General features: G+C 31.5%; 6 protein-coding genes, 1 long non-coding RNA gene and 2 pseudogenes across 8 annotated transcripts; 5 read left to right on the top strand and 4 right to left on the bottom strand.

The window, feature by feature from the left end:
- Nucleotides 1–3,980: 3,980 nt before the first annotated feature.
- LOC129892060 (uncharacterized) lies at nt 3,981–5,015 on the bottom strand. The gene has a single exon (XM_055967595.1). It carries the CDS (start codon nt 4,777–4,779, stop codon nt 4,186–4,188), a length of 594 nt encoding a protein of 197 aa, XP_055823570.1. The 5' UTR covers nt 4,780–5,015; the 3' UTR covers nt 3,981–4,185.
- A 9,345-nt stretch (nt 5,016–14,360) lies between these two features.
- Nucleotides 14,361–15,019, top strand: LOC129892704 (uncharacterized mitochondrial protein AtMg00810-like). Its single transcript, XM_055968281.1, has 2 exons — nt 14,361–14,649; nt 14,709–15,019. Exons 1-2 carry the CDS (start codon nt 14,361–14,363, stop codon nt 15,017–15,019), a joined length of 600 nt encoding a protein of 199 aa, XP_055824256.1.
- Nucleotides 15,020–20,823: 5,804 nt separating this feature from the next.
- On the top strand, nt 20,824–21,479 carry LOC129892190 (18.2 kDa class I heat shock protein-like; annotated as a pseudogene).
- A 14,443-nt stretch (nt 21,480–35,922) lies between these two features.
- LOC129891989 (glucose-6-phosphate 1-dehydrogenase, chloroplastic) lies at nt 35,923–41,683 on the top strand. The gene is made up of 10 exons (XM_055967503.1): nt 35,923–36,321; nt 36,963–37,099; nt 37,246–37,340; nt 37,432–37,546; nt 39,062–39,267; nt 39,359–39,508; nt 39,591–39,711; nt 39,807–40,036; nt 40,132–40,332; nt 41,162–41,683. Exons 1-10 carry the CDS (start codon nt 36,093–36,095, stop codon nt 41,409–41,411), a joined length of 1,734 nt encoding a protein of 577 aa, XP_055823478.1. The 5' UTR covers nt 35,923–36,092; the 3' UTR covers nt 41,412–41,683.
- Nucleotides 41,684–42,586: 903 nt separating this feature from the next.
- LOC129892534 (transcriptional regulator STERILE APETALA-like) lies at nt 42,587–50,266 on the bottom strand. The gene is made up of 3 exons (XM_055968121.1): nt 50,069–50,266; nt 43,828–44,380; nt 42,587–43,251 (listed from the first exon to the last, which is right to left on the bottom strand). The coding sequence occupies exons 1-3, from the start codon at nt 50,264–50,266 to the stop codon at nt 42,665–42,667; spliced, it is 1,338 nt and encodes a 445-aa protein (XP_055824096.1). The 3' UTR covers nt 42,587–42,664.
- A 5,432-nt stretch (nt 50,267–55,698) lies between these two features.
- Nucleotides 55,699–56,385, bottom strand: LOC129893411 (uncharacterized). The gene is made up of 2 exons (XR_008767434.1): nt 56,097–56,385; nt 55,699–55,999 (listed from the first exon to the last, which is right to left on the bottom strand). It is a non-coding gene; the product is annotated as an uncharacterized LOC129893411 (long non-coding RNA).
- Nucleotides 56,386–57,793: 1,408 nt separating this feature from the next.
- Nucleotides 57,794–59,366, bottom strand: LOC129892606 (bax inhibitor 1-like). 2 transcript variants are annotated; one of them, XM_055968190.1, is made up of 5 exons: nt 59,149–59,366; nt 58,878–59,021; nt 58,697–58,788; nt 58,197–58,368; nt 57,794–58,079 (listed from the first exon to the last, which is right to left on the bottom strand). In XM_055968190.1, the coding sequence occupies exons 1-5, from the start codon at nt 59,263–59,265 to the stop codon at nt 57,885–57,887; spliced, it is 720 nt and encodes a 239-aa protein (XP_055824165.1). In that variant the 5' UTR covers nt 59,266–59,366; the 3' UTR covers nt 57,794–57,884. The 2 variants fall into 2 exon arrangements, with proteins under 2 accessions (XP_055824165.1, XP_055824164.1); XM_055968189.1 differs by having other exon boundaries at nt 58,197–58,380; nt 59,149–59,364.
- A 2,261-nt stretch (nt 59,367–61,627) lies between these two features.
- LOC129892540 (bax inhibitor 1-like) lies at nt 61,628–63,809 on the top strand. The gene is made up of 5 exons (XM_055968123.1): nt 61,628–61,885; nt 62,443–62,586; nt 62,677–62,768; nt 63,168–63,348; nt 63,446–63,809. Exons 1-5 carry the CDS (start codon nt 61,757–61,759, stop codon nt 63,638–63,640), a joined length of 741 nt encoding a protein of 246 aa, XP_055824098.1. The 5' UTR covers nt 61,628–61,756; the 3' UTR covers nt 63,641–63,809.
- Nucleotides 63,810–69,143: 5,334 nt separating this feature from the next.
- Nucleotides 69,144–70,231, top strand: LOC129892703 (mitogen-activated protein kinase kinase kinase 20-like; annotated as a pseudogene).
- Nucleotides 70,232–72,089: the final 1,858 nt, after the last annotated feature.

Here is a 72,089-nt window from a genome sequence, read left to right as displayed (position 1 = left end):
TATTATTCGCAACAAAATTATCCCTTTATTATCATTAATCACACAACCTGAAATTAATATGTGTAATAGTATAAGAGTGTTTAATATAATTAACTCTTAACTAATATATGTAGTACAAAGTACAAACGACAATATCACATCACGGAGGGTGTTAGATAACACAAATAATAGACATATAATAGTTAGGATAAAGTATTTTATTTGATTGTACATTGTCATTATGCTGTATATTTGTTTGTTGTATATAGTATAGGTGTCAAATACCCACTCCAACAAAATTATTCTTATAAAAAATAAAGTACTTGACAAAAAATTAAAAATAAAAATAGGACAGCCAATTCTACAGAGATGAAGATCTATGTGGGTATTAATTAGTTGGCATTGGAGTTTGCTTTTTTCCATACAAATACAATCACATATTTAGCTTTGGGTCCAATTTAAGGGAGACATGGCTTGTCATTTTGTCTCTCACTACATCTACATGGATGTGGATCCTCCCACTTTATTTTTTTTTAATTATATATGCTAACAATACCGATATAAAAAAGTTTAAAATATTTATACTTATTAAGTTACCTTCTTTTTTTTCAATTTCTATTTGGTATTCGATATTCACATTGCACCTGATTATTTTGAGTTAGTGCCAGTAAAAATTATTCGAAAATAATATTTTCTATCAAGAATTTTTTCATAACACTTATCAAGTTACCTAATAAAAGGTAACTACAAATATATGCCTCTAATAATTGAGATTTGTTAAAAGACTACGCGAGAAAAGCTTAGAGGAAGGGCAAATGAGTCATTTTGTTTTTTTTAATTCTAGAATTAATAATTCTAGAATTGTTATCATATAGAGTGTGGTATAAAAGTAATATTATAATTGTGATATAAATAATCTTGGAATTAAAGTAACATTAAACATGTAAATAGAGTTATTAGCGATCATTTTAGCAAAAAAAAATTAAAAAAATAACGAGATTTTGTTATATTTCATAATATAATGTAGCAGAATACATGCATTTGCGCAAAGAAGTGGAGCGAGAATTTTTAGTTTATGAGTTTTTTATCATAATTTCTTTTGTTTATTGGGTCATGAATAAATTATTTATACCTATTAAACATACTTTTAACACATATATAGCGTTTGAGTTAATGCTGCTGAATTTTTCGAGTCAGTATTGTGCCTCCGCCACTGTCTGCACGCATACAATATCCTATTCTAATTGAAAATCACACAAATATCGTATTTGATTGTAACTATATATATAATATATATATATATATATATATATATATATATATATATATATATATATATATATATATGCTATACGATTACATAAACTCACTGTATTATATAATTTTTCCAAAATACCACTATATAAGATAATATATGAACCAACATCACTACTTCAAATAAGTTTTTCTAAAATAATTTCATAATTTATTACCGACTAAAATCTCTTATCCCCCAAGTCAAATGACATTTTTGCCGCGTTGAAATTTTGACTAGGTAGATGATAAATCTCTCTTTATTAGTTAGATATTTAATATAATAGTAGAAAGACTTACCTATTAATTTCTCAAACATAAATAAACTTAAATAGAGACAAATATATGGTGACCATGTCAACCATAGAAAAGTCTATTGGAAAAAATTGTGGTGTGTGTTGTGAGCGTGTTAGTAGAGGCAAATTACTGTACTACTCAATTGTCATATAGCTCAAGACCCAAACGCCACAGTCAACTTGTCAATTGCATTGTAATTTCCTTTTTAGGGACTTGTAAAAAAAAAATGGATCTTTATGCCAATACGTTTGTTAGCTATTTTTAATTTAACTAGTTGAATGAATAACTATTTATATTAATCCTCTTAAAAAATAAGTAAAGGAACAAAAAATATCACATCACTTGCATTACACAACTAAAAAGGCTAGGTATCGTCAAGATTATTTTATGTTAGTTAAGAAAGAGATTTGTGATAATCTCAAGATCCTCAACTTGGGATAATTTTTTTTTTTTAATAATATGAATGTTAGAATAATCCAAAATTTTCTGATTAGTAGTAATAAGGTTAAACATCAAAAAGATCCCAAATCTTTCTTTAACAAACTTTATGATTAATACTAATAACTTAAGGGATATGGAAGATTGTTTAGGACTAAAATGTAAGGTTCAAGACTGTCCAAGCAAACTAATTTTGCTGATGCACATTAAAAATGACAAATGTGGAATATGCTCATGTATTTTATGGAAATACTGATTAGTGGTTCATTTAATTATTTGTACTTTGTCCACAGCAACAACTACAAATAACTATACTAATTAATTTATTAGGAGAGTGAGGTTGAGATGAAATGTGTGCTTATTTATCTATGCTACAATTTAGTGATACAGTTAAACCTCTATGTAATAATAATATCATTGGTTTAAAAAAAAATGTTATAGTGACGGAATATTATACGTCTATAATAATATTTACTCCCTCCGTTCAACTTTACTTGTCTACTGTACTATTTTGGAATATCTAATAATACTTGTTCAGTTTATAAAATTAATGAATATTTTACTATGATGTGCCTATTTTACCTTTGCTATTAAAGGGATATTAAATACTATTCATTTTTCAAAGTTTAGATGACTTGTATTTAATAAAGATACTTTGATAAAAAATTTATCCTTATCATTTATTTATTGCTTCTTAATTCTTGTATCAAGTCAATAATGGACAATTATTATTGAATAGAGGAAGTAACATTTTATATTTGATTGTTATAAGCAAAAAAATGTCAAATCCTAAGCTTAATCACACTTGATATAAAAGAAGAAAAATCTTTGTGATAAAAATTTATATTCATATAGTATTCTTTGTAATAAATAGTATATTAAAGTATCAAAATATTTGGTAATCTCTAGACCTATTATTGGTAATGGTAGAGATTCTATTTCTATAAAAATGGTTAATTATTATATTACCAATCAAAAAAATAGTTGTTATAGATGAGTAATTTTACAAAGAGCGTTATGTTATAGAAGATAGTTATTGTTGTTATAGGTAAAAATTGTTATAAGAGGTAAAATATAAAAGAAATTGGTTGATTGTAATGTAACATCGAATGTGAGTAAGTTTTTTCCTTTTTTTTAACCACCATTTTACATATATATATATATATATATATATATATATATATATATATATATATATATAAATATTCCCACCCTACCCCCTGCCCTTGGAGATTAATAGTGTTCTCATTTACTCTCCAACATGACTCTAACTCTAAACCTAACAGTTGATGATGAAAGTATTTAACCGGTTAAACTAGTCTCACTTGTCAATTACTTTCCTTTTCAAGTCATCTAATACTCACGTTTATTAGAAACTAATGAATTGTGTAGCAATTGAGAAATATATATTTTCTTATAAATATAAAAATTCTAAATTTAATGGGGGGAAAATACTAATAATTGTTTTAGATAAGTAAAATAAAGGTACTTGCGTCAACCTCTTCTTAGATCACAATTACTATTATAATATAGATTGAAGTTATGTATTAATAAGTTAAGTTGAATTTTAAATTGCATGATACTTTCTTTTCTTTTTTTAAAAAAAAGAAGATTTAATTTACATATATATGCAAATATTTTTCTTTTCTTACTACCTGAATTTTAATCAGAAATATTTAGTTAGTTACTCTATTTTTATTAAATTATCAATTAATGCATACCAAAAGATTTATATGTGATTACCTACAAATAACTTGGTTATGTAGATTACTATTTTTTTGGGTTTCTGAATGCTAATAGCACTGTTTTGTGTCAAAAATGTTCTTTTTGTCTTTTGCTTCAATATAGCCTCATAAAAAATTACATCACAAAAGCTTGAATGAAAATAGCTAGAAAAAAGGTCTTTTATTTACTTTTTATGGGAAATTCTCTAGTACAAAAATACCATACAAGAGAAAAACAAAAAACAAAAATGACACAGATCAAGTCAACTTGATATTGAGCTTAATTAAAAATCTCGAATTCAAATTGCGAGAATAAAAGAAATAATTGGAAGTAAGTAATACTTCCTCTCTAATGGAACATAGAGAACACAAATTTGAATCTCGAGATTCCAATACTGAACATCAAGATGTTTGAAAAAAAATACATGGTCAAATTATATGTCATAGCAAGATGCTAACCCCTTATGATCTCTTTCTTAATCCTTTTTATAAAATCATCACACTTCTTGTGCAACTCTTCTAATGTTTCTTCTTCTTCTTCTTCCAATGTTTCTTCTTCTTCTTCTTCTTCTTCCAATTCTTCAATAATTTGAACATAACTTTCTTGATCTTCCTTCACATCAATTGTTCCAACACTAACCAAATCACTTTGACTCAAAATTTCAGTTTCTTCTTCTACCTTTTCTTGGTTTTCAATTTCAACAACTTTTTCAAGAAACTCTGTTTTAGTTTCTTGATTTTTAGATTCTGTTGAGTTGAACTCCTTGTGGCTTTCTTGATCAGAAATGTTAGTAGTACTAATTAGACCTGAATTCTTAATAATGAAAACAAGAATTCCATTGCAAAGAAGGAAAATACAGTTTCTTTCTGAGCTATAGGTGAAAACTTGAATGGAAAAATAGGAAAATAATTCATGAAATGAGTGGAGAAGAGAAGGACATAATGAATAAGATTGAGAAAATACCAATGAAAATACTGAAACTGGGAGAAGAATTTTCATTGCATTTTTCAGAAAATAGAATTGGTTATTCAAGCTTACCTTTTCCATTTTCTTGAAATTGAAAAACTTTTTTTTTATTTTATAAAAAGCAGTGTTTTCTTGAAAAAGTGTTTGGGGGTTTATTTTGCACTTTGCAATGTGTGTGTGTATATGTGTAAGAAGGTGTGGTGAAATACTCTAAGATTATATACTAGTTTCATGTTTGAAGTCAAGAAGGGGTTGAAAGTTGATTTTCCAAATATACCCTTGTTGTTTATTAATGTTAGTGGGAGTTTTGGTGTTTAGAGGTTGTTAGGGTAGAGGGGTAGTTTGAGGTAAATAGATAGTCAAGTACGGTCCAACTAATGTTTTTAAGAATATTAATTTGAAAGACCAGTGTGGACTTTTGGAAGTTTCACTTTCTTAGCTGTCATCAGCACTCTTTATTTAAGATCTTTTAAGAATTTGTTTATCAAATTTTATCTTGTTGTAGATAGTAACATTTTCATCCTCTTGTGATGCTTCATCCTTAATTCATACGAATCTTTAAGTCTTAGGAAATTCGCTTTTTATAAATAGCAACAAGTGAATTTGAATTAATCTGACTCACATCAAGTAAAAATAAATATTTTCATATTTAAACACTCATTTTATTAATATAAAAATTTTAAGTTAGAACTATTAAATGTCATGATGTGATGAACTGAATTCATTCATCTTTAATTATAAATCTCAAATTTGAATCATAATCCTAATAAAGAGTTGCTTTTTCTTTAATGAAATCTTATACAAGAATTTGAATATCGAAAAACCGTGTGAAAAATAAAAAGATCTAGATGTCGGCCAGGGTAATGCTTTCAACCATTTGTATTAAGGGGATGGTGAATCTCTGTATAGTCCATAGATATTATTATTATTATTGTTGTCATTTTTCTATCTAATTTTTTCCTTCCAATTTGATGTGACATGATGATTATTAAATGTTGAATGACAATTAGACGTAGAATTGCAAAATTTAACTCTTATAACTCGAAAGATTTAAAAGAGTAGAAGGATCAATTTGAATAAAAATAAAGGACTTTAAATTTCAAATGAAAATAATTTAAATTTCACCCAACTAAAGCACAACCCTTTTCCCCCCTTCAATTAAATAACATTAATTTTGTCATCAAGACCTATTTAGCAGCACGCTGAAATTCCATTAAATGTTTTCGTTCTTTTCATCCATTTATTTTCTTCTATATATTCTTCTGTTTCATTTTACCCCCTCTTCATTCTTGAACCTCGTTTCTTAATATTGTTACTTTTTCATGCTGTATCTCAGAAACTTTTTCAATAAGGTCCGGATTGCTAGTTTCCGTTCATAGTTTTGACGTCTATATCAAAAATAAATATTTTATTTTATTAGTCATTTCAAAAAAGTTAAAACAATTTTATAATTTTTTTTAAAAAAAATTCTTAAAAAGTATGTTAAGATAATTAATTTGAAACGGGGAGAGTACTTAAATCTATAGACTTTGTTTTTTTCCGTAAGTCTATAGACTTTGTTTTCTCCTACATATATGCTTTGACCATTTCTAATATTTACTGAATCTTTTCTGATAGAAACTTCCTTCAATTTATCTAGGATATTTTCACTTACCTCATTTGAAAAAAAGAATGAGGAGTATAATATAATTTTAAAAAATTAGGTTAAATCATTTCTTGATATAATTAAACTTTGGCTCACTTTGCTATAAAAATTATCTTTTATAACAACACTTTATTATACTGATCAAGTTATCTTTGGAACCGATTCATACTATGTTATATTACATGTTCTTTATAATAATAATTAAAAAAAATCAGACAAACAATATCGTTATAAAAGATTTTGACTATATATAAAACTATCATTAAAAATTGGTCGAACACATAGATAGGCCCTTGAACTTGGTTGGCTTTTTCTTTCAGGAACCTCAACTATGCTGACTTCTTATTGAACCCCTGAATCATACATAATTTGTACATTTTAAACATTCATTGCTGACATTACATAAAATATTTTATCACGTTTAAAGAGCACGTGAAAAGTATTTAAAAGGGCTGATGTGAAATCCATTAAATGTGTTATCACGTTTGAAGAGCACATGAAAAGGAAGACCGTTACATCCCAAAATGAATTCCACTTCAGCCCCTTTAAATCTTTTTCATGCGCTCGTCAAACGTGATAAAACATTTTATGCAATGTCAACAATAAATGTTTAAAAAATACAAATTATGTACGATTCGAGGGTTCAATAGGAGCATGATTGAAGTGTCTTAGAAAAAAAACCAACCAAATTCAAGGACTTATTTATGTGTTCAGCCTTAAAAATTATATCACATAAATAAATAAAAATTAAGAAAATAAAAAATATGAAATAGAAGAAAAAAAAACACAAAGTTGTACTAGTATCTTCAAACAATTAATTGGTTGGGATTTGGGCGTAGGGAAGGGGGCATCAATCAATGTTATCGACCAAATAGGGCTGACCATATTTTCGAATTGATTTTTGAGTGTACATTACTATTTATTAATCATAATAACCCCACATTTAAAAGCACCTCCTTTTTACCACGTTTGTTTTTAAAGCTCACCGCCTAATCACTAGCAATTTCATCCCTTCATATTTACTTGATCTTAATATGAATTTTTATTGATCTGATATACTATTTAACTTTTTTATTAAAGATATATTTTATTAAATTAATCTTATTAATAATATTATAAAATTTATTATTTTATGTAGTTACTTAATTGTAGGGTATTATGGAAAAAGGTAATAAAACTCTCACTATGAGAAAACATGAATTAACATTGAAATTTGTCTGCAAATCTCTAGATAATATGTCTCTAAAATGCTTCTGGCTAACTAACTTCTCTTATAATTTATTACTAATTCGTAGATAAATAAGATTAGCATAAAAATTTTATTGTTTAGCTATCTAATTTTGTCCGTCACTAATTTTTCTTTGTCTAGTAGTCTACTGATTTGCTAAAATGAATAAATATAACAAAACATCTATTTTTGTTATATGGGCCAAATATAAAATGAAACATAGGGAGTACTGACTATCCGCATTTATATTGGAGCAGTATTTATTTATTTGTATTAAAACCATCCACATTTTAAATAGTAACCGAATTGTTTTTTTTAAAACAAAAGTTATATTCCAATCGTTTAATTTTGGAATAGGCAATCATAAATTCATAATTTGTTGCAGTTTTTCTGTTAAACATATAAAACCCTAAAAAAATGTTCTGTAATGAACATCGTCACATTTTAGATTTTTGTATAAAAGAAGCACAAAATTTCTCTCCTATACTTCTTTCTATACAATTTTCTTTCGATCAAAGCCATAGATTTTTTTTTCTTTCTAAAAAATATATAGAGTGTGCAAAAATCCAGACCATGTGTAATACTCCTTTTCAAATGTAGTCTTCTCAATATCTTAATTTTAACTGGAAATATGAAAGAAATTAAAATATCAAAATTTCAATAAATCGAGTAGTCTAGAGCACTGTTCGAATATGCAATGTAGTTAGTTAGTTTGTTACTGTAGTTAATTGGCACGATTACTGTTACATTTGAGTTAGTTAGTTTGTTAATGTATGAGCTGGCAATGAGCTGTTAAAGGTAGTTAATTAGTTAGAATATTTTGTGCACACTTTGCACTTCATTCTAGCTATATAATTAAGCTCACATTGTATACATTTTTCAGAATGGTGAGATAATAAAACTTCTCTCTTCCTCTCTACTTTTTCTCTACATTTTTTCTCTGTATTTTCAAATCTTCAATAGATTAGTGAGCTTTGTTTACTCACAATTTCACATGGTATCAGAGCAATTTGATGTTGGCTGCTTAGAGGAAGAATTGCAGATCTTTCAGATCCTAGTTAGGATCAGATTCTAGTTAGATTCGTTTTCTCTTCAAAAAAAATTTCAAATCATAAAAATGGCAACTGTGAAGATTGATCAATATGATCCTTTATACGTCGGGCCATCAGATGCCTCAGGAGCTGTATTGATTCCCATAAAGTTGACTGGATCTGAGGATTATGGGATTTGGAGTAGGTCGATGAGGATTACACTATTAGAAAAATAAAAATATGGCTTTGTTACAGGAGCCTATACTAAGAAGTTGTACGATGATGAGCTCCATGAGCAGTGGGAAACATGTGATGCAATTGTGCTTTCATGGTTGATGAACACTGTGAGTGAGGAATTACTTGGTGGAATCGTATATGCAACAAGTGCATTTTCAATTTGGGCAGATTTGAAGGAGAGGTTTGATAAAGTGAATCGTATGAGAATCTATCAGCTGCACAGAGAAATCACTACTCTTGCACAACGTACAAATTCTATATCACATTATTTTACAAAATTGAAAGTATTGTGGATGAATTTGATGTTGTAGTCCCAAATCCTTGTTGTAATTGCTCTCAATCAAAGGTATATAGTGATCACCTTCAATAGTTAAGACTAATTTAGTTTTTGATTGATTTGAATGAGTCCTATGATTCAGCGCATAGACAGATCTTACTGAAAAGAGTTACACCTTCTATAAACCAAGCTTATGTCATGATTATAGAAGATAAAATTCAATACTCATCATACATGGCCAAAATAGTTGAGAAATCAAATCAAGTTGTGATGCATGTCAATAAGAATCAGAGAAGAGACTACAAAGGAAAGAAATGCGAGTTTTGTCACCTAACTGGACACTCCAAGGACAACTGTTATAAATTAATTGGCTATCTAGATGATTGGAAGTAGAGGAAGAAAACAAGTTTGGGTAATGGCAATAGGAGACAATATCCAGCAAACAAAAATTCAACAAGAGGATCCTCCCATCCTAGTGGCTATAGAGGACAACACTCAGCAGCAAACAATGTTTCAGGAGGTCATTTTGATCACTCTCAAGCTACAACCAGTCAGGAGAAGGACAAAGATTACTTAGGAAAAATGACATGCATTCATAGAACAAGAATACAAGCAGATAATAACAATGCTGAACAAAGATATGCAGGATTGTAAGTAAGTTAGATGGCAGGTATTGCTACTTGTTTAATGTCAAATGTTGTTCCTGTTCATGTCACAGCAAACAAAAACTCACTGCACAGGAGTTATGATGTAACTAAGTCATAAAGAAACCGAGTCCATCTATCCACTGGAGATAGGGTGAATATTAGTCATGTTGGTGAAGCATATGTATTTGATAATAATACTATGAAGAATGTCCTATATGTGCCAGACTTCAAGTTCAATCTATTATCAGTCTCCAAAATTACAAGTGAATTGTCTTGCTTTGTGTCTTTTTATCTTGATTTTTGTGTATTTCAGGACCTCTTCAGTGGCAGGGTAAGGGATTAGTAAACAAGATGGAGGACTTAACATTTTTATGAGTAACATTTCAACAAAGCAAATGCAAAAATAAATATGCAAAGTAAATACAGAAGCAGTAGTACATGATGCAAGTTTGTGGCATAGAAGACTTGGACTTCCATTTTCTCAGGTATTGTAACACTTAAAACTAGTTCATAGTAAGAAAGATAATGAAGTATTGAATAAATGTTCAATATGTCCATTAGCTAAACAAGCTAGACTTGCTTTCCCTAACAACACTTCTAGAGCATGTATGCCTTTTGATGTAATTCACATGGATCTTGGGGACCTTATAAGATTCCTACTATAGACAAGAAACATTATTTCTTAACAATTGTAGATGAATACAATAAATTTGTATGGGTTTATTTGCTGTAGCTGAAGTCTGAAACCATTGTTGCTATCAAGATTTTTTTACTAATGATCAGGACTCAATTTGGTACTTGTGTGAAAATTGTGAGATCTGTCAATGGCACTGAGTTCTTTAATTCTCAATGCACAAGTTTATTTCATGATTTAGGAATCATACATCAGAGTAGTTGTTCTCACATACCACATCAAAATGATGTGATTGAGAAAAAACATAAACACATCATCAATGTTGCCAGGGCTATCAGATTTCAGTCACATATGCCTATTAGATATTGGGGTTACTGTATCAAAACTGTAGTGTATTTAATGAATAGACTTCCTTCATTAGTTACTGATAATAAAAATCCTTATGAGTTGCTTTATTCTAAACAACCAAGTTTAGCTCATTTAAGAGTCATAGGTTGTTTATGTTATACCTTAGTATTACCTAAGGGGGATAAATTTGCAAAAAAGATTGTTCCTACTGTCCTTATGGGTCATTTAGAATTGCAGAAAGGCTACATATTGTTACACATTCAATCCAACAAAATATATGTGTGTAGGAATGTGGTTTTTCAGAAGAGACTTTTCTATTTGCTCAAGTTTTACCATAAATAGGTTCTTTCAACTGTAGTTGGTTCCTCTTTAGAGGGTTGTTTTAAGAAGTTGTTGACACAGATTGTACTGAAAGAGAGTTTGATAACACTCAGACTGCCACTGAAGTGGTAGATACCCTTCTTTTAGTTATTGAAACCACTGGGGATAGTGCAACCCAGAAAGATGTTATTGGTGAACAAACAACTCAGGAAGATGCTATTTTTGAACAAACTCCAACACTGGCAGCACATCCTCCTAAAGATATGATTCCACTTGTTAGAAGGACTTCAAGGAGAACTAAGGCACCTACTTGGATGAAAGACTATGCCTTTCCTAGTACCAAACACAGTAGCACTAAACATCCTCTAGCCAACTCTCTTTGTTATGAAAACTTGACTCCTTGTTACCAAAGCCATTTGAGTAAGTTCTGTGACTATGTGGAACCTAAAATTTTCAAACAGACAGCCAAAGATGACAAATGGATATAGGCCATAAAATAAGAGATTCAAACCCTTGAAGATAATCATACTTAGGAAGTAGTTAACTTACCTAAATGGATGAATACAGTTGATTCTAAATGGGTTTATAAGGTGAAATACAAGGCCAATGGTGAAGTAGAAAGATTCAAGGGCAGATTGGTAGCCAAGGAATATAGTCAGCAAGAAGGTTTGGATTATTATGATACCTTCTCACCTGTTGCTAAGATGATAACAGTAAGATGTGTGATTATTTTAGCCGTGTCCAAAGGTTGGAACTTATATCAAATGGATATATATAATACATTTCTACAAGGGTATTTAGATGAGAAAGTATATATGAAAATGCTTGATGGTTTTAAGAAATCAGTTGAGACCAAAGTATGAAAGTTATTTAAGTCTTTATATTGTCTTAAACAGGCCTCCAGACAATGGAATTTAAAGTTAATTATGCCTTACTGACTATTGGTTTTACCTAGAGTGCACATGACAATTCTTTGTTCACATTAAAAAAAGGAGGATATAGTGATTATATTTGTAATGACCTTGAGGGTGATTTTCGTAAATTTGTACAAAACACCCGTGAACAGTAACACGCGTGAACAGTAACACGCATGAATAGTAACTTTTTGGGCAGAAAATGTCCCTTTCTTCCCATTTCAATATTTTTTAACATTTGTTTGAGTTCTTGAACTCCTTGAGGTGATTTGAGAAGAGATTTTCGAGGCAAAGTGTTGGGTAAGTGATTTTTGACCTAAAACCTTCCTTTTTCATTAAGTTTTTGACGATTTTAACTCTTAAATTTTAGTTTCAAACCCCAAAAATCCTTGTTTCTTCCCTAATCCGAATTTAAGGAAAATTGTGATTTCCAACTCGTTTTGAGCTCTATTTTTATGGTTTTTTCAACCATGAGTTCCTTATTACCAATAGAATGGGATTGTTCAATAAATTTACAGATTTGACCCTTTTCGAAAATAGTTAATTTGTGGACCATTTTACCCCCGGTTCTGGAACTTATCAATATGGGTGTCATTGGACTCCTTGTGATGTGTATGTTTCATTGTTGATAGTGGGTTGTCATTCCGAGTGCTGAATTCGAGAGTTGCTTATCCGGTGGAGGTATTCGGGTGCGGTTTCGACAATTGAGGTAGGTTTGGCTATCTTTCTTTGAGATTGAGATGGGGTAATTAGTCATTCATATGTTATAGACTTTAGGATGGGTTGTAGTATGAGTTGAGAATGTTATATATATTGTGATGCCCGTGTGGGGGCTCATTTATTAATGTGTTGCCGTATGGGGGTTTATTCGTATTACATAGCCCGTGTGGGGGCCTTATTTGTTATCTTATTTGCTTTGAGAGCATGTGAATTGTGATTTGCCTAAGAGAGGCTTGAGTATATTATTTGACTTGTGATTTGCCTAAGAGAGGCTTGAGTATATTATTTGACTTGTGATTTGCCTAAGAGAGGCTTGAGTATATTATTTGACTTGCGATGCCGCTTGAGAGATTGAGTTGGGGGTTTTGAGCATACTTGAGTATTGAAATATTGTTGAGAAAGGGGTGAATATTTAAATGAAAGTGTGTTCTTCCTGTTACTATTTATTGAATGTGAATATCATGTGTAGGTTAAGTTTTGAGAACTTTGAACCTTATACCACATGTGAGTTGATTATTACTTCCATGCATATGTGTTTTGATGCATTCATCCTCATTCATCATATCATGAAACATGGGAAGTTGAGAAATATGGAAATTCTTTTTGAGAAAGAAAATGAAACACCTTTAAACCTTTGTATCTTGAGTCCCTGACCGAGGCAGTTTTCCGGCAGGGTAGTGGATGCATTGTGATCCCAACCTTTGTATCTTGAGTCCCTGACCGAGGCAGTTTTCCGACAGGGTAGTGGATGCATTGTGATCCTAACCTTTGTATCTTGAGTCCCTGACCGAGGCAGTTTTCCGGCAGGGTAGTGGATGCATTGTGATCCCTTGATCACGAGGAGGTGGCAAGGATAATGAGATATTGTGATTAAGGTATATGGTCTGCGAGACCCCCATGGGTCCTGCTTGGTAGCACAGCTCGGTAGGTGTATACGACAGGCTGTGCGATAGTCTTGATTCCACCGTACTACCACATCATTGCATCATCATATTGCATTGCATTGCATTGATATCTGTGCTGCTTGAATTATCTGATTAATTGTGATTATGAGCTGTTATTATGAGTTTACTTTACTCGCGCCAATATACATATAAACTGACGGCACCAATGCCGAAGTGGGACTTTTCTGTATGCAGGTGGAAGCGTTCCTTAGTTTATTTCATAGGTTTGATTAATTTCTTATACTCAGTCAGCTAAAACCTACTGAGTACATATAAATTGTACTCACCCCTACTTCTGTGTCCCTTTTTGATGCAGATACTAGTCGGGGTACCCCACGTGGCAGTTAATATTCTAGCGGATTGTGTATTCTCAGATTAGTGGTGAGGTCCTAGAATTCGGATCGTCACTAGTCTATCTTTATTTTTCAGTCTTTTGTATCGTTCAGAGACTTATGTTGTATCTTCAGATTCGAACCTTGTATTAGATGCTCTTTATACTTATGACACCAGGTTTTGGGATAATTTCTTCATTATTTTTTTTTCTTTTTATTTAAATCGTGGCATCACTTTCCCCTTTGGGAGTCTTGTATGAGTTTTATTTTTAGGGTTACACATCAGATTGAGTTTTGGGATGTGTGCCATCATGACCTCAGTTTTTGGGTCGTGGCAATATTAATATATGTAGATGATTTGCTTATCACTGTAATAATGCTATAATGATCAGTGAAGCTAAGGATAGTCTGCACCAACTGTTCAAACTTAAAGATCTAGGTGAACTCAAGTATTTCTTGGGTATTGAAGTTCTGAAATCTTCTAAGAGAGTTATTCTAAACCAAAGGAAGTACATTTTAAAGCTTATTGCAGCTACAGGTCTTACAGGTGCCAAACCTGCATCTACTCCTCTTGAATCCAACTTAAGAATTACTTCTGTGGAACATGATTTAGTGACTGGCAACACTAAGGATGTCGTTCTTCATGACATTACTTCTTATCAGAGATTTGTTGGTAAACTTCTTTATGCAACTATCATAAGACTATCACAAGACCATGCATTAATTATGCAGTACAAAATCTAAGTCAGTTTATGCAATCACCAAAGAAATCTAATTGGGAAGCAGATACCAGGGTGGTCGGGTATCTCAATGGCACAGTGGGACAATGTGTTTGGTTGAAAACTCAGCCTACCACTATGATTACTTGCTGGTGTGATTCTGATTCGACTGCATGTTCTAATACAAAAAGGTTCATTACTAGTTATGAGTCAAGTTTGGGAAATCTTTGGTATCTTGGAAATCTAAGAAACAACACTGTTTCAAGGAGCTCAGCAGAAGCTGAGTATAGAAGTATGGCTTCAGTTGTCTCTAAGGTTACTTAGTTGATTGGTTTGTTTACTGAGCTAGGTGTGCCTCTTCAACTACTTGTTACCATTCTAAGTGGTAGCAAGTCTGCTATTCAGTTGGCTGCAAATTCAGTCTTTCACAAAAGAACTAAGCATATTAAAATCGACAGCCATTTCATCAGAGATAAGATCAAAGTTGGTATGATTAAAATTGCCTATGTCCACACTCAACAACAGGTTACAGACCTATTGACTAAAGGGTTGAGTCAAGTTCAACATTCACATTTTTTGAGAAAGCTTGGTGTGCTCAATATTTTGCACCCTTCAGCTTGAGGGGGGGTGTTCAAATATGCAATGCAGTTAGTTAGTTTGTTACTGTAGTTAATTGACATGATTATTGTTACATTGTGTTAGTTAGTTTGTTAGTGTATGAGATGGCAATGAGTTGTTAAAGGTAGTTAATTAGTTAGGATATTTTGTGCATACTTTGCACTTCATTCTAGCTATATAACTAAGCTCACATTGTATACATTTTCCAGAATGCTCAGATAATAAAACTTCTCTCTTCCTCTCTACTTCTTTTCTGTATTTTCAGATCTTCAATGGATTAATGAGTTTGTTTACTCACAATTTAACACGCACCAAAATAAATTAACGAGTCAATAAAATGATTATATTTTAAAGGAAAAAGGCTTAAATATGCCATCGAACCTTGAAAAAAGGCTCATCTATGCCATCTATTAAAAGTTTACTCATTTATGCTATTTTTATTTGAGAAAAGTCTCATCCATGCCATTATTTGTAAACTAAAAATATTTTTTCATTTTGCAAAACTATTTTGTACACGTGGTCAATTATGACTCGACCACATCATTAACTAAATTATTATTTAAAATGAAAAATGTTTAAATATGCCATCGAACTTTGAGAAAAGGCTCATCTATGTCATCCGTTAAAAGTTTGACTCATTTATGTCATCTCAGTTAACAAATAATGGCATGGATGAGCCTTTTCTCAAACGAAAAATGATATAAATGAACCAAGCTTTTAACGGATGACATAAATGAGTCTTTTTTCAAAGTTCGATGGCATATTTGGGCCCTTTCCCTGTTTTAAATTATGAAGCTGCTTATACTCCTATAGTCCTATTTTTACGATTAGAAAATTATTTCATGGGTAGATAATAAAAGAGAAACTATCTTATTAGACATATATATATATATATTAATTATACATATGCTTCAAATAATTACATATTTTATTACTAATTAAGAGTTTTCTTTCATATATTGAGGAGAATACACATACATACATGTATGTTTGCTCCCAATACAAGATATACTAAATAAAGGGAGTAAGGTGAGCGAGATAGAGAGGGAGGCTAGCGATATAGTTATGCATTTCAAATACATGTGAATCACACTAGATACACACTACATGTAGTATTTGTATGTATCTGGTGTGATTCTTATGTATATGGGATGCTACATACACAAGAGAGTGACGAGCGGGATGGAGGGAAGCGATGGAGATTTGTCTATATATCCCAGATACATGTGAATCCACTTGGATACAGTGTACCTAGAATAAATTACACCTGATTTTGATTTTATGTATCACGAAATACATGTATCTAGACCTATCAAAATCTAATACGAATCGTAATATTATAAACTAGAAATTGTCTAAATAATTAACTCCTAAACTGATGAAATTTTGATAAGTTTCTCAATTTTTTTCATGTACATATATAAATCGACACTGATTGAAAGTAACATAAAGTAAACATTAATTCAATAACTAGTGCGGAGACTAAAGTCTTCAAGGGCAATAAAGTCCACATCCAAACTAGTTTGCATCCAAACATTATGATGCAATGCAAGCTAATAAGTTTGGTAGGAAAGGTGACGTAGAGTTGAAAATCTATTCTAAATTTCCAATTGTACAAATATCTGATTTTGAAGTCGTTATTTAACTAATGTTTATTGTATAATTTTTTTTAAATAAGTTTTCTTCTTTAGGGAATAATTCAGGCATAACACTGAGTTAAAAAATCGTGTTTGTTGTGCATGAGAAAATTATCTTAAATTTCAAGAGGGTGAATTTGTATTTGTTTTGTCGGAATTTTTATTTTTTGTTCCTAAATTTCAACAATTCAAATTTTAAAACCTAATTTAACTTCAAATAAGCTCAACATTGAATTATAAGTTTCATATATTATAAAAAAATGGTCAGGCCCTTCCCCGAACCCCGCACATAGCGGGAGCTTTAGTGCACCGGACTGTCTTTTTTTTTTTATATATTATAAAAAAAACAAATTTCAATCATCAATTTGTCAAAATACTAATAAATTTAACAAACTCATATATGATAACACTCAGACATGCATGACTGAAACAAATACTAAATGAAAATTTCAAGCGCATGCCTCTAGACGCATAAGCAAAAAGAGAAGAAGCAAAAAACAAATATGTACTTTTACATGAAAAGTGAAGAACTTTTAAAAGTAGCAAAAGATTTAAAATATAATTAGATTTCTTGGTTACAGTTTGGCTAATTACGTTTCATAGCTATAGTTTCAGTTGTTATGTCAATTTTTGTTTGTATATCTCGTTGCATTATACAAATTGAGCTTTCCCGTTTGTATATCTCGTAGCATTATACAAATTGGGTTTTCAAAGAGTTTATATATACAAATACAAACTTGTTTTAGAGATTTGTATGTGAACCCCTAAATTAGCTTTGTATACAAATATAAATCTTTAGAAATTTGTATATGAACCCCACAGATTTGTATATGAGCTCCGAAATATATAAATACAAAAGAAAATATAAATGTGCTTTAGACATTTGTATATGAGCCCTAAATTTGCTTTCATGTTTGTATATGAGCCCCAGATTTATATAATAGCAAATTTCATTAAACTATAGCTGTGATTCATAATTATGTGAAACTATAACTATATTAAATAATACATTAATAATGTTTGTCAATTCGCATAATTTTTTCAATACTGAGTATTCGTGCCAAAACAAAAAAAAATACAACAAGTATTAATTAAATAAAACGACTAAAATGGGATACCTCATGAATTTTTTTACCAATTGTAACAGTATCGGTTTGAGGATTTTACACAAATGTACCGCTCCAACATAACATTTTTTATTTTTTCAGTACGAAATTGATCAAAAAGCTAAAGGAACACATCATTAACCTCCAACAATGCATTGCCATGAAAATTTGTTATGTAAATGTCAACACCTTTATACTGTGTATAATCAGTGTATTAAAATTATATAACAATGTATAATAATGTATAAAGAAATATATATATATTTATCTATATGTATTAAAATTGTATATATATATATAAATATAATTACGTATAATAGTATATATACAACTATTATACACATATACATTATAAGAATATCGTCCAACAACCAATCACCTCCATTTTAATATCATAATCACCACACACAAAAAGAATAGGAAGAAGATCATCTATCCAATCTCTTTATATTCAAATCAAAAAGAGGAACAAAGATACACACACACACACAGATATATATATATATATATATATATATATATATATATATATATATATGGAGGGAATTTAGTACCATGGTATTTATCTATATAAAGGATTAAAAAAGTGAATTGACAATTGGAGGGAATTTAGTACTAGTTATTATCAGTTTCAAAATTTTTATCTGCAAAATAACATTATCAAAAATAAAAATGAGATAAAATACATATAGAATATCTATGCACTTATAACCTGCCCAATCATAAATAGAGAAATGTCTTTAAAAATAGGTTCGAATTTCATCATCTTGTGCGTGAATATTTTTTTCGTATTTTAGTACGGAATAATTTTAGGTACCATGGTATTAAAATGGATTTATAATGATGGTTCAATGATGATTGATTGGGGATAGACACAAGTGTGTATGTACAATCTATAGTAGGTTGTTATACAAACGTCATACATTATATAGCAGTTCAAATTTTATTTTTTTAAAGGGGAAAACTACATAATCAAGCAATCATAATTACTATATATACAAAATTGTAGTTTTAAAATATTATATCAAATATAACTATAATTAGGGTTTTATAACAAATCTCTCATCCATCTTCTTCTCTCGCTCACCTCTCCCATCCCTTTACCCTCTCTCCCTCTTTATAGTTCACCTCTCGTCCCTCTTTCTCCCTCTTCTTAGGTTGTATTATGTAATGGTTCACTCTATTTTTTATCCTTCAAGATTGTGTCCAACAGCGAAACTCCATAGCAGAGACATATAATTCATTCAACTGTATTCTGTCAATTATAGAGAATAAATACATTAAAAAAAAGATACTTGTATCAACTTATCAATTGTGTATCTAAGTCAAATCAAAATTAGGTGAGCTAAATCTAAACAAGATACATGTATCTAAATTAAGTTGTTGTGTATCAGATAAAATGTGTGGTACTTAATTTCTCTTTGTATCAAGCTATTCGTTTTGAAACATAAACACATACACACAAGTACACAATTATATTATATCATTAGAGTATCAACACATAGATACACATATGTATCCAAATACATATACTCAACCTCCAAATTTTTCATAAGAAAATCTTCAACAAGTATTTTCAAACTGATTTAAATAAGAAGTAATAAATACAAACGATACAAAAACGAATGAATACAAATGATACAATCTGTATATATCACCATGTATATATCAAATACAACATGTATCAGCTTGAATGTATCATCTAGTATCTAGCATCTCTTCTCTCTCCAAAATCTCGTTCTCTTCTCTCTCTCTCTCAATCTCACTCGTCTCTCTTCTTTCAAACTCTTGTTATGAACCGTAATTAGATAAATTATAGCTACTAATATTAATTATAGTTCAAACGATAACTATTTATTAAAATTTCTCTTTTTTCAATGGTGTCAGAGAAAAAAAATCCAATGTATAACTGTTGTGTATACACTGTTCAACAGTATGTTATAACATGTACAACTTACTATACACTGATGTAGAGTGTATACTGTATGTATCACATTATAAAATGGTACTGCAGAGATTTAATGTTGTTGGGTGGGATATACACAAGAATAGACACATTTTCTCTATTCTTTTCGTCAGTTTTTGGAACAATTTTACAATTTCAGCTTCAAGCTTAAGTTTGTTACCTTGACATTAAATCACCAAATTTCTGATGTTTTTGATAGCCAACTAATAGTAATGATAGGTTACCGCACAACTATTTATGAAAAATCTTCTAATTTATCCTTTTAATGCAATTAATAACTGTGTGTAATGGAATTAGCATCAAGGTGTTGTCAAACTTCCTCTTTTTTTTTTTAAATGCAACGTCGACGTTACAATATTTGTCATAAACTCTGTCCTTCGGATGAGCATTTTTAATATGCTTGGTAAATCCTCACTGCCATTACAATCTCTGTCTTTCGGATGAGCACTTTCTATGTATTGGACAAATCGCCTCACTAGACAAGCTTTATGTGACATGCTCGACTCAAAGACATTGAGGAAGGATTGATCTCCAATTATCCGTGTGACTAGCCACCCTCCAAATCAATTGAGCTTATCCCAAAAAACATATAGTGAAACTTCAATTTGCTGAGGTTTATTTCTAATTTATTTATTTAAGACATCAAAAAAGTGCAGTTACCCTTTCTCAAAAAAAAAAAACTCTGGAATATTATAGAAGCCTCTAACTGTTCCTATCAAAAATTAACGGAAAGAACATTCTAGATAAGCCTCGAATTTGATAAGTTTGTCGGTTCATCGCCTATAAATACCACGATACTTTATCTAACTTATCATCAGCAAAGTCATCAACTCTGTTTCTCTTCAAACAAAAGCAAACTTCTAAATTGCGCAAAAAATGTCACTGATTCCAAGCTTCTTCGGTGGTCGCAGAAGCAACATCTTCGACCCATTTTCCCTCGACGTATGGGATCCATTCGAGGGCTTCCCAATTTCAACCACAATCTTCAACGCCCCATCATCTGCTTTTGCAAATGCGAGAATCGATTGGAAAGAGACTCCAGAAGCTCACGTCTTCAAAGTGGACGTTCCGGGGATAAAGAAAGAGGAAGTGAAAGTTGAAGTTGAAGAAGGAAGGGTTTTACAGATTAGCGGCGAGAGGAGCAGAGAGCAAGAAGAGAAGAACGATCAGTGGCACCGTACGGAGAGGAGTAGCGGCAAGTTTTTACGGAGATTCATGCTGCCGTAGAATGCGAAGACGGGAGAAATTAAGGCAGCGATGGAGAATGGGGTGCTTACTGTGACTGTTCCGAAAGAAGAGGAGAAGAAACAGGTGGTGAAGGCCATTGACATCTCTGGTTAAACAAGTGCACACCAAGTGTTTGTTGATAGTTCCTTGTCAATATTGTTTTTACGGAGATTAAGCTTTTAATGTTAATTATAAGCTGAGTTTAATTAATAAATAGCTTCATTTTAGTAGTTGTTTGTTTCTCTTCTTGAATTGTTTGTAAGAAATGAAATGATGATCCTGAAGAACATTTGCAAATTGTTATGCGAATGAGGAAACAAACAGAGGGAACAAGGCGAGACAAGAGTGAACAGTAGATGCTAATCGAGACACTTCACCGAGGGTGTTGTCAAATCTTTACGTTAAGGTAGATAACAAATATCATATCGAAATCACTTCATTCTCGTATTTGATATTTTATATGGAATATTATCATTTGGTTTTTTTATAAAAAAAAATTAAAATACTAAAATATATATTATTATTATTTATCTTAGAAATTTTAAGATTAAATTATTTTTAATTATAATAAGGTGATATTTTTTTAGAACTGATAAAAGGGAAGAAAGTGCCACATCAAATGAGATGGAAGGAATATCATATTAATTCATTAGAACACAATATTTTAAACTTCTTTGACTATTAATATTGAACTGATCTTCTAACAAACATCTTCTTCAACCGCCCCACTCCCACTCCCAAGCCCAACTTTCTTCTTCTTTAATTCAACCTTCTCCGCGCCCAATTCCCAAAATTCTTCTCCTCCAGCCTTTTTCTTCTTCAAATTCATCCATCACATCTATTCTTCTCCTCATTTTCTTCTTCTTCCTAAACTCTTTTGCTGCAAATCAACATTCCATCCCATAGCCCCTTTGTTGGCCATTTTCTTACCTCTCTAATTTTTAGTTTCTAGATTTTAAAAATATTGGTACTATTGTTTGTGTGTTAGTTTCAAAGAAGAGGTGTGTATGGATTAACATGAAGGGTGATGATGGGTATTGAAAAATTCTAAACTCCATGGATGAATTTGAAAAAGCGGTCTTGTAAACTTGTAAAATTAATTTAAAAATGTGATTGATACTCATTGAATTTGTGTTGGCAAACTTGTAGTTGAATTTTCAAGTCAAATGGGAAGAATTTCACCTGTTTGTTATGAATTTGTGTTTAATTTGTGAGTAATATGAAGAAGATGACTATTTAAATTTTTTCAGAAATTGCAAACGTGGCCTATTTGATTTTTTATTTATTTTTAAATATAATTTCTTATGTGTCATTAACAAATGATGTGGAATGCCACGTGGAGTCGAGTGTATTACACGAACAATGATCAAATGAGAAAATGGTTTGAAATGTTGTGTTCTAATAGGTTTATGGGTTCAGCTGGCAAATTGCTAAGTTGGAGGGTTTAACTGACAAATAGAGTCAAGTATAGGGGTCTCTCAAGTCATTCCGCTTATTACAAATATATAAAATTGTATTAGAACAAAACTGATTATTTGAATGCTGGAGGGTGTGGAGGACCCACATTAGGATAGAAGGCTAGTACATAGTCTCGTTTTTCTTCCCTATTAGTAGGCACATTAGCACACTATAATTTCTTGTGCTCTGATTTCTGTTATTATCTATTACTTTATGTACTTTGATTACTCTATTTTATCCCTGTCGTTCTCGTTATTTGTTTTCTCATATATGCTGTATCTAACCTCTTTTATGCTTTTATGCTTTTATTGAGCCGAGGATCTTTCGAAAACAACCGTCCTACCTTGGTAGGAGTCAGATTTACGTACATTTTACCCTCCCTAGACCCCACGTTGTGGGATTTCACTGTGTTGTTGTTGTTGTTGTTGTTGTTGTTGTTGTTGTTGTTGTTGTTGTGTAAGATATTACTATGATATATTGAAATGTTTCTTATTAAAGTCGTAATAATCTATTATATGAGTATATGTAAGTCGAAGTCGAATAAACTGCGTTGTCGATTACCATACAAAAAAATATAAAATTAATTTGATATAATAAAAAATATAATATTTTTAAAAATTCCAAACTAAAATTACTAAATAGAAATTTTCAGTACTATATCATATCATATCATATCATGCCCACCTTTAATTTTAAGAGATAGAGTGACACTCTCCATATCGGACTTGGTTATACGTACACACGATCACTATTGTTGAACTTTTCATAATAAATAATGTCAGATAAAAATTAGTTTTAAAAAGGCAAATTATATGACTAAGCTAATATTTAAGGATTAATTGTGACATATAACTACAATTAAAAATAATTACAAATATATAAGCATTTATATAAATATTAAGTTTTTAGTTATACAAATTAAATAGTTTTTTAGTTATACATCTAAATATTTTAGGTTGTTTGTGAATTTTAATGTCATTAGCATGTCTTATTTGTATATATGCTATATCAATTACGTTTTTACATCTCCAAGTAGTTGTATATGGGATTTTTATTTTTTGTATGTATATCATACATTCTGTATAACAAATATATAGAAAATATTACTGTTAGTATATATACAAATCAAACATTTGTATAAGTATATATTTAATTATTATACGTTGTCCACATATAACTTTTTTTTACTAATTTTGTATATTATTCATTTGTATATATATCAAACAAATATAATTTTATTAAATTTCTAATATGTTGGCATGTTTAATCAGACTTGGCATACTTAATTTAGATAATTGGCTGTTTGAATTTGATCTCCATATTTTGATTCTGTTCACACTTTTTTTATATTTTGATTCTGTTCATACTTTTTCTATATTTTGATATTGCCTAAATATCTAGTTTTTTTTTTTTTAAAAGTACATTTCGAAGTTAATCGAGCCTAAGTTATCTATTGTTGTTTATTTTTATCTTAAAACCATACTATTGCATTTGACAGCTTGTTCTACTTTGTGTCTTGGCAAAGATTGCTTCATGACTGTTTTTTTTTTTTTTTTTGAATCATTATTTGTCGTTCTCTAGTTATAAGCCTTCTGTTTTAGGTGTTATTTGCTCTTTCAGTGTTATATGTACAATATATTCAATTTATGTTAATGTTTATTGATTATTAGGTAGTCCAATTCATGATAAAAGAAGGTCCTAAGGAGGCACCCCATATGCAATGTTATACAAATATTGATATAATGAAAAATCTGACCAAATATTTGTTAGAAGATCAGTTCAATATTAACCCCGCTGCTTTCTTCCGAATCAAATGCATCAAGTGGTTCAATTAATTCTTCAATATTCAGATGCCTTGTGTCAATCTTTTCAAATCCTGCTACACAAATAGCCCCAAAGTTTTCCACCAGCACCTGACTTGAGCTTTCATAAATTTTATTGTTTCCAATCGATTTATTATAAACACTAATACATATGGGATACTTGTTAAAATCGTTTACAGATTTCTTGAGTATCAGATACACTCTAAACTCACATGTCATTGTGTATCATTGGTTTTTTTTGTTTTCTTCAATCTTGTATTCCATTGTAATTACCTTGGCATCCAAATCAACACCAACTTGATTTCCAATTAGAATATACAATTCTTCATATGATGCGTGCTCCTCAAACACAACTCCCTCCATATTGTAATCCACATAACAATTTTCATCATTCCACTTTTCTAAATGCATTACCATAATTGCTATCGCAGATATCGTTGTTTTAATTAAAAACGAAAAATAAATTAATAGTATGAATTATTGACAAACATATTCAATCATAAAACGTATACAGACGAATAATATAGAAAAGTTGAGAATAATGTATATATACATATGTATCGAGCAAATATACAATTTTATTCTTCTACTGAATTTTATTCTATCGTGAAACGTATACAGACGAATAAAATAAAAAAGTTGAGGATAATCATTTGTATAATTACTTATTTGTACATAATGCTAATCAAGATTGTTATTCTATATATACAGTTGTTACTTATATTGTATAGACAACTCTTTATATAAACAATTAAATATAGAAATTAAAGTGAAGAAAAAATACTCAGTTACGCTACATGACGGTTATTTGTTTATACAGTTATTCTCAATATAATTATACAAAATATAATCCAACATATTGAATCGTAAAATGTCAAAAATAAATTAATTTTTTTTTTTGGTTTTTCACCCGGAGCCTGTGGAACTCCGATTAAATCCGGATATAGCTCACTGCAGAGCCCATTTGGGGTAGCGTTTCCAACAGAATTTTTTTCATTCCCAAGGCTCGAACCCGAGACCTCTGATTAAGGGTGAAGCAGTCTCGCCACTGCACCACAACTCATGTTAGTAAATTAATTTAAATATATACAAACATTACGTACAATTAAAATATATAAATATAATAATATACAAATGCTACTTATACATGTATAAATAAATAATGGCTATATACGAAAAATCATCTTATACAAACGACTAAATATTCAAATTCAATAGTAGAACAAAATTGTATATTTGATAGATATACAATTTGTAACACCCCAATTTTTTTTTCCATTAAGATTCGAACCATTCTTTATGTACGTATAAGATCGAACTCGAAAGCTTCAATTTGTATATATGATCTATGATTGATTCATAAGTATTTAAAATATTATATGTGATTTAGGGTCATAAGGAATCCCAAAAAAAATCAAGCCAAGTCCAAAGAATTCCTTTCGGCTAAGTTTCCGAATGAGTTAGTATAAGGGTCAATTTTAAACGACCATATCTCCTAAAATATAACGAACTGGGTGTCCCATAACCTATCAAATTAAAGGTCTTTGAGTCTTCTTTCCAACGCCACCACGATTGTATTTTTCCGAGTTTGGAGTCAAAAGTTATGCTTGATCGAACAGAGAAGACCTGCAGCATATTTTGGCCGATTTTCCAGATTTTGTAGGGATATTTTGGTAAAATTACCTAATATCTATATACATAACTGGACGCATTTTGGATCATAATTTCAGTCTTTTTCCTCTCCAAACAACCCAAATCTTTATCCCCTTCTCTCTCAAATTATCTCCAATAAAATCCTCTCAAACTCAAGGATTCAAGTTTCCCTTTGAAGACCTAACATCAAGGTTTCTTCAAAATCTACACTAAGGTATGTAAGGCTACTAAAAACATGGATTAAATTCACCATGTGCCCTACATCTTATTTGAGATTGAATTTTCATAAGAATTGGGTTTTTCTTGATAGATTTATGTCCTAATGAGTTCATACATCTATTAACTTGATTTTGTTATGTTGATATTGATAAGTTGAGAAATTGATAAATGTTTCATGTTTGATATGAGTTGATTGATATGAGTTGTTATACATATTTTGTTATGTCTAAGAGTTGATTGATATGAGTTGTTATACATATTTTGTTATGTCTAAGAGTTGATTGATATGAGTTGTTATACATATTTTGTTATGTCTAAGAGTTGATTGATATGAGTTGTTATACATATTTTGGTATGTCTAAGAGTTGATTGATATGAGTTGTTAAACATATTTTGTTATATTAACAATAGATAATTAACTTGCAGTAACTTGAAATCCGTTGGTACGTTACAGTTTAATTCAACTACCAAATGATGGAACATAGAAAGAATACTAAAATGTTGGTTAGGATGTTTTCATTAGTTTAACACCTTCACAGATCCAAATTGCTAGAAATAAGATGGGGACAATATTTGATTAACCTTTTAGTTAGCATGAATCCAATTTCTGTGAGTTGATGCCTCAATGGAATTCCATTAGCATCATGAAATTAAATTATATTTAAGAAAAAGTTATATTCCTATTAGTATATTCATATAATACTTTCACTTTGATATATTCTAATAATATAGAAAAAGCTAATTTTATCAATTATTTCCTAATTTTACGTGAAGTGTTTGGTTTGGTTTGGGATAACTTGGATAGTTATTAAATAATAATGTTTGGCAAAAGAACACTATGGAAAGACATTCTTTCTAGTCAAAGGTGATGACAGAAAGTAAAGTAAGCAATATTCTTGAGATTGCCTTTAAAATATATATATATATATATATATATATATATATATATATATATATATATATATATATATATATATATATAAGATTGGGTTGATTGGATAATATGATTGGTCAAGAGGCTTGATTTGGGATAGAATTGATGAATTGACAGAGGTCCAAACGAGACTGGTCGATATGATTAGATTGAATTGATTGGATAGAGTTTTATGAGCATTGAGTCTTGGGAGGAGTATCGAGCACCGAATTGGGTAAGAGTAAATAATAACTCGAATCCAATAACTACGTCGCCAAACGTAGGAAGGAATTGGACCGTTAAAGTCGGATGTTTTCCAAATTACTGTCCTGATATAATAGGACTTGATTGGTTATGAATTTATGATTTGTTGATTCGTTCTTACCCTGGCAAGGTATGAACGGACGTGGCAACAACGTCGGCTTGTTGTACTATCACTGGCTCATAAGTGATGGTTGTCGGATAAGAGAAACTCCCATATAAGTCTTGATAGTACTCTGAGTCGGATTGGAATGGATTGGGCTGGATTGTATGTGATTGGTCCTGTCTAAATTATATTTTGTTTAGACTCAGAACATCTTGATTGAGTTGTACCTTCTTCTGAGTTGAGATTCTGAGTTGATTTGATCCCACCTTGATGTATGTTTCATTCGGCCATTTTACATACTCGTACATTCCACGTACTGACGTCATTTGGCCTGCATCGTTTCATGATGCAGAGACAGGTACTAGAGATCATCAACAGGCGCATCGTTGAAGATCTATTCACTTCCATCTAGTTGGTGAGTCCTCCTTGTTTTCGGAGGATACCGCAGTTATCTTTTCAGCTTTGAGTTAGTTTTCCTTTATTTTGATTTGTGGTAGCCATGAATTTGTCATTGGCACCTCTTATATTGTTGATAGAGGCTTCATAGACTAGAGTGTGGATGATGTTGAATTGTTTCGTTGTGACTAGTTTTATTTTTTTCTAGCTGTTGAATGGAGATGTGGTTGGCCTTTGGCTTTATTATGAATAGTATTCTTATAATTTGAGTCTTCCGCTAATAGAGTGTAACTGAATGAAAGTGTGATTGGACCAAGTGGTTCGCTTGAAGGCCAGAAATGGTTTTCGAGTGCCGGTCACGTCTAGGGTACCCTCCCGGGGCGTGACACAATTGATACTTTTGTATATATACGTTATTCTCAACTTATAAAATTTTATTCGACTGTATACATTATATTAGTTGCATAGCTTTCATTTTTATACATATATATTATTTATAGTCCTTAAATTATATAACTATATATTTCCGTAAAAAAATCTTTATAATCATATTCATCAGTTGCTAATCAATTCTTAACATTATGTATTATTATTTCTCAGAAATAGTATAAAATCTAGAACTATTTAGTAAAAAAGACACGGAGAAATTGTGAAATAAAACATGAATCACAAAAAAATTACTTAAAATTAAATTTAAAAAATGAGATTATTCTACCTCGCCAAAAAATTAGTCTAATGCAGAACCTTCAGGTTTTTAAGAAACGGCGCAAATCAAACGATTCTTCTTCTTAATCTGGAATTTCTTATTAAAAATTTAAAACTAATGAACAATACAATTTATTTATTTTTGAAGAAGTTGGTTTTGTTTAAGAATTCTAATCACTCTTAATTACCACAAATTAAGGAATCCTTTCCTTTTAAAAAAACTGAAAAATCTTTTCAATTAATTAAAAAAAAAAAATTGTATATGGCAACTGAGTTAAAACTGTAATATACAAAAAAAGGGTAAATCACCTAAATGTACAATATTCAAAAAATATTTAACACATAGAGCAACATAATTATTTTAACCATATATAGCAAATTGTTTCTTCTAAAACTATCACCCGCTATTTTCTCCTCTCCTGTTTCTCTCCAAATTTGCTACACCAATATTCTCTCCAATCTTCTCACCCATATTCTCTCCAATCTTCTCACCCACAATTTTCTCCAAAATTAGGGCAATACTTAGCTTCATAGCTTCTCAACCACGACTTTCTACAACATTTGTACTCCAATTTTGGAATTAAGTGATGTGTATTCGGTGGAATCTCACTTCTCAGAAGAAAACTTTTTCTCCATAGCCAAAAAGAGGAAGAAGCAAACATGAGCAACGAATAGCTACATTTTCCATTCTTGTCTAATTCTCTTCTAATTCAACTTTAGTGTGTATGTAATTCATTTTTGTGTTTCTATAGATCACTGAAGGCTTTTTCATTAGCTACACTTTTCATTCTAATTCAACTTTAATATGTATGTAATTTATTTTTCATTCAAGTTTAATTTATAATGCAGGTTTCAGTTTGATAACACTAGTGAAACACATCACTGAAGGTTTTTTCATTAGCTACACTTTTCATTCGTGTCTAGTTCTCTTATAATTCAACTTTAGTGTGTATGTAATTCATTTTTAGTTCAAATCTAATTCATTTTTGTGTTCTATGGATTACTGAAGGCTTTTTCAATAGCTACATTTTTCATTCTTGTCTAATTCAACTTTAGTGTGTATGTAATTCATTTTTGTGTTTCTATAGATCTCTGACTTATATTTGTATTTTGAAAAGTGAGTTCTGCATTGTATATTTTTATATATTTTATCAGTTTTTGTGCTTAGTAGCTCCTGTATAGGTGGAATCAGGTTCGGGGTTTGGTCTAGTATTAGTTCGTCATTTTTATCACAATCGGGCTTTTTGTATATTTTGTATCGTATTTACATATCTATACCCTGGCCCGACTTTTCTTTTGTTATATTCTTTTGCTTCCGCCATCTTATGTTATTAATTATGTATTTAGATTGAAATTTGACTTACGCTTGACTTGGGTTTGGCTTGCCTACTCGGGAGTTATAGTAGGCGCCATCATGGCTCGAATTCGGGTCGTAACACAGATGAATTGGCAAGGTGTCTTATGAGTTAGATTTGTCTTCGGATTTGGCATCGATGCATCCGGTGTTCCATGTGTCTTTATTGAGAAAGTTTATTGGTGATCCTAGCTGTATTGTGCCATTGGACAGCATTGTGGTAAAAAAATGATTTCTCATATGAGGAGATTACGGTTGAGATCCTAGACCAGAAAGATGGCATATGTCATATATATCGCAAAAGTTGCAGCAAATAAGATCAAAGATGTAAATAAAAACTATTTTGGTGGTTATAGTTCATATGGTATCCACAGGGACATGATAAGTGATAAGGTAAGTTCTACCCTGGTTAGTGTTCTGCATACTTTAGTAGTAAGGTAGAGCAACTAGTTTCTCTTGATTAAACCTTTTCTATTTTTATTAGGTTCTGCTTTGGCCTAATTTTTGACGTATTAGCAACTGTCTTTTTTATGAAAGCTATTGTCAATCAGATTGTTTTTTCATGTTAAGCTAAGGACTTTTTCAATCTCTATTTGTGGTATACTAGTTTACCTAAGCTAATATTACTTGAATGAATTTTGCTTGTATTTCTTGTTAAACAATAATCAACTGCTACCTACTTCAAGACTAAGTGAATATACTTCACCAAACTACGAGAAGAATAATAATCTAGTTATTATGGTTTGCTAACTTGTCCTTGGAATTTTCTTACTTTGGATCAGGACTTAATATTACTAGAAAAGAAGAAGCACCAATAAAATGCAACTGTTATACATCAAAGTATTCTAAGCTCCAGATTCAAACATTGTATATAACCTGCACCTTGTCTTCATCAGGAAGTATCTATACCCCTGTTAGTAAACACACTGCTCTCCAATTTCTTTAGTTGGACCTAGAACCTATTTTCTTCCACCAACTTTTCGAATCAGAGTAACATCCATTTCCTGTTGTTCCTCCAAAACATTGTCCTGAAGCTAATATAGGTTCTTCATTGAACTCACATTATTGGCAAAAAAACTATTTCGCTCTGCTTCTTTGTGCCTGGACATAATTCAACTTTAGTGTGTATGTAATTCATTTTTAGTTCAAGTCTAATTCATTTTTTTGTTCTATGAATTATTGGAGGCTTTTTCAATAGCTACATTTTCCATTCTTGTCTAATTCTCTTCTAATTCAACTTTATTGTGTATGTAATTCATTTTTGTGTTTCTATAGATCACTGAAGGCTTTTTCATTAGCTACACTTTCCATTCGTGTCTAATTCTATTATAATTCAACTTTAATATGTATGTAATTTATTTTTCATTCAAGTTTAATTCATAATGCAGGTTTCAGTTTGATAATACTACTGAAACACATCACTGAAGGCTTTTTCATTAGCTACAATTTTCATTCGTGTCTAATTTTATTCTAATTCACCTTTAATATGTATGTAATTTATTTTTCATTCAAGTTTAATTCATAATGCAGATTTCAGTTTGATAACACTACTGAAACACTTTAACATTAACGTAGCTATGTATTACATTATAAAAAAAGAAGAAGATATATTTTACATGAACAAAAAAACTATATTAAAAGTGTATTTTACATGTACAAAAATCATCTTAAAAAAGATAGCACAAAACAATCTTCAAAACCTAACTAATACATTAGCAACTGTTTTTAGACAACATAGTTTTCATAGATATTTTAACTAATATAACTACATTTATTTATTTATGTGGTCTTTCGTCTTCACTTTGAAGGTTACTCTTTTGCTTCTTCACTGCATATTCTCATAGTAGAGCCCCAAACCTCTTTCGGAGACTGTTTGCACTTAGTTGTTGATTTACAATATCCTGGCCATTGCTCACTAACTCCGCAAATGCAGCCACAAAAACTCCACAGTTCCTATAAAATTTAAAATATAAAATTATTATTAAAACACACACCAGATGATTTGGATAACAAACCCGAGAAGAATGTAGTTAAGTAGAGAACTCTCGGTATATATATTACATCGTGTAAAAATCCATTAAAATTACAATAAATAGTAGATATGAAATTAAAATTTTAAAATATAATGAGTTGAATGGTAAGAACTTTAACTTGAATCCTGAAACCTGTCTCTACTATCTTGTTTACTCTAATTGACTGATAGATTTTTCAAGTGCCATGATCTCTATATTTTCTTGCTAACCTTCAACGAGTATGTTTTGGTAAACAATGTGCAGAACATATGAATTGTAATAGTCAAAAAATCAAACACAAACTATTTAAGTAGTAATATTAAAGAGTATCAGAGTACAGCATCACCCATATAAATGAATACAGAAACTTGAGATAAATGCTGTAAAAATTGATCAGAAAAAAAAATAGAACACTTAAATGGGCTTGCAGTAAGATCCAGAGCAAGACTAATCCACAGCAAAGCAGTCGATTGAAAGGGCTGGCACACAAACGCTGATTGAACGAAGGTAACAAATGCAGCCACAAAAACTCCAACAGCAAACACATCATCTGGTGTGTGTTTTAACTCCATGTTCATAAGGCAATGAATAAGTTGGAGTTGTGTGGTCACTTTCGGAAGGTCAAGAAAGTAACCAAAATAAGTATTCCTAAACAACTCGAGTTGTTTTTCAGATAAAGAAAATTTTATTTTATCAATCACGTCATGATTAGTATATGACGACCACCTACTTGAAGAATACAAAACATCTAGATGTCTCCAAAATTTATGATCCTGCATATAAATAATATCAATCTATCACTATAGATAATTATATCTTAACATGAACTCTCAAATAAGACTTAAAACCAGCAACAATATAGTAAGCTCAATTAAAATCAGCAACAATATTTAAAATCAACAGCAACATACTAACCTCAATTAGAAATATGCAGGGAAATGACACAAAGCATAGGAGACCAAAGTAGTAGAAAAAGAAAATGAAGAAGAGGGTTACTTGTAGAATCCTAATATCATATGAGCATGTTCTTTATACAGTCAAACTAAATTCCAAAACAAGACAGACATTTGGTGAAACATCCTAATTCTCTTCTAATTCAACTTTAATGTGTGTGTAATACACATTTTAGTTCAAAGTTTAATTCATTTTTGTAGTGTACAGATCAGTGATTTTTTTTTTTCAATTAACTACATATTTCATTTTCTCTTCTAATTCAACTTTAATGTATGTGTAATACATTTTAGTTCAAAGTTTAATTCATTTATATTTATTTATTTTAAAAAATAAATAAATTGCAACACAAAAGATCTAACAATTTCTGGCAAAACTCCCAACAATCACTGATATAATAAACTTGAGCAAATAAATTTAGATTATAATAAAAGTATCAAATACACAATTTTTTTTCTTCAACATCTAGCACACAAGTTCGAAACAACAACAAACTAAGAAAATACACATAAACAAATTGAAAAATGCTATCAGTTAAATAATGTGTTGGTAGAATGACATACCGGATATAGACTCTCTGATAGAACCGTATTTTTGCACAATCGATTTTGAGTTTTTGGATTCTTCTCCTGAGCAATTGTAGGTCTCACTTTCTTTGACTGAAATTAAGGAGGTAAATCCTCAAAATCATCATCACTATCAACAACTTTCTTAGATGTCAATGCAATATCAACTCGTTTTCTTTTTTATTTAGATTTAGAACTCAACTCAGTGGTTTTTTTCTTACTTCTACCGCCCTTTTTCTTCGCATGCATTGCTTGAAAATTTTGATTAACCTCACCACCAACTACTTCTGGAGATTGATTTGTAGAAAGTCCCAAACTAAAAGTAGGACCGTTATTCACTTCACCACCACCGGTTGAATCAACAATTCGAATTCGTGGGCTTCTTCTAGGAGATTTCTGACCTTCCATTGCAATTGTGCACCTAAAACCTACAACTTCCGTCTGAAACAAATAAAAAGATGAAGGAATAAGGAAAGAATGAAGAAGCCTTAAAAGAAGAGAAAGAGAGAGAGCCAGAAAAATGAAGAGAAACCGTAAGAGAAGAGAAAGAGAGAGAGTCAGAAAAATGAAGAAAAAGTTCTAAGAGAGAGAGATAATGACGTCCTTTTTCCTTTTCCCCAAATTAAAAAGTGTATATAATGTCTTATTTAATTAAAGTATTGTTAGTAATTGTTAAAAATGGTAATAAAATAAAAGTATGTTTAAAAATGATAAATATTTTTTAAAACACATTCAATTAAGTAATTTTTCCAAAAAAAAATTAAGCTATTAAAAAAATAGTTATAATTTGTAATTAGGCAAACTCTAGTTAAGGAAGCCTATCATGTTTCACTTCTAAGCTATTTATGAAAATTTCCCTTTTAAAAAGGGTTGAATTTATTGGTGGCTACCAAAAGTTAGCATCAACTTTCATTTTGATAGTTTAACTAAGTTTTGTTTATTTTAGATATCTCATGTTAGGTTTAACTGTGTTCAAATGAGATATCTAATTGAAAGTTGATGTCAATTTTAATAGATTACCAGAATTCCTCCATTAAAAAATAACCAAATTTTCAGATTCTATAATCAATTTCAGATTAAGTTTTCAATTTTAATTTCAATTATCAGTTTCAAACTCAGTTCTCAAATTCACTTTCAACTTTACAAATTTACAGCGCGTTTGTTATCCAATTGCTAGCTTTTCTTACTTCTTGCATTTTATTATAGTTAATACAGATGTAATCCAGACTGGTCTTGACTTCCGCTTTGTTCTTTTCAGAGTTCAGACTTCTATTAATTATTATTTTCAAGAAATTCTCTGTAGAAATTATGTACTCAAACATAGTTAGAGGTTCCTCACTTGCTGATGGATTTTAGCTTCCATATATTTTTACATTATGTCCATAATTTAGTATTTCGGACTTGAATAATATTTATTGATGTGCTAAGCTTGTTAATATTTAGATTTGTGCGAAATCCATGTTATTTTTATTGAACTGCTACAAGATCAATAATTCCATAATCTTGGACTTCTATTGCTGACATAAAAATATCAACGGATTTAGGATTTTGAATTTTTAGGTGTCACGCTGCTTTGAACAGTAAATCTATAGAAAAAATTAGACTTATTCTGTTGGTTTAGTTAAGATTTTACTCACAAGAGGTCTAGTGTTCTAATCTACGTATTCACAATTCTTTTTACAATAAATTAACTAAAGATGTCTTGCATGATAAATTTTTTTTTAAAGAAAATACACCCCACAACAAGGTTCAAACTTGCATCCTATGGTGTTAAACTTGACTTTAACCACTGATACCACAAGACTCATTATTTCAAAGAGAGCCACATTTAATATTTATACTTTCCTTGTAAATATATATATAAATATATATGTATATACAGATTTTCAATCGAGATCACGTGGTGGCGTGTCACCCCCTCTGATCTACATAAATTCGCTCCTGAGTACAAGCTGAGTGCCAGGTATCCCATTTCAGCTTGGGAGAATGAACGTTCATATTATTCTTAATAAAATGATTTATAATCACATAAATATCTATGATTTAGCTTATAACAAATGTTTCAAAAATTTCTTCTTTTCTCAAACTTTGAACCAAGTCAAATTACATTAGATAAATTTGGACAAAGAAAATAAAAAAAATTAATGAAAAATGATCAACTTGTGAGGGAGAAAATATGGACCTCATATAAAGGATGAGGCATTTGAAAGGCGGGCTTCACCTGTTAGCTTTTCAGCAAATATAAGGGACAGCAGTCAATTTTTTCCTTGTAAATTCATCAAAGATTTCAATTGACAAAGAATCTGTCAGTATCCAATAATATCATCAACACAGATAAAACTCATCTTTCTTTTTTTTTTAAAAAAAAATAAAATAAATTCATTAAGGAAACTCAAATTCTTGAACAAAGGCATTTTTCTTTCTGTATGGGTTTGCAGTTGAGATTGAACCCTTGTTCTTCATCTTCAGCTTCAACTTCTCCTTCAACTTTCCATAATGGGACACCATATTTCTGCAAAAAATTCAACTTTTTACCATTTAGAACTCAACCCCTCAACTGGGTATCTGGAACTTACTCAAGAATCCAACCAAGAAAGCATTTTGAGGTCTTTTCCTCAAATGGGTTTCCACTAAATGCAGTGTCTTTGCAGGATGGTGAGTTTGTTCTTCATGTGGATAAAAAAAAATGTAATCTTTAACATTTTTCATGCTCAGTTGATCTTCTTCCAAGTTGGTTTTTTTTCTATTGATGCTACAAGTGTCTTCCAAGTGATTGATGTATTGCTTATCATATTTAATTGTGTAATTTGGTATACTATGATTTTGTAGGTTTACTTACTTTAATTACTTAACTTGCCCTGTACCCATAGCTGGAATTCTTTTCTTGATATGCTCGTAAAGGTGCTAGACTTTGGAATAGAAAAAGTTTGAATTTAGTCCAAAATTACTAAATTAGTGGATGTATTCATATTTCAAACCAAATTATGTACTGTACTAAAGTATCCCACAAGTTTTACTTCCTCACCATTTGAATTGGACACCAAAAATTAAAGAGAAAAGAACAGTCATGATCTTTGCAGAGTTATAGTAAAAGATCTTTTTTAAGGTTTCCAAAACCTCTTGTAGGTGTTTTTTTCTTTTCGATTGTAGATTATAATGGATAATACTGAAATTCTAGTTCTTAAAGATGGCTCATTTCCATCCACAAACTGCAGTTTGTTCTTTACATCTTTTTCTGCTTCTATCTCCTTATCTGACGTGTATGTATATATGTTCGGCTTCAAAATCAATTCCAGAACAAGTGCCTTTGACAGAGTTAGGAAGTGGAGAAACCACTGTCAGCATAACTGTTATTGGAGCTTCAGGTGACCTAGCAAAGAAGAAGATTTTTCCAGCTTTATTTGCTCTTTTCTATGAAGATTGTCTGCCTGAGGTTAAATTTCGTATCTTCAACTATATATTGTTACCTACTAATCACGCACAAAAACAACTTGAGCTTAGGTTAATTAGCAGACACATCTTAACCATCCTGGAAGATTTAGCAGTAGCTCATGATGTGTCTTTGTTTGTACGCTTCAGAATTTTATAGTTTTTGGTTACTCACGAACAAAATTGAGTGATGAAGAGCTGAGAAACATGATCAGTACGACCTTAACTTGTCGAATTGATAAGAGGTATGTCATTATGTGCAATTACTTTAACATGCAATATTTTCATGTTTATGGTTTCGAAGCTGATGGAATCCATGTGAATGAGGGTTTGCAGAGAGAATTGTGATGCCAAAATGGAGCATTTTCTGGAAAGATGCTTTTATCATTCGGGTCAGTACAATTCTGAGGATGATTTTGCAGAACTGGATTACAAATTAAAGGAAAAGGAGGTAATACATGTGCTGTACTTATTTCTGTCCATTGCTAAGCATTGTCGGAAACATATCTACCTGAAAGAGCATATAAGTGACACTTCTCATAAGAACTTCCAACAACTTAGGGTGATAAAGTTATGGAAGTATTAATGAGATAACTTTAGGTGGAAGCCTGTACACTCTCTGCCGTCCATTTTTGCATGTCTACAAGAAACTATAGCAGTAAATTAGATATCTAAATCTTAACTGTATCTTTGTCCAATTATGTTAATTAGTTCAATATTTTTCTCATACTGTGATTTTAATTCTTGTTAAGTCTCCCACATCTTTAAGTATTCTCTATATAAAGTAGTGACATTGTCATTAATTTGTGTGACCACTGAATATCACCAACTGTGACCCCTTGAAGGCAACTTCCTGTTTTCGGATAAGAGAAGGAACATATTTATAGGCATGATTTGACATTAGTGGTTTCTCTGATGTTTAAACTATTTTTGGCAAGATATTCAGAGTGATTATCTTGGTGCCCTGAAGTTTGAGGTTAGAAGTCTTTCAGGTAAAGATGGTCCATGGATCCTATATCATTCTACAATAATTGTTAATGTAAGCCTGTTTAAGATTTCTAATGTAAGGTGATTATATGATGATTCATAATGGTTTGATGCTAGTCAATTAAGTAGGAGATTGCAGATGACTGAAAATATATGGATCGAGTGAAAGCTCCATCTGGTGCAAGAGTTGATGCTTTCTCCCTTAATCACAAAATTTGATTTTGGAGGAAAATTAGGATGACTTTCTTTTCCAACTTTGGAAAAGTCTAAACTATGGTTATATGTAAAAATCATGATTAGGGGGAAATGTATGTATAACTACATATGTACAAAATAAAAAATTCAGACCTTACTTTCCTTGGTTGCCTGATCCTACTTTGATCAACCCCTATAATACTTTTAAGCTGAAGAATCCAGAATTTCCCAAAACGAGACTCCTATTACTATTTCCATCTAAAGCAGTAACAAGAGAGCTACAGGGGAGCTTCCACAACTTTTCTTAGTTCTATATGTTAATTAACTATTAGTAAAAGTTACACCATTCACATATGTTAGATGATAATAAGAATTATCTCACTTTGTTTACTATTGTGATGGTGTACTTAAGAATTCGTTGTTCACACTTTTGCACATTATGTCATTACATGTATGCAGTTCTGTTGAAGCTTACATGGAGAAGCGAATACTTTATTATGGATTGTGCAAATCTTAAAAATTTGGCAGGATAATGTATTTGTCTAATTATAATTTGTGAACAGTTACCTAGCCTCTTAATCCCTCTTTAGATGAAATGAGAGACCAAAAACCCGAGTATACATGTTATCCTTATTGTATCTTGGGGTTTGAGTGGGAAAAGTTCGTCTTCGCTTGACACAGTTTACACCACATTTTAGTGTTCTTTACTTCAGAATCCTAAACTATGATACTGATGAATGATAAAAAGCTAATTGTGAGTGCTGATTATATGATTACATTCTAGGGTTGTAGGGTTTCTAATAGGTTGTTTTACTTATCAATACCTCCAAATATATTCGTGGATGTGGTGAGATGTGCAAGTCTTAAAGCTTCTTCAACAAGTGGGTGGACAAGGGTCATTGTTGAGAAACCATTTGGTCGTGATTTAGAATCATCTAGTGAGCTGACCAGATGCCTAAAGAAGTACCTAACTGAGGAGCAAATTTTCCGGTAACGATTAACTGCATTTTCTTTGCCAGGTTATGTTGTGGATATAACATGGTTTGAAGTTTTCTTATGCTAGTTATTTTTTCCTTTTCAGAATTGACCATTATTTAGGAAAGGAAATTGTTGAGAATCTCTCAGTTCTTCGTTTCTCGAATCTTGTCTTTGAGCCTCTTTGGTCTAGAAACTACATCCGCAATGTCCAATTTATATTTTCCGAGGACTTCGGTACTGAGGGACGAGGAGGGTGAGGTTCATTACTCTGCTGCTGATACTCAAGTAATGTTCTGTTGGAGTTGGATCTCAAACTTATTGCTCTTTTGTCCCAGGTACTTTGATAACTACGGTATTATCCGTGATATTATGCAAAATCATCTCCTTCAAATATTAGCATTGTTTGCTATGGAAACACCTGTCAGCTTGGACGCTGAGGACATCAGAAATGAAAAGGTATGCACATTTAAATCCTCCTAGTGAATATGATTATAAACAGAGAAAACATATTAAAACACGGTCCATAATTTGAGACCGTGTATGTGATTCAGGTTAAAGTTTTAAGGTCAATGAGGCCATTGCAACTTGAAGATGTGGTCCTTGGACAGTATAAGGGTCATAGCAAGGGTTCTAAATCATATCCAGCTTACACAGATGATCCAACTGTACCAAACAGCAGTGTCACTCCAACATTTTCTGCTGCTGCAGTCTTTATTGATAATGCACGCTGGGACGGGGTTCCTTTCCTCATGAAAGCAGGGAAGGCTCTCCATACTAAGAGGTTGGTGGATTGTCATTTTCTCCATAATGATATTTTCAGGTATATATCCTGATTGCCATAGAATGATTGGAGATTTTTTTATACTAAAACTGCAGGGCAGAGATCAGGGTCCAGTTCAGACATGTTCCCGGAAATTTGTACAAAAGGAACATTGGAGCTGACATGGATAAGGCAACCAATGAGCTAGTTCTGCGCCTACAACCTGATGAAGCCATCTATCTGAAAGTTAACAACAAGGTACCTGGTATTGGGATGAGACTTGACCGGAGTGACCTTAATCTTCTTTACAAAGCAAAGTAAGCGACTCCTGCTGAACTAGAACTAGTAACAGCTTATGGGTGTGTTCGGTATGGTTTTTTTCATGTTCGGTTAGTCAAAGTGTTTTGGAAAACATTTTCTCTAGGAAAACAAGTTCCTTAAAAATAAGGAGAATGACTTCCCTAATAGAAGTAGGGAAAACAAGTTCCACAAATGACATTTCAAGTTCATTGTGTCCTCACCACTTACCCAAGACCCCCAATCCTTGATCATCCCACCCCGCGCCACTCCCGTACCCCACTCCCTACCCCATCCCACGGCCTATAGTGTTTTGCTAGATTTTATATAAATGCTCTTGGGATAGTATTATCTTGCTTACTTACCAAATATTGCAAAATAAGTGAAAAAACCAAAAAAAATAATTCCAAGAAAACATTTTCCTTTGTACCGAACACACCCTCTAACTGCTAAAGTTTTCTTGTAGTTCACCACTTCCCTTTTTTGTTCTATGAATATATGCTAGGATGCTTCCAGGATGGATGACATACATCTAGTCTAACACCAGGAATTTAATTTTCTCCACATTATCTGATATAGACCCAAGACTATAATTAATAACAGAATTTCTCGCTGTTCTTTAAATGGGATTTGTTTGAACTATGAAGCTGGAATTTTTCCTTGTGTAAATTAGAAAGTGTGGACGGTCGAAGTTATTGGTTTGTAGAAGAATTGTCGGGGATTGAGAATTGAATCTATCTGGCTTCCTAAAGTTATGTATGATGGATGACTTATATGAGTGATTAATTATTTAAGATTACACGTTCGAGATGAACATTTACATTGACTTCAATGGGTTGTTTTATGAAGGTATCGAGGTGAAATACCAGATGCATATGAGCGGCTTCTGTTAGATGCAATAGAAGGAGAACGAAGATTGTTCATAAGAAGCGATGAGCTTGATGCTGCATGGGCTCTATTCACACCGTTGCTGAAGGAGCTGGAAGTGAAGAAGATTGCGCCAGAGCTTTATCCATACGGAAGTAGGGGGCCAGTGGGAGCACATTATCTAGCTGCAAAGCACAACGTTCGTTGGGGAGATCTATCTGGTGATGATTGATTGTATGTAAGATCTTCTTGAGGAGTATGAAATGGAGGAAATATCTAATTTCCTCACAAGAAGGACAATTGATAGTCATTTAGTTTATAGGAATTGATCTACTTGCAGTTTTCAGCTCATCAAGAATCCTTAAATTATGGACAACTTGGAACTGATGTTAGCAATTATTGTATAACTTGTCTAGTTTGTTAAGAATACACTTATGTTTATGCTTGTCGTTATGTTACATCCTGGGTTATTTTGCTAATGACTAATAATACCCTATTCTTCAATTCTACTATCATTTGCTTTGTTTATCTTGCTATTTTGTTGTCGTTATTTTCTTGTCTATCCTTCTTTTATTATACTTCTTTTGAGCCGAGGGCTTGATCTATGAAAACAACCTCTCCTCCCTAAAAAGGTAGGGGTAAGGTTTGCGTACATATCCTATCCTCTTAAGACCTTCAGTGGCGGAGCCACATATACTTGAGGGGTGTCGACCGACATCCCTCGTCGAAAATATCTCTCCTTAGAGCTCGTTTGGATTAACTTATTTCAAGTGTTTTTAAATCAAAATAACTTTAAATACTTTTGTGGTGTTTTGGTAAATTAAAAAAAAAGGTATTTTAAACACTTATTTTTAAGTGGAAAAGACAAAAATAATTCAAAAGCCAAAAACACTTATTTCTAACTCATGACTGTTAGTTTATAAATCAAAACTATATGCTCATTCAAACGAGCTCTTAATTGATAGCATGATAATATAAGAAAATTACATATTGCAAATACACAAATTTAACTCTTAACCTATTTTTTTAAAAACCTATGATCTTAAATATATTAAAATATTTATCCGTCTATAAAACTTTTGAAATTTAAAATTTTAAGCATACCATAACATGCATTTGTGTAAAAGTTTCTCATCAAGAACATTTATGAACACACTATTTTTCTTAGGAATGAATAAACAATGAAATACTAGTGCCAGGCTTATTAAAAAGGAGTCGAGTGGAATAATACGTTCAAAGGTGGCTTCAACTGAAATAACGTATAATAATTTTGAAAAGCTAAAACATGAACGTGACATAAATTGCCAACAAATAGGGAAAAAATCACATTTGAGCTCCAGATCATTGTTTAATTCCTACATAAAAAAGACAAAGTCCTTAATTAAACCCTAAAAACCTTCCCCGATAATTAGTCGTGTTTAATTGTTTTCTGCTATACCAATTAGGAAACTCCAATGTCCTAATTAATAATAATCCCCATATTAATTATTGAGCCCCAAAGTCCCACAAATGAATAGTACCATCACTAGAACAAGCTACTATATGCCTTTCATCTGCATGCATGGCATTTACCTCTCCTATTCTCTCCCTTAAACTATATAGATATACTCCATTTTCTACTTCCCAAACCCTAATAATAACCCCTCCTAGACACATTACTCCATATCCACTATTATTCATGCTTCCAACCACCCCACGTTGCGACGCGCCCCGCACGTTAAACCTACACGATTCATCCAAATCCTCCGTTCGATGGACGGTGGCAATGCTCCGAACGTCCACCGCCACGAGCGACTCGCTCGTGGCGTCGAAAGATCCTACGATGAGCTCTTGTTGGAAGGATCTTTCTCGGAGGATCAACCCTTGGTTAAGTAAATCGATAACGACGAGACGTGGGCCGGTGCATGTCACAGCAGTGTCTCGGGCTGTGATCCTGACCCGGCCCACGAGGTCGGTTAACTCGGTTAGGAGGTGCCAACCTGTTACTGCCTCGGGATCGGTTAAGTCGCCGTCGGCGAAGATTAGTTCCTCCGTTTCACTATTCCATACGTGAAATGCCCGCCCCGGAACACCTGAAATATTGTCCAAAGAAAAGGAGACACTTTAATTAACTAACATAGTAAAATTTGAATCACGCTACAAATTAATTATCATAATTGAAAGTACTAATTGATCATTTTAGCAATTACCATCATGGTAGTAGACTAATGATGAGAAATTAATAGGTGTAATAATTCTTTATAGTAATTCAGCCCAACTAATTTTACGTTATTAGACACTGACTAAACTACATTCAAAAAGCAAATGGTGAATGTTACGCTTTTAGCATCATAATAACCGACATTCTTTCATAATTAGTTAGTTAGTCAATTTATTTGACCTGCTTATCTCTAACGACTCCATTTTAAATATTTTATTATTATAAATAATCAATTAAAACCTTTCTAAATTGAATACATACAAAAATCAACTTTTAGCATTCCACTATTTAGACATAATAAAAAAAAACACATAAAACTTATTGCATACGTTGAATGACACTATTTCATTTATTAGTCTATTTCAAATATATAATATATTTATATTTTTTAAATTTAATTCTATGTCAAGTTAAATTACCAATTAAAAAAAGTAAATTAGTAGAGCACCTGCATAGAGGCCAACCCACCACCGGTCACAACCGGTGAAATCCACCAAAGCGCCGTCATTCACAACGTCGCCTAAATGTGCACGGTGGGGCGGAGGCTGCTCCGCCCCACCAATGAGCACCACATGTATATCACCATCCAATGACGCAAAGACGAGTTTCTCATCAGACAAAATAATTCCCGAAATAGCCCTAGAATACCGGCCGAGCCGGTCACGTTGTTGTGGACGGAACGTAGACAAATGAACCCTAGTAGGTAGATGAAACAATTGAACCGAACCGTCAGAGAATCCGGCGGCTAAATGGTGGTCGGATAACGCGAGACGACGACAAGAGAGATTGTCGTTGTTGTGGTTGTCGTCGTTGTTTGATGGTACAAAATGGAGAGTGTGGTATACGTATCTACGGTGGCGATAATTGTTGGAAGTTTGGTGCCAATATACGTATTCGTCGTGCCATGTTGGACGGAGAAGGTGGTGGCGATTCCATATACGGTTGCTTAAATTTTGCCATAGCAGATCGGACCGTGACACTGTCCTCCATGTTGAACAAACCTGAAAATATTGTTCTACCAAAATCAATACGTAATATAATAATCCAAAGAAATATTGATTTGACTAGATACGTTTGCTTAAATAAAGCCGAAGGTCTTTTGAATTGTATGATCATGTATAAACTAAAGATGATCATTTAATATATCAAAATGTCTTTTTGAATCTTTTGATTTTATACGAGATGTGTTGGAATGAAAAAAAATGTTAAATATAGAGTAATATTTTGTATTTGATATCATTTTTTTGTCAAACTTAAATTTCAATCATTACTTCAGTATGTTTGTATTTTTTATTTATTACACTAAAAAAGATATATCCTGAAATTGTGAAATCGTGATTAGTCTAATACCGATGATATGTTTATTTGTTTATATTTAACTTGATACATTTTTAAAAAAATAATATTTTATTATATTATTTTTAATTATAATAAAAATAAAATAAATATAAAATAATAAATTATTTTTTTATTTTTCAAACTAAAAGTAGATATCTACTTTTAAGACAAGTACATGTGGAGGAAGAGACAATACAAATTATTTGGAACTTGTCACCTATAATAAACCTATAGAATATCAGCTATATATTGCACCAACACCAACACCAACACCAACACAATCAGAGGTCTAAAAAGGTGAAGCTAATGGCAAGTCCATCTCAAATTATAAAAAGGGACCTGAGCAAATGTTGTTTGGTTTCCAAAAATTGTACACAGAATTTTAGATAAACTATGTCGCTAATTAAAGAAGTGAAACTGGAGGTGAATTTCATATATTTGAAGTTTATAAGTTTAAAATATTCGTAATCTCATTCATTTTGAATAAGCATCGAAAACACTTTTAAATTTGATGCGATTAATTTCGTTCTCGAATTATTGATAGTCGTTAAAATATTTGTCTACTTGACTAATTAAATTTGAATACACCTTCTATCTTGCAACATGAGGGAAATACAATCCTAAATTCTTGCCTCTCTTGGTTTTTCATTAAGATTTTCATGCACGTGCAAGAGTTTTAGACCACTTGCTACATGTGGCAGAGCAAGGGTGTATTTCAATTCAATTGATCAAGTAGATGAGTGTTTTTAAAGTTGTCAGTAATTCGGAGATAAAACTAATAATTTGCGTCGAGTTTAGAAGGGAAATACTTCTCTCCATTAACTCAACTCAAATGACTTAGGGAAAGTACAAATCCGCCCTTGCATGCACAATCGGAGCCATAATTTTTACTAAAGAGAGGTTTAAAATCTAAAAAAGTAGAAACATGAATTTTTTACCAAAGAGATTTAAAATCTAAAAAAGTAGAAACATGAATTTTTTACTAAAGAGGTTTAAAATCTAAAAAAGTAGAAACATGAATTAGCTGAAGGGAATTCGATATTTACTATATAGACATAAAAAATTATTTTAATCACATATAAATAATATAACTTTTTCGCTGTCCAAAGGTAAGGTGGCTCCCCAACATATGGGAACCGATTCCTTCACGTGATATGCCCATTTGGTGATACATAACATGTTTGTGGTCACATATTATACTATAAAAAAAATATTTATAACTTATAGTATCAAAATATATCATAATATTTATATCATAAGAAGTTTACAGTTAATTATTTTCAAATATTGAACTGTCATTCCTTTTTTAAAAAAATGAAGAAGAATAAGAAGAAAAAATAGTGTCAAACTAATTGGAAGAAAAGGAATATAAAAAAAGTGTGCTATTTGAAGAAAGGGATGCAGGGATAGTCAGAAGAAAAAATAGAGTAGGAAAATAGGAGGCTAAGTATTTAGGTACTCATCATAGCTACTATCAGTATCAGGGAAACAAACCCAAGAAGAAAACAACTCACCCATTTGGACATAAAAATAAAAATTATGAAATTTAAAATAAATATTAAAATAGAATAAAATTAATAGACCATCAAAAAAATATTTTGAAGTTTCGAATTTAAACTCTAAATATAAAAGAATACTTGATTTCCTCCGAATGAAACCCTAAGCGATATGAATTCAGATATAATCGAACTTAAATATAAATATCGGACATCAAATAAAAAAATAAAAAAGGAATAGAATAGACATATCTCCTTTTTTCTCTTTCATTTCCAAGAAAAGGTTACTGTCTTTCGCCGAATCTCAACACTTCTTCAGCTTTTTTAATACAGTCAACTTAAATTCCATTCCCCATTTCCATCACTAAGAATTAAAAAAATATTAATATTTTTATTTATATACTATAGGATTGCTTGATAAAACTTTAAAACAAATTATAAGAAACTTAAACGAACATTATTTAGTGCAATTTCAAATGATAGATTCATCCTTATAACTTGAATTTAGTTAAAGTTTCTTCACTCTTAAAAATTTAGAATTCTTTTGATAAAGAATATATATATTTATATATATATTAATCAACCTATCTTTTACGAATTGAAATTAATCGGGTCAACACAATATGAAATAGTTAAAGAGAAAAATTATTGTACATGTCATGATACTATTTTGACATGGAGAAAGAAGATCATGTTCCTTGTAAAAGAAAGAAGATACATTACTACTTAAACAAAAGTTTTTTTCCATCACATATTAATAAAAAAAATTGTGCTACAAAACATGATTTTTTTCATTTTATTTTCGTTGAATGAGTTTAAGAAAATGCATGATAAAAAATAAATTTTCTGTGAAATACTAAAAAGCCTCCTATTTTTTTAATATAGTTTTGTTTATCGATTCAATCAAAAAATTTTAAAAATAATAACCACTGTACACTTTTTAATAGAAAGTTTCAATAAGAAAATAATATATATATATATATATATATATATATTTTTAGTAGTGATCGACAAGAAGTGAATATAATTAAAAGGATAATATAAGATATACTATTATTATTATTATTATTATTAATATTAATATTATTATTATTATTATTATGGATAAGATTGGAGGAAGAGGGGGCAGAAATTGGATTGATGAACAAGTGTAGTAAGTGGACTGTCAGCCAAGAATGAATGAACAACTGAAGACTTATTTTACACATGACCACATGGAATGGGCAATCTTATTAGACATGCTTGCTTTTGAACAAATAGAGGGTATTACCCTTCTTTGAATCCTGCGCATAACGAGAATTTATGTGCATCGAACTGTTTTTTTTAGAGACACACGCCTAAAATTGACAACTTTTATTTACATATTTCAATTAAGCTAAAAATTTTGAAAATGTAATAAAATTAAATTAAAAAACATATTTATATATTATACCGAAAATAAATTATTTTTAAAGAATTCAAATTCATCATTCTTACTATCGAGCTACCCCTTCTTATCAAATAAAAATGGACCTTTAGGTTTATTGGTTTACTGTGCTATATAGGTTTATATTTATAGTATAGCTAGCCAGGGCTTATATATATAATATATATAATGCAGTTAATTAGCTGTACTGACAAATATACAAATAAAGAACCTGTAAGAAAGCTCTTCATTTCAAATCATACTATACCATACTAGATATGTAAATAGATCTGATGGTAACAGTTTTTATTGGAACCAACCAATAAACAATTAATCCCTATTATATATTCACAAAAAAACAAAATACTCAAATTAATCTATCATAATTACAAAATGAATCCGGAATATATAATGCTTAAATTTGGTAGGTACATTCTGAAAAAAGTAACCGCTATTATTTGTTTTTTTTTCTTAAGCCACCAACCAAGAGAGAATAATACCCAGAAAAACATATATATCATGATATTACCCCATGGATAATGCTCAGGGAAAGCCATATATATGTCATTAATTTATTTGGTACACGAACTAAAGTATTTCGGTATTATAGTTTAGAGATTGTAATATTTAAATTAATTTATTCCACCTCCAAATTTGATTAGATAAAATGGGATATACTTTGAAATTAGATTTATACTGATTTGATTAACGATATAAATTTATCGATATCACATTTTATCATGTGTATTAATATTATTGAAAAAGACAAGTCACATGTTAGATAATTAAATGTAAATATTTTAATCCACAACTTTAACAAAATACACAAATTAAAGTTAATTTGTTAGCAATGATATCAATAAAAAGGAGGCCTCAACGGTCTTTTTCGATATATCTTTTTAAAGTAATATATAGGAGTAGAAGCTAGTGTTTACACATGGGCAAATTAAAAAAAAAAAGTGCAGTTAATAATGGAGTGAGAGAATGATATATATATATATATATATATATATATATATATCTTTAGAAAGTTCAGTCAAAAAAGTGGATTTCTCATACCTAGAGCTTAAAAAGGATCAAGCAATGAAAAGGAAAGGAATTCAAATTTAACCAAAAGAACTTTTTTGGCATAGATGCAACAAAATCCTAGAAAACGACTGTCCAAATAATGGACAAACCTTAGGTCAAGATTCTTTTAAATATCGATGCGTGGTGTTGGAGTTTAAAAATAATATTTTTTATTATCATAATTCTGTTTTTATTGTGATTTATAATTCAAATTATGTAAATTTTATGTACAAATATACACTTGAAACCAAAAAGTTTGACTTTTAAAATTCAAATTAAAAAAGGACAGTTCGATGCACTTAAGCTCTCGCTATGCGCAGGATCCGGGGAAGGGCCCGACCACAAGGGTCTGTTGTACGCAACCTTACCTTGCATTTCTGCCAGGACTTTTAAAATTCAAATTATGACAAATAAATTGAGACAATAGGGGAAGGAAAATTTTATAGATAAACAACAAAATTTATTTCTAATTTTATTTGGCAACTGATTATGAAATAATTCTATTAGATACGATCTACTACATATAAGACGTGGATTGTCCATTTTTGAGAGTTTATCGAGCAATAAGTGATGAGTGGAATAATCTCACATCAAATCGAGAGAAAATCCATAATAGATTTTTTATAAAGCTTGAATAATTTTTTTTCTTTGAATTAGGTTTTTGAAACGTGAGTCGGGACGAAAGAAAATGGACAATAGAAGTGGGAAAAAGAGAAAAAAAAAGGATTTGTTTCTGGCCGAATTAGACAAAGTAGTTTCTGATGTACAAGTACAGCTAGCTATAGCATACCTCAAAAGACTGTGTTCTGCTGCTAAAATTCGTCATCCTAATGACAGTGATTACCAGTTACTTTCAATATTTCATTTATATATGCACCACGTCTTACTTTTTCAGATAAATAATTTAATGCACAAATTTGAAATTTGACTCTAATATTATATAATTCTATTAAACCTACACCTATATATCCCATATATTTATTGATCACGGGTTCGATTTGACCAAAACTATATCCTACAAAATGATTATATATATCTCTAATACAAACATACATGATTACGCCTGACCGATTACGACAATTACCCAAAACCCCATTATTAAATTTCATAATAACAATGTACCTTCATTCACAATATTTGATATGCGATTCAGATAAACTTGACAATTTTTATTTAGATCATGGATTTATACTATTAAAATTTATTATCAATAAGTAAAATGAGCTGTAAACTCGATAGCAAGTTCAGAACTCATAAATTTTAAATTCTGAATTTATCGTAGTTATAATTATTAAATCGATAATATAGAAATTCGAAAATATGATAATTTAATATTTATATAGATTAGTGCATAAGAGGCGGGGGGGGGGGGGGGGTTGTACCTGAAAAACATTGGAGAGTGCTTGAGCAGCAACAAGACGACCAATGGAACGAGAAGCATCAATAGCCATTTGTGTAGCCAATGCCTCCAAAAATGGCTCCGGCCAAACACCATTATTTCCTACACCTCTACGTCGTCTTCGAGACGACGGACCTCCACCATCTCCTCCTCCTCCTCCAACTTCTTCTGAAGACGACATGATGAGAATAATTTGGGAATGTAATACTTGATACTTGGCCTCTTATTATAATTTGGAAAAGAGAGACAAACTGGTTCAATACTTCGTGAATCTGAACTCTGAATCCTATAGAGATCAAAAGTCGCAAATAGGAATTTGATTGGAGATTTGTTGAATTTTATAGCTGGTAAAGCCGGCGACGGGGTTGGGGGAGGACATGGTTCGGACCACATTCACAAGAAGATGAGAAGAGAATACTCTTGTTTCTAGGGGTGGCAAAATCAATCCAACCCGTCCAATCCAATCCAATTGGTTTTTGGGTTGATTATTGACCCGTTCATTCATTAGTTCAGCCTATTTCAATTCATAAAAAAATGGATTGATATGTAACCCGAATTGATTCATGAGAAATCTTGTTAAAATATTTTTTAAAAACTTATTTTTCAATTTGATTTGTTATATATAGCAATAATAAAGAAAAAAATAATTTTATTACGTACTAAAATAATTTAAAAGAACAAATAAAATAATTAATCTTAGTAAAAATTAGATTGAGTTGAGTTTTGATCCGTTATATAACTCATTACGTAATTCATTTTGATCCAAACTAATTTGGGTTGGGTTGGGTCTTGACCCAATTATTGTCTTAACCCGTTATGACCCCGTCCAAACTTGACCCAACCTGCCCAATTGCCACTCCTACTTGTTCCATTCTACATAATCCTTTTCAGGTGTTTTTGGGACGTCCTTTATTAATTTAGGAGCCGTTTGATAATTGGATAAGAAATAAATTATCTATATATTAATTTTTGCATAATTTAATAACTTTTGGTACGTAGATAGGAACTATTTAATATGATTTTTAGTTGATAATTCAGAAATTCGTATAACTAATACATATATAAGTTATGAGAAATTTATGTGTAATTAGGATAGAAGATGAAATAACTAAAACATGTGTATAACTAATACATGAAAAACTAATCGTTATTTAAAATAATACTCCCTTCGTTTAAAAAGAATGACCTTCTTTTCTTTTTAATCTGTTCCAAAAAGAATGACCATTTTTTTTTTTTGGTAAAACTTTAATTTTCACTTTTCAAGTGACATGTTTAAGGCTATAAAATTAAAGGATATTTTGATACATTTGACATAATTTTAGTTTAGAACCACAAAATTTAAAAAAAATTCTTTATTTTTTTAAATTCAAATTCCATATTTAGTTAAACTAGACAATTCTTTTAGAAATGGAGGAAGTATATGAATTTACCCCTAACTAACCCCATTGTCCCTTTAGTTGGTCTTCATTTTTTTTCCCCTTTTGAAAAATGGAACACCTTTAAGTAGTTTTGCTTCAATTCGATTCTGTACTTTCTTTTATTGCTCTTTTGAGTATTGTGTACTTATTTATTTGACATGTTTGGAATTGCGAGTGGGACAACTTTATTTCTCAAACTAATTTAACTTTCGGTCCTTTTTCCTTGTATTTTATTGCTTGCTAACAATATTTTTTAAGCCAAATATACGAAATCATGATTTAAAGTTAGATTTAATGTTGATATTTCATTTGCATATGTAATTTGATTTTTTTAAGATATATTTTTTTTATTAATATAAAAATCTCATAAGTTGTAAAAACGATTATATTTTCTTTAATTCTTATACAATTTTATCAAATGAGCAAATCATAATCTATAAATAAAACATAGAAATGTCCTGAGGCGCTACATGCCCACATTGATTAATCACACATCTCCATGTTACTTTTATAAATAAATATATACAATTAAAAACTTTTAAATACACAATAAAGATCTTTCAATAATAGTAATAACTAATTATTTTTTAATATAAGTTTTTACATGATACGAACAATCTTTTGACGTTGGGCATTAGTCTTTTTTTTGTAAAATTTAAAATGATGTATATTTCATTACAATATAAACTTATAGGACAAGTTTTACATTTTAAAAAGATAAAATAAAATCATGATTTGAAATTCCAAATTATGCTATTGGAAGAATTTGAGATTTCAAATAATGATTCCCAATCATATGTCGAAACGTTGATTTGAAAAAGTTTAGTAACCATTAAGGGGTTGTTTGGTTGTCGCTTGGGAAGGAAAACTATCATACCTAAATATTAGCGCCCCAACTTAAGTGACACTATTTGACTTGATATGATGTTTAAGATAAAATAAAATTAATAAAAAAATAGAGGGTTAAAATAACTTTTTAGATATTTGTGTAGCTATATATCATTTCATTAAAATTAATTTATTTCTACTTATTGACATTCTTTTATAAACAAATTAAAAAAAGATGGTATCACATTAAACTGAGACAAATGATATAACTTTTTTGTTGCTTTATAAAACATTCACCACACCAATTAGATGATTCATTATTATTTTGCAATCTCACATAAATAAAATCTGTATAAGATTAAGTTATTATATGAGTCAATTTATATATTATTTTATATAAAATAGAAAATTAAATAACTAAATATTAATCAGTGCATAACTCTAACAAACAACCCCTAAGGGCCATAAGTGTAATGGATGACATCTCTCCTTCTTAATCATGAGTTTGAGGTTCGAATTTTGAGATTGAAAATATTGCTGGTATAGAATACTTAGGGGGTCGTTTGGTTTGAATACAAGTTATGATGAGATTACTTATGTTGGGTAAGCTATGCTAGATTAGTTTTTATTGCTTGTTTGGTTTGTCATATTCAAAATTATATTCATTACATAATTTTTAAGAATAAGTTGTTTGTTTACAAAAATACCCTCCATTTTATTTTAGTTTTTTTTAACATTTTCTTTGCAAGCTTTAGTTATTCATTCTTAAAAATAAAATTTTCGTCTTATTTAACTTAAATATTTTTTTGTATGCATTTCCATGATTGTGCCGTGTTTTTAAAATTAAACTCTGATCTTATTTAATTTAAAAAATAAAACTTTCATCTTATTTAGCTTTAAATAAAATTTCCATCTTATTTAACTTAAAAATAAAACTTTTATTTTAGTTAGCTAAAAATAAAACCTCCATCTTATTTAGCTAAAAATAAAAATTTCATTTTAAGATTGCTAAAGTAAAAAAAAAATATTATTAAAATTATTTACATTTTAAAGTTATTTATATTTTAATTAATATATAAAATATAACTGTTAAGCGAGTAATAAATTATTTAATTAAAAATATATAATTTAATATTGGAGTAACATCTTAAGAGAAATCAAAATATAAATATACATAAGAATTAGACAAATAAATTTAACTTATAATATATTCATAAATACCAATTGTACTTATAAAATGTAATTTTTTAATAGAAAAATATATTATCATAAAAAACAACGATTAATTAAGGTTGCAGATGTTATTAAAAATTATAGGAAAAAAGCTCAAATATATCATCGAACTTTGAGAAAAGACTCATTTATGTCATCTGTTAAAAGTTTGACTCATTTATGCCATTGTTGTTTGAGAAAAAACTTATTTATGCTATTATTTTTTAACCCCGATTTTGCAAAAGCACCCAAACAATTTTTGACACTTTTCTATTGAAATTTTGAATCAAATATACTTTTTTTGCTTCTTTTTCTTCAATGACATCAAAAACACATGAAGAACACCAAGAATTCCAAATTTTCAATTTTTTTATGAAATCATCTCAAATTTCAGTAGTAGCATCCCTCCGAGCTAGATATAAAAATTCAATATCTTTTGAGCTCGAATTCAATCTAACCCAACAAGTTACACTTAAATTTTTTTCAATGTTACAAAACTTTAACCTCCTTTACCGGTGAAATTTTCAACACAATTCAAAAATTCAATCTCCTTTAATGTTAAAGTTCACTGTCTCTATGTTTAAAATTTCGAATGATTTGGAGTTATGGAGAAAATTTTACCATTAAAGGATGTTAAAGTTTTAAAACTTTAAAGAAATTTCAAGTGTCTTGTTGGGTTAGATTAGATTTGAGCTCAAAAGATATTGGATTTTGATATCTAGCTCGGAGGGATGCTACTATTGAAATTTGAGATGATTTAGTAAAAAAATAAAAAAGTTGAAAATTTGGAGTTGTTGGTGTTCTTTAGGTGTTCTTGGTGTTCTTGAAGAAGAAGAAGCAAAAAAAATATATTTGATTCAAAATTCCAATAGAAAAATATTAAAAGTTGTTTGGGTGGTTTTGTAAAATCAGAGTTAAAAAATAATGATATAAATGAGTCTTTTCTCAAACGGCAATGACATAAATGAGCCAAACTTTTAACGAATGACATAAATGAATTTTTCCCCAAAGTTCGATGGTATATTTGAGTTTTTTCCCAAAATTATATTAATATGCATGAATATAAAAATGATATATAAAAAAAAGTTTAAACAAATGATTAATGTGACTGCGATCAGAAGAAAATGACCTATGAAACTATTGTATAGGACAAGAAGTTTATAAAAATTGATTTGTCTCCCCTCCTTACATGATTTAAAATAAGGAAAGATGTAAAAGTCTGAAACAGACAAAATTAGCATGTTTTGTGGAAGTTTAATCATATAATTAGCTAGCTATAGGTAGGTAGATTCATAATTTACGGTAAACTAAGAAACAAAATAAGTTCATTATTTCTTATTTCTGAATTTAGGGGGTAGTGTGTTAAATCACACGTACCGTATTTGGCGCAACTTGCAAAGGGATTATTAGAATTTAGAACACATATACTTATTTGGGATCAACAAACTTTCCGATGCATCAAAGCTCACCTTGTACTCGAAGATACCCCTCGCAGAGTTGATCCCTATCGGCCCGGGCCTCCAACTTATCCCGGATGTGCAAACAATGGTTTCAGACTGATACCAATCAACCTCGAGCCCAGTATCAATTTTAGATACGTGACACAACTCAAGTACCGTTCAAGATAGCCTTTTACTTCCCTAAAGATTAGAGTAGCTTACTCCCTCCGTCGGCTTGTGGGGTGGGGTGGGTGGGTGGGTGTTGAACACCATCTAGGTCCGGAGATTAAGGCCCAGTCTTAGTTAACTAAAAATGCTTATAAGATGTAAAATTATAAACTAAGGGTGACCAATTTATAACTTTTGATTGTTTTTTTTAACTAATAAATAATTTTGAGTTTATCAAATGCGTAGATAAATAAAAATGTACTTATGCCTGAATAGTTTTGAAACTAAAGAGTCATGTTAGTATGCCTGAATATAATGGGAAGTGCTGGGAGGAAACAAAGGAGATATTTTCTATGATACCAAAGATAGTTTTTAATATCTTAATTTGGTGTAATAAAGTAAAATTGTTGATTGAGCATTTGTGAAATTACACCCGAAACTAGCTCTTACATATGATTGTTATAACAGTTCAATTTGCTCAATTTTGAGTTTAGGTAATGGACTGATCATCTTAAAGTCCAAATAGTCTTTATGGAGTAAAAGTAAGGTAATCAACCATCAGTATTTTTTTTGCCAAGAAAAATATTCAAATTCTTTAGACACAAAAGAATATTTGTTCATCATTTACAGTAAGGTGCACATTCTACTCTCTATTTGTTCTATAGTTCCAAATTCTGTCCGTGTTGCTCGATTTTTGCACACTGAAGGTATAGTCTTGCAGCATGGATCAATATGCCTGGTAAATGGAGAAAGACGGTGAATGTGCAGTTGACGAAGTTAATCTCTCCTATGTTAGTAGCATCATACAGTATTTCTTGCCTGTATGAACAATATCTGCACAATGTGTATCTATCACAAGCAGAGTATTCACCAAGTCAGTCATAGTATTCATTCAAACTAGAGTCAGCGTGTTCAACATGACTACAGTATGCATACAACTACTTACCATTATCATCCAGATAGCTGTGTGCCTTTCCAAGAGAATGAAAGCAAATATGGAGAACACTAGAACAACTCAATATTGCAGGCAACCGATGTAGATTTCTCTCCTATCCGTTGTTGTGATGGGGGCTCTATACAAGAAATTTCCAATGCCAATTGTTGTTCTTGTACCAGCCAAAAGTCTGAGAACATAGCTTGAGAACAAGCATGGAATGTTATGATATTGTTCAAATAAGGAACATAGAACTACTCATACTTACAGAAGAGCAGAGCAAGTAAATGTCATTGCCATATTAGACAAGAAAGCTTGAACAACAGATATTTAAACAATGTTTAGTATCTTTTAAGTCTTACCGTTGCTCGATTTTGAAGAGATAATTGGTATAAAAGCAAACAGAAGCACCGAATGAATAGGCAGCACACATGGAGAGTAAGAACCTCGTGTTTTGCATAAGATAGAAGATTTACATTATAAGAAGCGACAACTTCAAGAACAAGGATCCAAAAGTAGAGGTCAACATGGCGCAGAAGAGAATAAGATACACCTATATTTATTTTCAGCAAAAACTAATCAATCTCACAGGAAAAAGGGGAATCCAATACTTAGAGGCAGAAGCCAAAAAAAACAACAACAACACGAAATTCATGAATCATGACGATTCTGAGAATTGAAATTCTTCAATCCCGAAAAAGGAACTGATTTTCATTATGGACAATACCCAAAAATCTTCCGAGAATTGAAATTGATGAATGATGAGGATTTAAGAATTGGGGATTTAGCATCATCATGTTCTGATAGTCAATAACATACTTCTAACCAGATTACAATAAAGAAAAAAAATTGGACGTTCACCTTCTTCAATCTTCTGCGCACTCCCTCGGGAATTTCGTCGAAATTCATCATGTCTTCTTTGTTCCAATTCCTATTGAAGTACAATTTCACAGCATTAATGGCCTGAAGTTTCATAGCTGAGAAATTCATCTTCTTCTTTATTTCTCCTTCTTTTGCACAGAGAATCGGAAAACTGAGAACGAAAATGAGCTCTGTTTTATACAGAGAAGTGTTGTTGATATGTTCGTTACAAACGACTGCCTGTGGCAGTTATTCCTTAAAGAATATTTACGGTTTTACCCTTCAGTTATAGGCTGTCTTGAGAATATGACGAGGGTAATTTCGTCTCTACGCTCAGGTCGTTGGCGGGAAGTTTTAGAAATAACATTTTGCCTGAATAGTTCATTATGATCAAAAGATAATTGGTTCTTTGATTTTAGAGAGGAAGGCTTTGAAAGGAACCAAAAGGGTCATCAAAATTTAGTTCTTGGCTTAATACGTGGCAGTCTCTTAAAATTGTCAATAAATTTTATTTACGCACTAATTGAATGCTTTAACACATATCAAAATATTTCTATTAGACACTTTCAACTAAAATTTTCGAAAAAAAAATTATGCATATCCTCAATCGTTTATCAAGTAATTAAGTTAACCACATAAAACATGTTATCTTTTTTAATTATACACATCAAGCTCAATTGGAACAAACTTTAGATTTTACGGCTTATCAAAGCTAATACGTCTAATTAAAGAGTGGGACATATTTTAAATAACCAACTTATTTGTATAATAGGCACTTGAGAACACAAACAGAAGTTTTTTATGGGGTAAGGTAATCAACCATCAGTATTTTTTTTTGCCAAGAAAAATATTCAAGTTCTTTAGACACAAAAGAATATTTGTTCATCATTTACAGTAAGGTGCACATTCTACTCTCTATAGTTCCAAGGTGCATCCGCTTTAATTCTGTTCATGTTGCTCAATTTCTGCACTCTGAAGGTATAGTCTTGCAGCATGCATCACTATGCCCGGTAAATGGAAGAAGACGGTGAATGTGCAGTTGACGAAGTTAATATCTCCAAAGTTAGCATCGTACACTATTTCTTGGCTATATATCACAAGGTACCCCATGAATAATATCTGCAGAGTGTGTATCTAGAACAAGCAGTATTCAAATAAGTCAAGTCATATTATTCATTCATTAGACAAACTAGAATCAACGAGTTCAAAATGAGTGAGATCACATTGTAATGTTTGCATACAGCTGCTTACGTTTATCACCCAAAGAGCTGTGCGGCTTTTGTCCAAGAGAATAAAAACAATGCCATAGAGCGCTAGACCACAACAATATTGCAGGCAACCGATGTAGATTTCACTCCTTTCCCTTGTTCTGGTGGCTCTATACAGTAAATTTCCAGAGCCAATAGTTATACCTGCCAAAATTCTGAGAACAATGCTGGAGAACAAGCATGGAATGTTAAGATTATCGGAATATTCTTTCAAATAAGGAACAGAGAACAACAATAGCTAATCAACTACACGGAGCAGAGGAGTAACAGAGCAAGCAAATGTGTTATATTAGCCAAGAATGTAGTAAACTTATGATACAAAATGCGATAGAGAATGACTTAATTCATCCTTTCCAATGCCCTCTACACAATTGAAGAAGGCAAAAATCAGGTTCTTGATAATATGATATGACAAGAAAGTAGTAACAAAGAAAACACGAACAACAGGTATCTAAACAATTTTTAGTATCTTTTGAGTCTTACCGTTGCTTGATTTCGAAAAGATAATTTGGAAAAGCACTAACAGAAGCACCAAATGAATAGGCAACAAACATCAACAGTAAGAACCTTGTGTTCTGCATAAGACAGAAGATTTACGTTATAAGAAGCGACTTGAAGAATAATTCAACAAAATCTACGAGCCATTGATCGATCAAGTACGTACCACTCTCCCTGGTGGAGTAATGTAAAGCATGATTAAACTTGTTACATAAGAAAGGACTGTGAATTGCCCCCCGGCTATCGTGATCCATTGCAAATAGGATCCAAAAGTAGAGCACAACACGGCACAGAAGAGAGTAAGATACACCTATATTTATTTTCAGCAAAAAAACTAATCAATCACAGGAAAAAGGGGAAATCCAATACTTTCAAGGTTGTATTCATACTTTCAACTACAACATTGATATTTTCTTCCATCATCATAATATATGTACCTTCTTCAAGTTTCTGTGAACTTCATCGGGAATTTCATCGAAATTCATCATGTCATCTCTGTTCCAATTCCTATTGAAGTACCATTTCACAGCATTAATCGCCTCCGAGAAATTCATCTTCTTCTTTTTTTTCCTTTTTTTATTTTTTACAGAGAGAACGAAAATGAGCTCTGTTTATACAGACAAGTGATTTTTTTGCTAAGTTCGTTACAAACAGTTATTCCTTTGAGGATATTTACGATTTTACTCTTCACTTATGCGCTGAGTCTTGAGAATAAGACGGGGGTAGTTTCGTCTCCGCGCTCAGGTCGTTGGCGGGAAGGTTTAGAACTAACTTTTGTGGGAATTTATATATTCTTTTCCTCTTTTGATTTTTAGGAGCCTCTCTACTTTTTATTTTTTAAAAGAGGTTTGCAATTAAAAAAAATGTTGCATTTAATTTAATGATAAAAAAAGAGTAGTTCTGATATATTAGAGAATTATATTACCTAAAATTAGTTTTTGTTGTATTACAAACCAATCAAGCAAATCACAAGGGAGGTATGTGTTTTAAGGTAAATTTGAAGGGAGGTCTTCGAAATTATCCTTTAAAATTCTTTTTTTTTATTAATATTGATATTAGATGTTGAATTTCTTTGATTTATTTGTGTTTTTACTTTTTTATATTTTGAAATCCATTACTATATTTCTAAAATATTAATCACATTGGTTCACTCAAAACAAAAAATAATAATTTGTTTGTCATCTACTTAATGAAATTTAATTTCCAAAATGTGAAATTATTGAGTTTCAGTGAGGTAATCAAGTTGAGTTTCAACAAATTATGGAACGAAGCTTTACAAAGGATATTTGAGTTGGAGCACTTCTTGCCTCCTGCTGTTTTATTTATACGATTATGTTTGATTGAATACGATGATTATTAAAAAAAAATATTTTTAGAATTAAGCATGTTATGATATTTGTGTAGAGCTAGTTATAAGATTATGTGAATAAAGATAAAAATATTTTTTTAAAAATGAATCAGCTATGTGATCAGGGTTCATTGGAAGACAGGACAGCTACAAACAAGTGTAGAGAAGATGAGAGCCTGTGTATGAGAGTGTATGTTGATTTGCTAAATACACATATTTCTTATAAGCCATAATAATTATTCAGTCAATAGACATCTAGATTTAACATTCTAAATAACATCCCAGACAAAAGAATAGAAAACTCAACCACTGCTAAAAACACAATCTTTATTGAAGGACAAAATCGATGAAATTTCAAGAATTATAAGAGATTTTGTAGCCTGTTGATAATATTCATCTTAGATGGCAAAACCCAATGGTCTGTCGGTTAAAACAAAGAGATTGAAACCATTGACAAGTAAATTTTAAAACATTTTTCTTATAACTTGAACCAAATAATGTGTCATTCATGCATATCATATATGAGTGTTTAGAACCCAAAAGAACGATTACTGTCTAGAGAACTTTTATAACACGTAATAAAATAGTCAACTGAAATAGATCCCGATCTCATGATATAAAGTAATTAGTTCTCCACGAACATAATGTGGAGTCTCACCAAATATAATGACAGGAGATATAAATTTGTCTTAACCGCATGACTTGTAATGCTCAACACTAGTTTTTGAAATGAAAAAAATGAAATGTCAGAATGCCCGAAAATCCACATGTCTAATATAATATGTGTCAAAAACCATTTCTACAAAAATTAAGACAAGATTTAAATAAATTATGAGATATGCACGGCATCAATTTAAGAAAGAAATAGCAATTTATAATTCGACATTTGAAATGAAATAATGATGCAACAAAACACATTTCACAGCATACACACGTAAGCTCATACTTTAATCTGATTAATATATGCTCATCTACACTAATTCAAGGACAACTAGGTCATTTCGTAGTGATATACGAATTGACTCAGCCATGCTAATATCATTATGTTGAAGGATTGTGTTTTTTGTAGGCTTTGGATTCTTTAATTAATCCGAAATTGTTTGAGTTGTACGACGTTATTGGATTGTTGTATTCTGAAGGGAACAAGTCAAGAGTATTACTGTTGGATCGATGTAAATTATGCCGTAGTGAACTAGAATCTTCTTAAAAAGTGCGAAATAACCGCGTATCAGCCTCAATATATTTTTCTATTCATTTTTGTTATTTTATTTTCAACAGTAATTTATTTTATATGTGATATATACAACACCACATATTTTGGCTCACCGGATATGTGCGTTATTTCAAAAATTATTTTGATAGGAGCCTAAATCAATAGTTTCACATTTTGGAAATTAAATTAATTTAAATAGAAGCAATGCGATTAATTTATAAAAATTATAAGAGGAAAAGAAAATAGAAATTCGCCACAAAAGCTATTTCTAAAACTTCCCGCCAACAACCTGAGGCTGGAGACCAAATTACCCCCGTCTTATTCCCAAGACAGCCTATAACCAAAGGGTAAAACCATAAATATCCTTTAAGAAATAACGGCCAGAGTCAGTCATTGTAACGAACTCGGCAAAAATACTTCTCTGTATAGCAGAGATCACATTCCATTCTCTCTGCAAAAAAAGAAAAGAAAAGAAAAGAAGAAGATGAATTTCTCAGATATGAAAATTCAGGCCATTAATGCTGTGAAATGGTACTTCAATAGGAATTGGAACATAGAAGACATGATGAATTCCGATGAAATTCCCGATGAAGTGCTCAGAACCTTGAAGAAGGTACAATTCATCCTTCTACTTGATCCGAAATTGTTGTAATTTCATGAAATTATTATGGGAAGATGATCATGCTAAATCCCCAATTCATTAATCGTCATGAATCTCAGAAGATTTTTAGGTTTTATCGATAACTATAGTTAGTTTCTTCTTGGTACAGTTTCTTACCGTGTGGATTGTTGAATTTCGATCCTCAGAAGATTTTGATGTTTGCTGGTTTCTTGCTGTTCTTTTGCACTTGCTTATGCCCTTAGCAATAATCTGATAAAATTGTTGGAGTTTCAAACCCACTGAAGTAGTTTTTGACTTGATTTCCTTATATGAGAGTATTTGACGGACCGGAAATTAAGATATCCATTTCACTTATCTTCATTTAAGCAAGAAAATTTGAACAGTTTAACGAACTTAAATTCTTGATAGAGTATATCTTGAATTGTTTTATGCAATTTCATATTTCACCTTCTTATGTTAGCTGGAAAACATGCATTTTTTGCTTATGCCTCTAAGTATTGGATTCCCCCTTTTCATGTGATTGATTAGTTTTTTGCTGAAAAATATAGGTGTATCTTACTCTCCTCTGTGCCATGTTGTGCTCTACTTTTGGATCCTTCATGCACCTCATTTCGGTAGCCGGGGGGAAATTCACAGTCCTTTCTTATGTAGCAAGTTTAATCTGGATTTACTTTACTCCACCAGGGAGACTGGTACGTACATGATCAATGACTCGGTAAATTTTGTTGAATTATTCTTGATGTCACTTCTTATAAAGTAAATCTTCTGTACGTCTTATGCAGAACGTGAGGTTCTTACTGTTGATGTTGGTTGCTTATTCATTCGGTGCTTCTGTTAGTGCTTTTACCAATTATATCTTCAAAGTCGAGCAATGGTACGACTGAAAAGATACTAAACATTGTTTAGATATCTGTTGCTAATGTTTTTTATCGCTTATAATCATTAGATTTACTGGAAATCTTAATTGTGAAAATTCTGTAGTAAGGACTTATGAGATTTCTCTGCCTGAATGTGTTGTTCTCTTTCACAAGACGAGCATTGGAATGGAAGAATTTCATATAAAACATAGTAATTCTCCATCGCGTTTTGTATCATTCTTGCGCAGTTTGCTAAAAGTGGCCACTAGAATTCTGATATATATGTTATAGCGCATTTGCTTGCTCTGTTACTCCTCTGCTCCTTCTTTATGTGTAGTTGATTAGCGCTTGCTGTTCTATATTCCTTATTTGAAAAAATATTCTGATAATCTAAACATTCCATGCTTGTTCTCCAGCTATGTTCTCGGACTTTTGGCAGGTATAACAATTGGCATTGGAAATTTCTTGTTAAGAGCCTTCCTATCATCAGAAAGGAGTTACATCTACATCGGTACCCTGAGACATTGTGATGTTCTCATCATCTCCGCAATTGCTTTCACTCTCTTGGACGTGCACAGTGCTCTTTATATGATAACGGTAAGCAGTTATATGCATACAATGTAGTCATTTTGAACTCGCTGACTCTAGTTTGAATGAATAATATGGCTGACTTGTTGAATACTGCTTGTTCTAGATACACATTGTGCAGATATTGTTCTTGGGGTACCTTGTGATATATAGCCAAGAGATACTGTACAATGCTAACATTGGACATATCAACTTAGTCAACTGCACATTCACTGTCTTCTTCCATTTACCGGGCATAGTGATCCATGCTGCAAGACTATACCTGCAGGGTGCAGAAATTGAACAACACGAACACAATTAAAGCTGATGCACCTTGGAACTATAGAGTAAATAGAGAGTAGAATGTCCACCTTACTGTAAATGATGAACAGATATTCCTTTTTGTCTGACTGAATTTGGAATTTGTTAGTCTAAACCAAAATGCTTTGAATATTTCTTGGCAAATGAAATACTAATTGTTGATTACCTTACTTTTACTCCATACAAAGTCTTGAATAGCATATAGAACCGCTCCCCTTTTGTTTATTTTAATAAAGAAAACTTCTTGCAACTTGTAACATGTTAGTTACATTGATGATATATATATATTTTTAATTATATTATAAATTTATATATGATTCATGATCTTGCTTGTGTAAAGCGGGATTAATCTAGTTCTCTAGCGCTTAATTAATTAATTAATAAAATAAACTCTTTATTCTGTACTAAACAATCAAACGTCTATTAACTAATTACTCTTTCCTCAGTTTTCAGTACAATGTCTGGATTAAGAATAACATCTCTTTTTTTCAATGATCTCTTAATAAGTGACTCTTCAGTTAGTAGAAGAGTACTAGAGTAGTTATGGATAGGGTTGTGTATCGATAGGTTCGGTTTGATTTTATGTATTATTGATTTAGTTTATTGGTTTTTTATTTATGAACATGTCAAACTGATAATCAAATCAATAAAATATTTACTATCGATTTTTGGTTAATTGATTTTGGTCCTTAAAATATATCATGAATACAAGATTGTTCAAGGATGCAACATATTCATGAATATGATTTGGTCACAAAGGTACATTCAACATCAACATTTGGAAAACTAAGTACAAGATTGAGGGGCATCCTTCACGAGAATTAAGTGATGTTTTAATCAGGGGAAGTATAATGAGCACTGCACTCTTTTTCCCTTAGACGAGGTTTTGTATCACTGAGTTTTTCTGAAAAGGTTTTTAATGAGGCAGCTACCAATGCGTATTACTAGATATGTATACTTTTTTTTAGAGGTTTTTTTTCTAGTAAGGTTTTAATGAGGTACATTATTTATTGAACTCCCATGAGAACTAAATACATTGGATTGTGGATGCTTATTATACAGTTTTCTGGATAAGTTTGAAATCAAGTAGACAACTTACAAGCATCTCCGCAAGCAGGTCCATATAAACAACTTACACAAGCAGGTTCCTATATTCAGCTTTACAAGCAAATTCCTACAAGTAGCTTACAAAGTAGCTTTCTTCAAACAATTTTTAATGAGACAGCAACCAATGCGTATTACAAATAATTTACATATTTTTCTTTTGTACATGACCATCCAAGGGGGAGTGTTGTAAAATAAGTGGATGTCCATGGGACCACTTTCACTGTAGCTTACTGTCACGCCCCGAGAGGGTACCCTAGACGTGATCGGCACTCAGGAACCATTTCTGGCTCCCAAGCGAACCACATAGCCTGATCACACATCCGTTCATTCATTCAATCAGCGGAAGACTTAAAATAAAGAGACTATTTGGTGGGCAAATCCCAAATCAACAATCTAACTCAAGAAATAAAGGCCATGGGCCAACGAATCAAACTTCAATCTTTGTCATTAAAATAGTTTGACAAGAATAATTCAAGAAAAGAAAATACTCAATCGACCCATCACTATCTAGTCTATGAAGCCTCTATCACTACTATCTAATTGGTGCCAATGACATGTTCATGGCTACCTCAAATCAAAATGAAAAGGGCTAACTCGACGCAAGAATAACATAAGCGGTGTCCTTCGAATGTAGGGAAGGACTCACCAATACGCTGAGTGTGTATAGATCCCCAATGGTGCTCCTATTGACGATCTATTAAACCTGTCTCTGCATCATGAAATGATGCAGGTCCAAATGGATGTCAGTACATGGAATGTACGAGTATGTAATATGGCAGAATGAAACATACCTCAAGGAAGAGTAACGTTGGTTCAAATATCTCAACTCAGAAAGATAAGAGAGACTCAATCAAAGTATCATAAGTCCAAAGTAAGAATACATTTTAGACAACGACCAATCACACACCATACAATCCAATCCAATCCAATCCAATCAGGTACAATACAGTTCAAACCCAATCATATACGATTCTATTCAATCCAATCACATATCATCTAATCCAATCTATCACACATCATCTAATCCGATCCAATCGTACATAATCCAATCACCTATCATCTAATCCAATCCGATCATATACAATCAACTCGACAATCAACTCAAAGGACTCAACTCAATAAATATGTAAATTAAATTATGCAATGTTTTACGATTCAGCTCAATCATCTACAATCACAATCAAACCAATCATATTATGCACAATCCACTCAATTTGGGAATTTCTCTAACCGACAACAATCCCACCACCTATATATAGGTGATGCACAATGAGTCACGCTGTTGCTCCGTCTGTTTATACTTGCCAGGGTATGAACGACTCAAACCAATCATGGATCCGTCAATCAATCAAGTCCTATCATTTCAGGACAATGAAATAGGAAAACATCCGACACGGTACAATCCCTTCCTACGTTGGCAGCGTAGTTTATGGGATTCGAGTATGGACTATACTCTTACTCAATTCAGTGCTCAATACTCCTCCAAGACTCAATACGCACATAGCTATTAAGTGAGTAAAATATTCAAAATACTCATTTAGTCTCTTAGGACTTAATTTCAAATCAACTCATTTAGTCTCATTGGACTCTTTTCAAAACTCAATCAATTTTATCTCATTGGACCTTCTTTCAAATCAACTCACCTCAATCATCAAACTCTTCTCTTCAAATTTAATACCATTTTGACTCAATGGATGTAGAAAAATATTAGATGTATTTAGAACATAGTTTCAACTCCTCAACTCAAACTCAAAATAAATAATTTTTTTATAAAAGAAATACTTAACTCGTTTATACTCAAAATACTCACGTTCAAAAATAATTAAAAGACTTCTCAAACTCAACTAATGCTTAAACTATTTTTAAATCATAGATGAAAAATAATCATTTTTTAAACTCAAAAATAGTGTATAAATAATTTATGCAAAATGTTCACAAATCATTTATTTAAAACTCCTTCTCAAAGATCATTTATTTTCAAAATGTTTATAAGACCCCAATCAAATCAAATTATACAAATCACATATCACATAATCACATTAGACTCCAATCTACTTCATCCCACGACATCCTCATCAACATAACCTTTTCATTCACATCATCGTCAAATATCATCATTCACATCATCATCAAACATCATCATCGCATCATCACCAAATGTCATCATTCACATCATCATCAAACATCTACTCCAAAATCCTTATTTAATTCTACATTCCATTTATAAAAACAAAAGTGATATTCTAGCTCTACCAATGTTTTGATTCTTTTTATGCCATTAACATTCATAACTATTCCAATTCATTCTTCTCATTCCAATCAACACATATACCCAAACCATCCATCTCAAACTCAAGACAATTATGACCAAAAAGAAATCTCATCTCGGGTTCATGTGAAGGAAACATGAATCCATACTCTCAACAAAACTCAACTCAAGAATACCATCAATACATATTAATTTATATGCAAAGATCCATTTATAGTCAATAATATGAAAGATAACTATTTAGTAACTCAAGTCATTAAAATCATCCATCAATTTCTAGCATATGTAAATATTCTAGGGTTTAGAAAAAATTTCAAGAAAACCTACCTAGAAGGTTCAAATCTTTCACACTCTTCATCCAACACATCTATGGGCATATGGAAGAACTCAATCCATATTTTGGGTTAACCTTACATACCTTATTGAAGACTTTGAAGAAGACCTTGATGTTAGGTCTCCAATGGAAGGCTTGAATTCTTGAAGCTCTTGGAGGCACTCTTTGTTAGAGAAGGATTTGGAGAAGAAGAAGAAGAAGAGAGGGAAATGTTAGGGTTTTTAGAGAGAGAGGGAGGGACTGAAAATGATCCCAAAAACATCCCAAGGCAGATACATATATGATTTGGGAAAATTCCCAAATTGCCCTTTCTCCAAAAATCTGGAAAATAGGCCAAAAACACTTTGGCGCGATAGTAGCGCGTTACGCCACTACAGCGCCAAGTCGAATAGGCTTAAAAACCCTGCAACCCAATAGTGGCGCGTCGCGCCAAGGACCAAACTACTAAGGCTATTTTGTGGCGCGATAGTGGCGCGTCGCGCCCTTACAGCGCCAAGCCTATATTTTCTGGGTTCTGGAAAATAGGCTTGAAAACCCTGCACATCTCGTAGTGGCGCGCTGCGCCAGGGACCAAACTACTGAGGCTTGTTCCTGGCGCGATAGTGGCGCGTCGCGCCACTGCGGCGCCAAGCCCAGGTTTCCTGCAGTTACAACCCAGGCCTGAAATTCCTACAGTACCCGTCCGTCTTAGGATCGTTATATCTTTTGAGTCTGAACTCTAAAAATTACATTCTTGGCGGCATTGGAAAGAAGACTCGACGACCTTTAATTTAATAGGTCGTGGGCCACCCAGATCGTCATATTTCAAAAGATATGGTCGTTAGAAGTCGACCCCTTAAACGAACCCATTCTTAAACTTAGCCAAGATGAATTCTTTGGGCTTAGCTTGGTTCTAGGGATCCTTTATGACCCCACATCACCTCTAACGCTGTTCAATTACTTAGGAACTCATCCTAACTTATGCATACACTTCACCATAATCTAGTTCGACCCTACACGTATACAAGAAAGGTTCGAATCTTAGGAAAATTTTTTGGGGGTGTTACACTTACATTTTGTTACTGTAGATCAATCGTTTTTTAACCAAATTTTGCCCATAAAAGGCAACGATAAAAGGCAACGTATCATCATCATCATCATCATCATCATCATCATCATCATCATCATCATCATCATCATCATCATCATCATCATCATCATCATCATCATCATCATCATCATCATCATCATCATCATCATCATCATCATCATCATCATCATCATCATCATCATCATAATCATCATCATCATCATCATCATCATCATCATCATCATCATCATCATCATCATCATCATCATCATCATCATCATCATCATCATCATCATCATCATCATCATCATCATCATCATCATCATCATCATCATCATCATCATCATCATCATCATCATCATCATCATCATCATCATCATCATCATCATCATCATCATCATCATCATCATCATCATCATCATCATCATCATCATCATCATCAATATTATTATTTTTATTTTATAACAACTCCAAATATTTTGATATTATAACGAATGACATTCCCAATTAGAATGAGAATGGGAAAAGAGAAAGCCAATCGCAATGCCTATATAAATTTGGATTCTCAATTCAATTTACGGATTAAACTTATTAATCCCAAATAGAATAAGATTAGGAAAAGAAAAAGTATTATAAATACCCATACTTTGAGAAGCCATCTAAGCATCAAAAGTTACTCTTCAAAAACGTAGCTACGAAAAATTAAACTCATTGATCAATAAAGTATGTACTGGAAAAAGCTTAAGATGTTGGGCTCGGGTTCTTACGGTACGGTGTCTCTTGCCACGCCATTAACGGATTACTATACATTATTTGCCAGTTTAAAATCCGGGGAAGTTGCTCATTGCTCCCTCCTCTTCGCTCCGAGTTGAAGGACAAATATTGCATGAGCTGAGAGGGTCGGAGTACGTAATTAAGTGCTTTGGAGAAGATATAAGCATCGAAAACGGTAAGAAAACTTATAACCTCTTACTCGAGTATGCTGCCGGTGGGACTTTGCATGACTTAATTCATAAGTCGAACATGATACTCGGAGAATCAGAGGCTGCATACTATGCTTTTCAAATCTTAGCCGGGATTTCTCATGTTCATAGCAAAGGATTTATCCATTGCGAATTAAAACCTGCTAATATACTTGTTTTTTCCTCGCGGACAACATGACATTGCGGATGTGAAATTGGCTGATTTTGGGCTATCATTGAGATCAGATGAAATACACACATGTTGGGACAGATCATTCGAGTCGAAGAAGCATCGTCACCACAGAAGGACTCTGCTATACGCAGCACTGGAATCTGTAGTGTGTGGGATTCAAGATAAATCCGGTGATATTTGGGCACTCGGATGCGTAGTTGTGGAAATGATCACTGGGAGGCGGTTGTGGTCGGAATATAAAAATAAGAATGAATTAGAGTTGAAGATTGCACATGAAAAACCGGAGATACTGGATAATATTTCTAATGATGCGGGACTTTCTGAGCAAGTGTTTGGAGAGAGATCATAATTGGAGATGGAATGCGGAGATGCTACTTAATCATCGATTCATCAAGAACAATGCTAATAAGAAGTTAATTGATGGGCTGATCCAGCGGCCTCTATTATCCTCATAACTCCTACTTGAGAGGATCAAGCAGTAATATTACAAGTTTTCCAGAGACTAATAATAATAAGGCAAAAGGTAGAGCAGAAGACGGGCCTCTAGTACGAATGAATTTCAGAGACTTACATATATGATGGATCTTAACACATCCCTTTTTCACAGAGCTCAACCACTGAAGAGAAGACTAACAGCTTGAAAGTTGAAATTGGCTGATTAGCATATCTCAAATAGTATATATGTATTATATATAGGAAGCTAAGATAATATATGCATAGTTGATCGATGACTTAAATTTGATGTAAAAGAAATACATATGGAGCCTGATCCCTCTCTCTGTAGGTCTTAGATGGTGGTAAATATATGCAATTTGTAACCAGGATGTGATCTCTTAAGTTTATTGAAAATAATTTATACGATGTGTTAATTATACAACGATGGTATCTTTATGAAGGTTTTCATTTAAGTATGTTACTATTGTGCAATGTGTTTTGTCTACACAACACTATCTTATAATCCATGGGTTCACGTGAACCCAACAATTTTTGCCATGAAATTTGTATCTGTAATAGTAATTTCTAGAAAATAGTTGATTGTGAACACACTTGCGATAATTATATATAGACTTGAGGCCAGTGTAGGATTCTATAAACTTTATTTTTTTTTGAATTCGCAAGTGGTTCTAAATTCTTCTTTCATTATATTTAATAGCTATTGTGTAGCTTTATTTTCTCGTGACATCTTGCATTCTATAACGTTTTGAAAGATTTTAATGATCACTTTCTTGTTGGAAGCGTAGTGGATTAAAATAATATTTTTATTATACAAGGAGCAAAATATTACACACACAAAATAAAACTCTCACAACTTTTTCACAATAAGTGCTTCGGCACTTCACTTTTTCATAAGAGCTTTGCTCTCTATTTTTTCTTTTCTAATGCACTATTTCTTACAATTTCCATATATTTAAAACTTACATAGTCATGTCTATTTATAAGAAAGTTAAGCCACCATTTGAAAGATCCTAGAATCATGGCTTGCCTAATATTGCCAAAATTAGAAGTTGTGTTCAACTTGACAAGGATGATGAAGTTGTATTCAATTTGAAAAGGATGATGGCTTCAAGTTGATAAGAACAATCTAGCATATGTGAATGCAAATTGGATCCAAGTTGGTTAGTTTTCAAATTGAAATTGAGTTTCCATCTTTGACCATGAAGTTAGTTGTCAAATTGAGTTTGAATTCTAACACTCCCCCTCAAACTCAATTTTGCATTACGAGTTTTTTCTTGAGCATATGAAATGTCTCCGCTTTTAATGATTTCGTAAATATATCTGCTAACTGGTCTTCAGTGTTGTAGTAGACTAATTCCACTCCCTTGTTGTTTACTTGTTCACGGATGATACTTTGTATCGATGTGCTTGCTTCGACTATGCGACACCAGATTCTTCGTGAGTGATATGGTAGACTTGTTGTCTACATAAATTGTGATCGGATCTTCTTGTGCAAAACACAATTCTTCCAAAATATTCTTCAACCAAATTGCTTGTCAGGTACATGCTACCGCATCTATATATTCTGCTTCACATGTTGAAAAAGCAACAATTTGTTGTTTCTTTGATGACCATGAAAATGCCGTTGAGCCAAGATGGAATAAATATCCGAACGTGCTTTTTCGATCATCCAAATCTCCCTCATAATCACTTTCTGAGTAATTCTGATTTTGCCTTTTCTTTTGACAAAAAAATGTGATTCATCGCCAAAGGTTACTTTACCATTAATAGATTCATCTAGTTCAGAAAACAACTCCTTTTGGCCAGACATATGATTGTTGGCGCAACTATCCAAATACCAAATATTCTTCTTAGATTTTTCATCTCCCTTGTAGGTGAGGAATATGCGAGATTATCTATTTTGTTTTTCAACAACTGTTACATGGCTTCTTTCCTTATGTTTAGGAGCTGATATACACTCATAGCTATAGTGACCATATTTATCACAATTATAGCATTGTACCTAAGATTTATATCTCTGTTGAGATCTGCCTCTAACTCAGCCTCTGCCTCGAGATCCT

Source organism: Solanum dulcamara, chromosome 6 (genome assembly GCF_947179165.1).
Source record: "Solanum dulcamara chromosome 6, daSolDulc1.2, whole genome shotgun sequence".
NCBI classification, from domain to species: Eukaryota; Viridiplantae; Streptophyta; class Magnoliopsida; order Solanales; family Solanaceae; genus Solanum; species Solanum dulcamara.
This window is presented reverse-complemented; position numbering and strand designations above follow the sequence as displayed.

Coding starts and splice junctions, on each gene's coding strand:
- LOC129892060 (XM_055967595.1), bottom strand. CDS start 4,779: ATGGAAAAGGTAAGCTTGAATAACCAATTCTATTTTCTGAAAAATGCA.
- LOC129892704 (XM_055968281.1), top strand. CDS start 14,361: ATGATCAGTGAAGCTAAGGATAGTCTGCACCAACTGTTCAAACTTAAA. Junction 14,650..14,708: donor TTCTTATCAGAGATTTGTTG/GTAAACTTCTTT, acceptor TTAATTATGCAG/TACAAAATCTAAGTCAGTTT.
- LOC129891989 (XM_055967503.1), top strand. CDS start 36,093: ATGGGTTTGCAGTTGAGATTGAACCCTTGTTCTTCATCTTCAGCTTCA. Junction 36,322..36,962: donor TGCAGTGTCTTTGCAGGATG/GTGAGTTTGTTC, acceptor AATCAATTCCAG/AACAAGTGCCTTTGACAGAG. Junction 37,100..37,245: donor ATGAAGATTGTCTGCCTGAG/GTTAAATTTCGT, acceptor TGTACGCTTCAG/AATTTTATAGTTTTTGGTTA.
- LOC129892534 (XM_055968121.1), bottom strand. CDS start 50,266: ATGTCGTCTTCAGAAGAAGTTGGAGGAGGAGGAGGAGATGGTGGAGGT. Junction 44,381..50,068: donor CACTCTCCAATGTTTTTCAG/GTACAACCCCCC, acceptor CAATATTTTCAG/GTTTGTTCAACATGGAGGAC. Junction 43,252..43,827: donor GTGGGTTGGCCTCTATGCAG/GTGCTCTACTAA, acceptor ACAATATTTCAG/GTGTTCCGGGGCGGGCATTT.
- LOC129892606 (XM_055968189.1), bottom strand. CDS start 59,265: ATGAATTTCTCGGAGGCGATTAATGCTGTGAAATGGTACTTCAATAGG. Junction 58,789..58,877: donor TTACTCCACCAGGGAGAGTG/GTACGTACTTGA, acceptor TGTCTTATGCAG/AACACAAGGTTCTTACTGTT. Junction 58,381..58,696: donor CTTTTCGAAATCAAGCAACG/GTAAGACTCAAA, acceptor CTTGTTCTCCAG/CATTGTTCTCAGAATTTTGG.
- LOC129892540 (XM_055968123.1), top strand. CDS start 61,757: ATGAATTTCTCAGATATGAAAATTCAGGCCATTAATGCTGTGAAATGG. Junction 62,587..62,676: donor TTACTCCACCAGGGAGACTG/GTACGTACATGA, acceptor CGTCTTATGCAG/AACGTGAGGTTCTTACTGTT. Junction 63,349..63,445: donor GTGCTCTTTATATGATAACG/GTAAGCAGTTAT, acceptor TGCTTGTTCTAG/ATACACATTGTGCAGATATT.